The 72089-nt window shown below is 43.4% G+C and overlaps 2 protein-coding genes across 9 annotated transcripts; both read right to left on the reverse strand.

Annotated features, from left to right (window-relative positions):
- Window positions 1-19407: 19407 nt before the first annotated feature.
- LOC308490599 (uncharacterized protein) lies at window positions 19408-35535 on the reverse strand. 7 transcript variants are annotated; one of them, XR_013992240.1, is made up of 4 exons: window positions 35202-35491; window positions 24449-24575; window positions 19654-22730; window positions 19408-19545 (listed from the first exon to the last, which is right to left on the reverse strand). XR_013992240.1 is itself a non-coding variant. In XM_081033092.1 (4 exons), exon 4 carries the CDS (start codon window positions 22606-22608, stop codon window positions 21340-21342), a length of 1269 nt encoding a protein of 422 aa, XP_080889218.1. In that variant the 5' UTR covers window positions 22609-22730; window positions 22979-23200; window positions 24449-24575; window positions 35202-35478; the 3' UTR covers window positions 19408-21339. The 7 variants fall into 7 exon arrangements, 6 of the variants coding, with proteins under 6 accessions (XP_080889218.1, XP_080889215.1, XP_080889214.1 ...); XM_081033092.1 differs by adding an exon at window positions 22979-23200 and having other exon boundaries at window positions 19408-22730; window positions 35202-35478; XM_081033089.1 differs by having other exon boundaries at window positions 19408-22730; window positions 24449-24570; window positions 35202-35535.
- A 4722-nt stretch (window positions 35536-40257) lies between these two features.
- ZNF551 (zinc finger protein 551) lies at window positions 40258-50135 on the reverse strand. 2 transcript variants are annotated; one of them, XM_081033069.1, is made up of 3 exons: window positions 49897-50135; window positions 46637-46760; window positions 40258-45142 (listed from the first exon to the last, which is right to left on the reverse strand). In XM_081033069.1, exons 2-3 carry the CDS (start codon window positions 46755-46757, stop codon window positions 42903-42905), a joined length of 2361 nt encoding a protein of 786 aa, XP_080889195.1. In that variant the 5' UTR covers window positions 46758-46760; window positions 49897-50135; the 3' UTR covers window positions 40258-42902. The 2 variants fall into 2 exon arrangements, with proteins under 2 accessions (XP_080889195.1, XP_080889196.1); XM_081033070.1 differs by lacking the exon at window positions 49897-50135 and adding an exon at window positions 46980-47096.
- Window positions 50136-72089: the final 21954 nt, after the last annotated feature.

Genomic DNA, 72089 nt, shown 5'->3' on the forward strand with positions numbered 1-72089 from the left:
TCAACAAAATGTCGACAGACCAAAGAGTTTCAGGATCTAGTAAGGAAAGAGCAGAAGTGGAGGTACCCACACAAAGTGGGGGAAAGCCCTAGCCTAGTGTGGGGACAGAGCCCAAGAAAGCAGTTTCCAGGCTCTTGGCCTCACATAGAAAGGTGCTGGCTCAGGTAGTAAATGGCCATCAACTGTGATTGTATGGCCATCAGCTGTGGCTAGTTGGCTGTCAGCTGTAACCAGTGAGCCATTGGGCAGTAATATAACTGCCATGGCTACGCTAGCAGAAAAAATGGGGGCTAGTAAGAAGATGGTGGCTGGCAAGCATGGACTGCAGTTAGCACGGTGGAGTGCGGGTTGTACACTGCAGAGAAGTGGACAGCAGGTTGCAGATAGTGTGGCTCCTGGTTCCTGTGTCTCCAACCCAGCTGCCAGCGAGAGTATAGTGGTATGACTTCCCTACATACGGCTCCGTGGGTGTTCCTTTTTGGCCTAGCCACATCCTGCGTTCTTATGTGGGGAGCAGGACCAGAGACCCTGCGTGACTCCCTGCGTGACACCTAGTCTGTGTAAATAGAAGTCAAGTTCACATCCAGCAAACCTGTAAATGGTAGACGATCCCTTTAGAGAAAGAACCAACTTGTGAGCAAGGACCAATGGGCCTACGTCAGGGTCTCAACACTTGTGCCTTTTTGAGTTAGAAAGTGAGGGATTTCCAAGGATCCCAACCCCATTCTGAGTGAGGGTAATAATATCTGAATTCAAGGTAGTAGAAACTACGGTACTTTCTCTATTTAGAGGGCGATTTATCTGACACAGAGAATGTAGTGACAAAGAATAGTGGGTTATTATCATCACATGGGGAAGTCTTTGCTCATGTTAACAAATTCTCTTAATTTCATAATAATGATGATAGCCAGTCTTTCACAATTACAAAGGTATTTTCTGTAGATGAGCATCAACTGAATAAATTCTGCAGCACCCTCATGTTGAGGACACATACTCAATAAATTCCGCCTAAGGCTGAGACTGCAGCTCATAATCCTACACTTAAAAAGTATCAGAACATCCTCTATAGTTAGGTCTTTTCCCCTCACAATGGCAGTAAAGTTAATTAATTTGTGTGCTATATAAACATTTTAAAAAGTCAATATAAAAACTGTCGTGGCACTTATCTTGAAAAATGATAGCAAAATACTAGTAACAACCTCAGTGTCCTTCCTTCCAGGGGTGAAGAGTTGTTGAGCAAATTCTGTTATATCCTCCATACAGTGGAATACACTAGTCAGCAGTAAAAAGGAATGCCTGATACATGCAAGAATGTGGATGAACTGCAAGCATATGCTGTTTAGTACAAAAGTACCCCAAAGCGCCATACTGTGCCATGCCCTTGCACTTGTGTACTTTCTCAAAATCATGTAACTACAATGATAGAAAGGAATGGTTTACCAGGACGGGTGGGAATACAAACATAGCAGGAGATACCTCTTTGTGGTGACAGACCAGTTCTCTCTCTCTCTTTTTTTTTTTTTTTAAGATTTTACTGGGGAAGGGGAACAGGACTTTATTGGGGAACAGTGTGTACTTCCAGGACTTTTTTTCAAGTCAATTTGTTGTCCTTTCAATCTTAGTTGTGGAGGGTGCCGCCCAGCTTCAAGTTGTCCTTACAATCCTAGTTGTGGAGGGTGATGTTCAGGTTCAAGTTGTTGTCCTTTTAGTCCTAGTTGTGGAGGGCGCAGCTCAGCTCCAGGTCCAGCCACCATGGGCACAGCCCACCATCCCTTGCGGGAATCTAACCGGCAACCTTGTGGTTGAGAGGACACGCTCCAACCAACTGAGCCATCCGGGAGCTCAGTGGTGCTCAGCTCAAGGTGCCAGTGTTCAATCTTAGTTGCAGGGGGTGGAGCCCACCATCCCTTGTGGGACTCGAGGAATTGAACGGGCAACCTTGTGGTTGAGAGCCCACCGGCCCATGTGGGAATCTAACTGGCAGCCCTTGGAGCCAAGAGCATGGAGCTCCAACCGCTTGAGAAACCGGACCAGCCCCCAGTTCTCTATCTTGATTGCGGTGGGGGTAACCTGAGTCTAGAGAGCGGAGCATTTTGTAAAAGTACACATGCATGTTTGCAAGTTAAAAATTGTGAATAAGGGATGAAATTTTGATCTGGTACTACAGCTCTATAAGAATAGAATGGACTTTCATACTGTTTAGGCAACTTCCTGTGGCTAAAATAAAAATATAAGTAATTGTGAATTAAATCCCAGGCCTTACTTACCCAAAGAGGAGTTTTTCTATCTAATTTTTGAATTCACTACTTTAGTCCTGAAACATGCTGTAGAGTAATGTTAGTATCGTGGCAGAGTGGGAACCCTCCTTTGCTTCTTCCCTTATTCACAAATTGGACAGCTGTTAACAAACAAGCCTGAAAAACCCAGGCATGACTACATTTGAAGGTGGGAATACTGGAATAAACAAGGGGGAAGGGAGGAAGGGCAGGAATGGTAGCTGCAGACGCAGTTCAGTGCCCACCTTGATGTGGTAGTGGTGGAGAAGTAAGGCTGAAGCTTCTTAAACTATGGCCTGAAGCATAAAAGGCAGAAGCTGTGTCCCTACCAGGAAAGTCATCTCCCTGGAATCTCACAAAACTACTTCTCCACCACTTGCCACATTCCCCCACCACCGATTTGGTGCCCCATAAGCGAGGCATGCCCGTTCACAAGGAAATGTACTGCCTCAGTGGTCCACGACAAAAAAGAAAGCTACCCTTTTATCATTGTGTTGAATTATCAAGAGCAAGAATATCTAATGTGCTGCTGACAGAGAAACAGCTCACCCAATAGCATGAACCACCAAGGTAACATGGCATCACAGAAACAACATGAAGTGTCCCAGAACCAAACTCAAAATCATGAAAGAATGCAATTTATGTGACAGAATTTAAGGTTGCAGTTATAAAGAAACTCAAGAAGCTATAAGAAAACTCAGAAAAGCAGTGCTATATGCTGAGGGAGAAAATTAATGAACAAAAGGAGTAGTTTACCAAAATGATTGAAACTCTAAAAAAGAACCAAACAAATTCTCACTAAATCAGATGACGGATGAATTAGAGAAAGAAAGCATTGGAAATAGAGCAGGCCATATGGAAGAGAGAATTAGTGAGCTCGAACATAGAAACCTAGAAATGATTCAGGGGAAAGAAGAGAGAGAACCAGGTTTCTATGAAGTGATAGAACGCTATGAGAACTACCTGACTCTACTAGAAAGAGTAACCTAAGGATAATGGGTATTCCAGAAGAAGAGAGAGAGAGAAGGGCACAGAGAGCCTACTCAAAGAAATAATTGATGAAAACTTCTCAAGCCTAGGGCAAGAATTGGATTTTATTTTATCAATGCAAAAAGACCATCTCTAAGACACGTTTTATTCATTCAAACTGTGAAAAATTAATAACAAAGAATCCCCAGGGCAGCCAGGGGAAGGGAAAGATTGTAACCTACAAAAAGAAACCTCACTGGACTGTCATCAGGATTTTCAATAGAAATATTACAAGCCATGAGAGAGTAGAAGGAAATAAAGCTTTCTCAGACAAACGAAAGCTGACAGAATTTACCACCAGGACCTGCACTACAAGAAATGTTGAAAAGCTCTTCCACCAGAAATGAAAAGTAAAATTGTATAAACTTGTGCAACTCTACTTCATAAGATGATATTAAACACTTAATTACAACATAAAGATTATAAGGGGGAAATGAGTATTAAAAATAACTATTAATATCACTATTGGGTGATCACATAAAGTTATATAAATTATTTAAAAATCATTAAGAATAAAAAGAACAAACACTGAGATCTGGTAACAAAGGGAGGACAAAGGACAGAATGTATAAAGGTGAATAAAGAGGTAATCAAGAAAAAGGACTATGTAATGGAGAAGACATTTAACACCTAACAGTAAACCACAAAAAAAAAAATTCAGAGCTGAGACACGGAACATAAAAAAAGAGGAAATAGAGGGGAAAAAACACAGAAAACTGCCATTAAAACAGCCCAAATGACTGCCACTTGGAAGATGCCAGAAGTCCTACCCCAACATGGTGCACACTCATTGAAATACCCTTCTCTGGGCTTTCACTGGTGCAGTGAATACAGTGCAAGTTATTCTGGGAAACGCAGTTCCTGTTACTGGGCAGCAACTGAGAGGGGCACCCCATCCTGACTTCCCACCTAGGGGTATCGTGGAGACAAAGAAAAAATACATCAAAATTAGAGTCAGCAAATCCTACCATATATAAAGGAAAAAAACAAACGAACAGGATTTAACTCAGGTTTCTCAACATGAAAATGGATGCAGCATTACCTTACATTTAAAATATTAATAGATGCAGTTGGCACAGTCCTTCATTTTTCTTTTATTAGATATATGTTTTGTTTTCTATATAAAGACTACCTTGATGAAAATCTTGGAGAGAATATTAAAGTAAGATAAATGAAGTCAATAGGTTTTGGGATAAAAATAGAAAGTAAAAGTAACAAAACATGGTATGTTTCATTTTTGGTTAAAAGATTTTTAAAATATTGATAGCAGACATCTATTGTTCACAGTATTAATTATTAACTTGGTGTTGTAAGACAAAATGACTAAGAGATTGTGCTAAACATATTGCTTTTATTGGAGAGTTTATAATAATATTATAAGCATAAAAATCCCAACATTGTTTTATAATGTGAGAAGCTATTTCTAAACATCCTAAGGCAAAGAGTTTAAAATTGACAATAATTGTTTTAATATATAAAGTTGGAAATAATTTCTCAAAAAGCTATTAAGGTATATCAACATTAAGGAAAATGTCTTATTGGCATAAGGGCATAGAATGCAGGTGAAAAACTAGCAGGGCACACTATAGAACTTACAAAATAGCTCACACATATGTAATTTTTTATTTACGGCTGTGGTGGTTGTTTTTAATAAGACAGAGGGATTGTAATGGTGGCACTATATATCTTCTATTTTGAGATTTGGATCTCTGGCATAATTTGATTTAACAAGAGTAAATTAAGCTTGGGACTTTTTGAAAGCTTTTCTTTCTCCGCTTCCTTTCGCCAGGGCTTAATAATTCTGCTTGCTGTACATATACTTTGTGTCACGTCCCGCGCAACAAGGGCAGTGAGGGTGCGAGAAGGGGTGGTTTGGGTTGTTTTTAAGAAAGAAACAAACAGAGACTTAATGCAGTTACATCTCTCAGAAGGCCAGGGGTCTCTCAGTCTCAGAGGACTGGAGCCCCGAACAAAGCCGACTGGAGGTTTTTATTGATAAGTATGCAAATAGATAAAAATAGAAAGTAAAAGTAACAAAACATGGTATGTTTCATTTTTGGTTAAAAGATTTTTAACAGTAACAGTAACAGTGTTTTTTGGCATGGTCTGTGAGACTCATTTATCACGTTATAGAAACAACCCAAGCCAATTACTTTAATCTTTAAACAACCGAAGTACAAGGTCCCATGATATCTTACCTAAGGTATGTACCTTCTCAATGTCAAGTCTCTCATATAATAACAGCTCCGTAGAGATAACTGATCTTTGTTCTCCTCATTATTTCTCTAACAAACTGCGAGGGAAAAGCCAGAGCAGGCAACAGACTTTCCCAAGCAGGAGGGAGGGGAGCCAAGGCCCTTTCCCATATTTGTCTAAGGCAGCTCATTGGGGGTCCCCACTCGGTTCTTCCTGGCTTAGGTTGTATCTCTCGTGAGATATCTTACCTGTCTTTGGCTGCAAACCATCTTTTGGGGACCAGACAGAGAGACATAAGGTGTAAACACCAGGATGGAACAGAGTCCAAGAAAGGCACAGTCTCACAGACTCTTCTTTCCTTAAGGAAAGACATGGAGGGACAGTTGGCTAGGCTGTTGTGAGACTACACTTATGTAATTTCTATGTTTTATATTACGGTTTCCTTCCTTCATGCTGCATAACAACTTTGAGGTTCACAGATGTCACTTATGTTAAATATTTCATTCCTTTTATTGCTGAGTATTCTGTTTTGTGACTATCCACAATGTGTTTACATTCAAATCCACTAATAGAAGACATTGGGCTTGTTTCCACTTTTTCACTCCAGCCCCGGACCCCGTGAGAAAGTTATGACCCTGAATTCTCATTTCCTCAAACAATGTCTCCCACTTCCTTTCTCTTCCCTAACGTTCATCTCCTTTGTTGAGCTTTTTCCTACGATTTCCCAAGTTGCAACTCTGCTCTTGCTGAATAAACCTTCGCTGGTCAAAATGACTGTTTTATTTTTAACGTCCACATTAACATCTTAAACAAGATGTTATAAGTCCTCTGCTATAAGTCCATTATAGCAGAGAAATTGTTGGAACTGAGTTGCCCAGTTTACACTTCCCAATAGTGTCTCGGATTTTGTAGATGACAAACAGGACACTTCCAAAGAGTGTAGAAATAACACTGTCCCAAAGACCACATGCTCTGTTCACCACAATTCAGGACTCAATTCAGAGGATGACACACAGCTGGAATTTCTAGTTTCTGGCAACCAGACTAGTTTCTCCAATGGATCTGTCTTAAAAGGCTTCCTTGGATTTAAACCTTCATTCCCTGTCACTTTTGGTCACCATGGCCAGTACCTTGACTACCAGTGAAAAGGGGGAGAGTAAGCATTCCAACAGGTTGTTGCCAGCGGTGGGGGTTAAGGGGTTGCAATCACACCAGTTTCTCCAGTTTCCAAAGTCCCGGTTGGAGAAGGCTGACAAACCCCGTTTTGATCTGAAAGACGCAAGCACCACACCCCTGTAGGGGTCAGCACCAGTTGGCATGTATTACAGTGCCAGTTGATTTCAGTGGTGTGACTGTGTCACTATAATACAGATGAAGCGACCAAAGGCCCCATAGCTGAGTTCATGAGCCATTTGCAGTCTGACCTAGTCACATGTACCATACCCACGGCTTTATCTTCTAGATGCCAACCGATGGTTGTGGGTGGCAATTCAAGACCAACAGGACTCCGATTTGGGGTACAGTGAAGGAAACTATTCATTGTAAGCAGCTCAATTGTGAAACCATGGCATTGTGGCAGTCTCTGGGTAAGGTGGCCCCTCCAGCTAGACAGCTCTGCTCCACCTGCTCCTATCCATTCCATTCTTCTACCTGCGCAGGTCTGCTCCAGCAAGACGTCCCCAGTCTTCCAACTCCAGCTGGGGAAACAAGCCTTCCCACCAAAGGGCGCCCTTGGTCCATCCTCATTCAAACACTCCAACAAATCTTCACTCTTAGGTCCAAAATGCACTGTCCTGATTGGTGACAATGGAGCCAATCTGGTCAGTGAGGATGCTAATTGGGATATAGCTGTGCAGCTCTGGTTGGACAGGGAAAGTCTCAGTCCTCTTGGTTGAAATAGGATTCCAGGAACTCCTTTGTAAGGGCTGGTTCAGATTACAGGAACACAGCAGGAAGTTCAGGGAGGGAGGCAGGCAGCTTAGGCTTCTCCCTAAAGCAGGGTTTGCATGAGACGCCCCTGTTCAGAAACAGCTGCTGGGCGCTGCTTTTTAAATTTGAGCCCTTAGTCAACAGCAACCCTTAGTGTGTATCATCTCTCTCAGGGTGTGCAGAGAGAAGATGCAGGTGCTACTGGCAGGGTCATCCATGTAGGGGAAAAGCCAGAGTTCACGGCCAGGTGTCCTGGACATGCTGACAGAGGGGTACACATGGAGGCAGCCTCCCACAGCACAGAGAAAGGGAAACAGCCCCCAAATCTGTGGATGTGTGGTGAGGCTGACAACACGCCCACAAAGGGTACGTGCCCGCTAAGGCCCCAGACACCAGGTAGTCACGATGCTCCGACAGGCCCCCATCAGTGCATCAAAGGAGGCACGTCCGCAGGCGGTCAGCTGCACAGAGCGCACCAGATGGCGGGCAGGGAGAGGGGCCTCGAGCCTCAGAAGCCATGACATACAGGGCTTCAACAGCAGCCTGAGCACAGGGCAACCACGTGTCACCACGACGCGAACTGGCCTCAGCGACCGCACATCTCACGGCGCTCCGCCTACAGCCCCCAGGGCCAAACCTGGACTTCCCGCACACGCGCTAACATACTGTGCCGCTTGCCTGGGACGCCGTGGGTTTCGGGACACTTCGCCCAGGGACAACGGGGACGGGGGGGGGGGGGGGGGGTGCAAGTATCATTCCCTCCCGCTGAGGCTGGTTCAGCCACCAGCAGGGGAGGGTCGGCAGTCCGGAGGTGCGCAAATAAACGAGGCTGCGGGGGCGGGGGGAAAGCCTCAAACGCAGCTGGATCACCGGAAAAGCATGCTGGGATCCACAGGCACCAACGTGAGGGCAGCCCCGTGACGCCCCGGGTCTCGGCACCTCGAGGCATCCGCGCCCGCCCTGGGGTTGTACGCCTATTCTTGTTCGCTCTGCTGCCACATCTCAGAGACGCTGACAAACGAGGGGTCCAACTTGTGACCCCACGCTGCCTGCAGCTTAAGACGGAGCGCAAGGAGCTGCACGCGATGGGACGGCGTTGGGGTGGCGTCCCCCCAGATACATGACGGGGACCATTCATACACCACCCAGACGCGGGCCCCGCGGAACCCCCTCCCTCGGAAGAGGAGGCTCGGCGGCGGGAGGCCAGCACGGGCCTCACTGACTGCCTACACCCAGCCCGCCAGAAGGGCCACGCGCCTGCACAGTGGGAGCCACTCGGGTGGTTGTGCACTGAGGAGGGCCGCTGTGTGTCCGGGCCCCGTGAGCGTCCTATCGGATCGTTAGAGGCCTCACTGCGGTGTCGCCTTACAGACTCGCTCGTGGGGAGCAGGCGTCTAGACAGCGGGGCCGCGGCTCGCGGTGCGGGGAGCACAGGCGGCCTGAGCGCAGGCTTTGGGCCGGGAGCACGCGCCGCCTCGGGCTCGTCCCGTCCACAGGGCGCTGTGTTGCTCGTGATTACCGTTTTTATTAAAATAACCAACGAAGTTGACACGCGTACAAACCGGCAAAACGGCAGTCCCAAAGTGCGGGCGCCACCTCGGCGGCTTAAACGCCACACTCGCTCGCGCCCACGGGCACCAAAGGACACTCGGGGTGCGCCCACCTCCTCAACTGGGCACCGCTCCTCAGACACTGCTGCGGTGGCCCAAGAGGGTCGCCGGACGGAATCAACACCCCGCTAAGCCTCAGGGATCGTGGGAACTACCCGGAGCCTCACTGGGCGCCGCAGAGGGCTTGGCAGCGCGGCCTCCCCACCGCTGGAGACGCGGCCGAAGAGCGAGCGAGTGTCTGCTCTGTTACGCAACTCAGACCGCTGCGCAGTCAGGCCAAGCCCCGCTGGGTCTGCAGCCCGGCTTTCCATCCACCGCCTCCCAGCAGGGCAGAGCGGTGAGGGGCCACCGGCACAGCCGTCCACCCACTCGGGTTTGGAGAGCATAGTGCGAGCGAGCTCCACACGAGTCCGTACAGAGGGTGCCGAGGGGAGCCCGGGGAGACAGCAAGTGGAGATTGTCCGTCAGGAGAGGGCCCCCCACCCCCCGCACCCTCGGAATGGGACGGCGGATGCGTGGCTCAGAGCCTGCAGCGTGAGGTCACCGCGACCGCACCGACTCTCTGGGGGGATGGAGTGCACGCGTGAGGACTCCGCCACCCTCGTGCGCTGGAACTGAGTGGCCGGCCATGGTCAAGCCCGGAGCTCTGCCCGCCCCAGAGCCAACCTCTTCCCGCACCGCAGTTGGTGATGGGGCTGGTCCACAGTTCACGGTTGCCTCCTGAAGGGGTGCCCATCCATTGACACGCCCCGCCCATCACCGCCACCCCGCAGTTCCCTGGGGCCATCTGGTCAATCCCGGGTCTGGTGGCTGAAAGGGCGCGAGCTGGGCGGGCCGGCTGCGCCCTTCCGGTTTCGCCCGCACGTCCGGGGCTGGTCCGTCCGTGTCTCCGAATTCCGACTCAGCAAAAATTCCACCCGGAGGCGCCTCTTAAACGACCAGGGCTCACGAAAGACCGAGGCCCGCCGGGGGTCTCCTACCTAGAGTTCCGAGTACCGGCCCGCGCCGTTCCCCTCCTCGGAAGCGAGACCCGGAATATGGAGAAAAGCCCAGTTCGACGACCGGGCCCCACGCGGGCCCGCGGCGAAGCCCGTTGCGCCGTCCGGGTGTCTCCCCGCACGGCCGGAGGCGGCTTCCTCCTCCGGAGTGTGACAGCGTCCGGGCGCGGGGCACCCACTTCGTTCTCCCGAGACGAGCCTGGTAGGCGTCCGCAAGCGGAGTGGCACCAGCGGGTGCTGGTCGACCGGCCCAGGAGGCCCAACTCCCATGCTGGCAGTTGCCGCAACGGTCACTACCCCGTAGCCTGCAGGTACCATCTCCGGCGAACGCATGAAGCGCCGACGGCCGGACGTGATCGGGACAAACGTGACAGCACGGCCGGCTCCTGGAACTCTGCCTCGTGAACCGCGAATTCCATCCCTTAACAGATTTCCCCGGAGCTCCGGAGGGTGGACACTACAAAATCTGCCACCAGATGGCGCCCGAAACAGGCGCGAACGTCCATCGGACAGTTCCGGATCGCGGGCTGGCGAGGGCGCCCCGCGGGCCGGCCGGGTGCCCGACCTCGTCCCGGTCCCCGTCGGGGCCGGCGGAAGCGTCCCGCACGAGCTGAGGCGTCTGCCTCGCAGCTCTCGGCCGTCACCGCGCACCCTGGCAGAAGAAGGGTCCGACTTGGAAAATGTCTTTTTCGGACGACTCCCGAGAAGGGGACAGACTCCCTACGCGACTCCTGGGCGGCCACGCGGACGTGGGAGACTCCCCGGAGACGCCGGCAGGCCGGGCGCCTGGACGTGCTTCCCGGGCTCCCGCGGGGACTTGTCTGCAGCGGGGCGGGGACGAAAACCGAAATCGTGCAAGTCCTCAGGACACCAACGGTCGAATCGGTTTCCTACTGTAATTGAAACGTGGCCCTAACACGTAAAGCAGACCCCGGAAGCTTTCCTGATTTTCTGTTTGGCTCTTGGCCTTTCAGGAGGTAAACGCCAGCCTCTTCACGGCGGCGCGTAGACAGCCAAACCTATCTGGGTCACACTGGACCCATACGCTCACGCAGGCCCAGAAAGCTGACAAATGAACGTCGGATCCCGACAGGGGCGGGACCCAGAAGTCGTCCCTAGCCGGAACTTCTGTGCGCAGGCCCGGTTCCGCGGTCTGTGATCGGAAACGGGTGCCTAGTAATAAGCACTCGGCCGAGCACCTGGATCTCACCCAGTCAGTCCCTACCTACTGGGAATTTCTTTATGTCTTCTCTCACCTTTCCCATCCCTACCTTAGATGGTCCAAACAAAACTCCTGAATTAGAATAAATACGTGTAGCTTCTCCTTACCATTATCCTTTACATTTACTCCAAGTCTTTATTGGAGGACACTGATCTGAGCCTGGTCTCCTCGTTTGGCAGAGGAACAATTGAATATTTTTCTCTGCTAAAATGTGTTGGCTTCTGTGTACACTGTAGGCAATGAACCCACGAACTCTCAGTTGGGTAACCTAATTTCGAGGGAGGAAAGCTTTCTAAAGCGTAAGAACAAAGCCCACAAGCCATAAAGGAAATCACTGACCACATAAAAGTTTCAGTAAAATCCGTTCCTGCACGTAGCACTACCAAGTCCAAAGACGACAGACGGGTGTGGGGAACATTGCTGCGGAAGCACGTGTGATGATAAGAATGTCAAATTCAGCATTCTCTACTGTAATAACAAAAAATGGGAGGGGACTAATAACCTTTCACTAAATCAAGTTCCAGTAAATCCATAGAATGAAACACAGTAATATGTGTATGTGTGTTTGAAGTGAGGTAAATGTTGATGATTAGCAGTTCCGTGAAATAAAGGCAAGTTGTAAAGCGTCCTTCAACATTACAAAAAAATGCATACACTACTCAGGCTGACGTAAGAAATGTCCAATCATGGAGAGAATTTTTATGTTTATTTGAGTCAAACTGACCACAATTGCGGGCAATCAAAGTCTCCACGAGTTGAGAAAATGCTCTGGAGAACGGCAGTTTTGCAACTTAATTTATACATTAGAATCAAAGCAGGAAACTGTAAGGAGGGTCACATGAAGTCCATTGGTTGGTAGGTTAAAAGGGCAGGAGAAAGCAACTTGGGGGAAATCTCTGCAGTTGGATAAAAAGTAAAAAGGAGAGAAAAACTTGTTTTACATTGGCGGGTGTAGGATAGATAATAGTTAACATTTACAGAACACAGAGATGATATGTGGGCAACAAGATAACAATGAGGGATTTTGCGTCTCGTGCTCTGGTACTGCTGGGTGTGTCTTGAGGAATCTGAAGAAAAGGGATTACTGGGACATTTCAAGGGTATGTTATCTTAGATGCAAAAAAGACAATAGACAGGCTCACTTAAGGTAAAAATTGACCTTTGTCAAGAAAGCTACAGGCCCAGGTCATGACTACCCACCGTCACCCACTTTTAATTAGGAATTTTTATGTTCAGACCGTCCTATGAGGTTGCTTTCAGTCTGTTTGTAGGGCCCGCCATTCTGGCCTCTTCTGAGCTTGTCTGGTTTAGTACGTGGACCCTTTTTCGTCCATATTCTTAAAAAAGAATGTGGACAAAGGAACTACAATTGCTATGGCAATTTCAAAAAACAAGAATAAAGTTGCCCCTAATTTAATGTTTATTAATAGAGTGGATAGAGACCATGTGATGTTGGCAGACAGACAGACACATTGATCAATGAAACAGAACAAAGATCCAAAGAAATATGCTCAAGCCAACTGATTTTTGGCAAAGGTACAAAAGAGATTCAGTGGAAGAAGGACGGCTTCTCTGTAACAGAGGAGTAGGGCAATTGGGCATCCACGGGCAAAACACAAACAAATAGAAAATCCTTCACCTAAACACCAAAACCTCACGCCTCATGAAAACATAAACTTCAAATGGACCACCCATTTCAACATGAAACATAAAAGTAGAACACACTTTGGGGGAGAAATGCTAAAAGAAAAATTTAGGATCTAGGACCAGGCAAAGAGATTTTTAGACTTCACACCAGAAGCATGATCCATAAAAAGGAATGGAGACATTGGAAGTCGTCAAAATTAAAAACCTAGGGTCTATGAAACACCCTCTGAATAGGATGAAATGACAAAAGATAGAGGCTGGGAGAAAATATTTGCAGATAACACATCGAACAGAAATGTGCAAAGAAACATCGAAATGCAACAGTATTATCTTCCAACCCCCAGACATTTATGCGTGATAAAAGAAAACGGATTGTGCATTAGAAGGTTCACTGAGCAAGTCTGGGAAGTTCGGAACCTACACATTCCAAATAATGGTCTGACCTCTCCAGAGTCCTGGGAGGAAACATATAAGCTCTTGCAAAGTCCTGCCTGATGAGTGTGCTTGTTTAGCTGGGGGCCTTGGGCCATGAGGTATCAGACCTCCAGGAAGTCATCTTTGTGGAGTCCTGTGAGTCCTTCTAGGGAGTGAGGCATCAAACCCAAGGGTGGCCTGGAGGCCCCCACCCCTCGGGGCCTGACAACACGTATACTAGTATTCATGAAAATTCCTGGACATGAATACACTTAGAAGCCCTGTACCTCACGGCCCCAAACTGGAACAACGTGGATGACGTTTAAGGAGCAAACGATTAAATAAATGGTTAGCCGGATAGTCGTGAAAATGGAGAGAAGTGTTTGAAGATGCATATCAGAGGAAGAATGGGCAGGACTGGGCAATGGATTGTCTATGACATGGGGAGACACACGATGGGGAAATGCTTCCAGTTTGCAGTGGGGTCACTGGGTGAACAGTAGTACATGCCAGTCAGATGGGAAGTCTGGGCACAGCCAAGGTAAGGAAGGTGAAGACCAAGATTTTAGGGTTGAGCCGTTTTTAATACATCATGTCTATGAGGCTGTGTATCTAATTCTGATGGAAATGGAATCGGGGGTTTAAAAGCATAGAATTCATAATTAACATGATCACCCAGAGGTTATTTTTAAAGGAAAAAAATTGTAGCGATAATAGACTCTGTAGGGCCCCGGTCAAGTAACAGGTGTACTTCACATTTTAACACCGAGGCAGAGGAGCCTCTGCTGGCAAACAGGGCCATGGAGGAGCATTGGGAAAGGTAGGAATGAAAGACGCTTCCAGTTGTTTGGAGCCAGAGATGCAAGTTCGTGAGGAACAGATAAATAGGCCACTTACCCAGAATGCTCCAAAGGAGGCACCCCAAAAACGGTGCCTCTTTGACCCATTATTTTGAATTCAAGGCACTTAAGACACAGCAGGTGCAAGGACACTGTGATCCCCTTCCTGACAACAGGAGATAAAATTCCGACATGAAGGATACTCTCCCTGTACCAGGAGGAAGGGACTTTTTATCACCAGAGACGGGAGAGGGAGACAGAGTTGGAGGCCGAGTAATCCCTACCAAGAAATCTTGTTAAACTCGCCACTATCTTCCTAGTTACTTCTTCCCCATGGACATCCACAGCCAAACCCCTTTGTCTTGTCCATCCTTCACAAATTGACAAATCTTATCAATTCTTTGTGTAAAAGGTACAAAAGCTTCCTGCTCTGGTCTCCTGTTCAGGTCTCCATTCTCTTGTGAAGGCTCCCGCATACATGTAAACATTTAATAAAATTGGATGCTTGTCTCCTGTTCGTCTGCCTTATGTCACTTTCTATCCTAGGCGCAGACAGACACCCTCAGAGGGTAGAGGAGACTGTTTCCTCCTCTACAGCTTCTAGAGTGTCCCAATAAGATGGAAAATGCAAAGTGGATATTGCATGTTCACCACAAAAATCATCAGGGTTCGTGGTGAGAGAGAGCAGTTTTGGGAGCAATCTGGTGTATGACAAAAGCATAGTGAAATACAGAACGGATGTCAGTGAAGACATTGAAAGGATGGATGTGTGTTGAAAGGATAAGTATTCACAGAAGTTCGGCTCTGATGTGGCCCAGACAAACTGGAGTCTCAAGGAGGACCAGCCATGGGATAGTACTGGATTTTTAAATATATAGGGTTTTTTTTTAGAGCAGTTTTGTGTTCACAGCAAACTGAGCTGAATTCCCATATGCCCCCTGCTCTGCCGTTGCTGCTCCCCCACCCCCAAACACACACACACACACACACACACTCAGCCTCTCCTTCCCTCCTACCCTGCCCCTGAGCAGTGTGTAGGTTGTAGTCAGTGAATCTGCATTGTCCCATCATGATGATCTGAGTCCAGAGTTTACATTAAGGTTCACTCTTGGCCTTGCAGGTCTACGTGTTGGACAAGTGTATCTCACTATTACAGTATCACACAGAATGATTTCTGTGTTAAAAATCCTGTGCTGGGGGCCGGCCCGGTGGCTCAGGCGGTTAGAGCTCCGTGCTCCTAACTCCGAAGGCTGCCGGTTCGATTCCTACATGGGCCAGTGGGCTCTCAACACACACATACACACACAGACACACAAAAAGGCAAAAAAAAAAAAAAAAAAAAAAAGTAACTGCGGTTTAAAAAAAAAAAAAAATCCTGTGCTCTGCCTATTCACCACCCCATGCCCCCTGCAACCCACCGATCCAGAGTTTTTCCTTTTTGGGAATATCAGAGGTAGTTGGAACTATAAGTATGTAACCTATTCAGATTGGCTTCTTCCAGTTAGTAATATGCATTTAAGGTTCCCCAACAGTCTCCTCATGGCTCTGTAGCTCGCTCATTTCTTTTAAGCACCGCATAACATTCATTGCCTGGATGTACCCCCATCCACGTGTCCACTCACCTCCTGAAGGACATCTTGGTTGCCTCCAAGTTCTGGCAGTTATGAATAAAGTCGCGGGGAACATCTACGTGCAGATTTCTATGTAGATGTAAGTTTTTGACTCATTTGGGTTAATCAATAACAAGGAGCATGATTGCTGGATTGTGTGGTAATAGTATGTTTAATTTTGAAAGATGCTGCCCATATTCATAGTTTCTACGATTGTAGCTGAGAGCTTGTCAGCATTCTGAACAATCACGCCAATGAAGGAGGTAGAATACAGACACCGGAAAGGGAGATGTCACCGAGGCAAAACCTTACTTACCTCCACCTTCTCAGACTGTGCCTGAGAATTGAATAGATGCGAAACATATTAACATGAGAAAATCATACAAAGTGTTACATGACATGCAGCCCTCTTAAGGAAACGAAGACCCAGAGGATTGATAAAAAAAGGCTATTGTGGAGAAGTAACTAAACTATGTGGGGATAGTAAAGGAGGAACACAATTATCTTTATCATGGTCTGTTTGTGGAGAAGTCTCTCATTCTCAACTTCCCCTCCTTGACGGTAAGAATATCACTGTCCTTCTGGCATAGGAAGGGCATCTTTCATTGTGGTGGTGGTGTTCTCTCCTACAAGAACAAAAGGGAGGGGGTCAGCACACCCTTCTTATACCTGTTTCAGGGTCGGGGGAGTTTGTTTTTGTTGTTTTAAGGAGTAGCTCAAAACAGTTTTTTGGTTTCCTTGAAATCTTTCTGGTTTGGCTTTTGACAGGAGGGACATTTTCAGACATAATGGGGGGAGTGAATGTTAAGATAGGTGTGGGCCTATGCATTTTCCTTTCTGGGGACCTGTGAAGACAATTCTCTAGTTTCTCCATGAACAATCAGGCAAGATGTCAGGGTAAAATAAGGAGTGAAAGTTAGAAAAACGTGGAGATTGGTGATAGATGCGGCAGTTTCTGGAGACATGATCTCATCAGAGGCATATGAACTTAAATGATTTCTGGAATCCCACAGACGTCACCTCTGAATGGGGCAGGGGCTCTCACTTGGCAAATTATAACTCTTAACTTGTGAACCCAGGGTTGTCAGAATCAAAGAAACAGCACAATAAAGAGGATGCGAATGTGCTTAATGCCAGCGAACTGTATGCTTATAAACGGGTAAAATGGTAATTTTTTTTCAAGTCAGACGGGTAATGTGGCAATGTCCTAACAAGATTTGTGGGAGGCATATCTCACACAAGAGCATGAACACCCAATCACACTTATGAACTACAAAAGGATCAAAATGATCAATTGTATGTGGTGTATATTTTTACAAGTTTTAAAAATTTAGCAAAACACCTCATCCTCGATCTGGAGTAAGGGAGATCCTGGGCCTGTCAGACAGAGTAATCTGCAGTGAGAAAAACCAGGGTTCAGCAATTTCTGACCTCAGGATATACAGAAAGGGGGGTGGGGTGGGCAGAGGATGAAATGGTGTGTGTGTGTCTGCTTTCAGCAAGTGAAGGGGAGGAAAAATTACGTTTCCTTTATTGCCCATTTGAGTTCTTGCCTAACACTCCTGTAACAAAAAGACACAGCAAGTTTATTAATGCCTAGAGCTCACCTCACGTGAGAGAAGTCAAAATCAGAAGTAACTAAAAAGGGCAGCTCAGGATTCCAGCTTCTATATGGCATGTTCAACAATGAACAAGAATATTGGAGAGAAATGGCAGGAGAAAGGAAAGCAATTTTAGGCTCCCGAGGTTGGCAAACTGTGAGGTCAGCAAACTGTGGGAAGGTAAATAGTATGTGGGAGACTAATGGAGTAAGGTTGTTTGCAGATTCCTCTGGTGCCCTCTCTGGGTAGATGTCTTCTTTCCTCCTGCTTCAGAGAGGGCACCATTCACATAGGAGTTTTCATCTCCTGCTTTCAGGAAGAAAAGGGAGAGTCAGAGTGCCCTTCTTGAGCCTGCTGTGTCTTAGTGCCTTGAATTTAAAGTAATCAATGTGCCAGGTGGCTTATTTTGAGATGACATATTCTGGCTCCTTCCCTTCACAGGGAAAATAATTCTCTCCTTATATACAAATGTGTTCCTTTTCTGCTTCACCCGTGTTGTGTGGGCCTTACAGCCCGCCTAGTGGGTCTACGGTCAGTTATCTATAGGCACAAGACGCAAGAGCGTCTTTGACAGACCTAGCACTGCCGCACTCTCCAGAGACCCAAGCCACTCAAACCATCCTGACCCTGGTGTGCACTCATCACCTTCTACTCCCTACCTTCAATCTTGATACTTTATATGGCCTATTTGATAACCCAAGGTGACAGCTGACAAAACACCACTGTACCGGTGGGAACATGCTTTCCCACTTTTGTCCCTCTGTGCTCCTCAGTAACAATAACTGTCTCCAGGCTTTATTATCCCTACTGGGGGGAAAGGTAACTTTCTCTAAAAGTGTCACAAGGTCTGGTGATTTGTGTTCTCAGCAAAACATTCATATGTCCATTAATCCATTAGGTAAGGTTAAGCCTCTACCACGGACCAGGCACTATTAGGTGATTCAATGGTGTGATAAATTAGGCCAGCCAATTCCAATCCTCACAGGGGCTGAAATAATTTTCAGGGATCTTGGGATATGCATTTTTCTTCATTCTAACAACCCTGAAATTAGCGGCATCACACACTGAAGAGCATCTCATACTTGTGCCCGAGTAGTTGTAACATAAGATTTCATAGTTTGCACAGGCTTCATTCCAGTCCTAGTGCTTCAACTGAGAAACAAACAGGAGGAGAAAACTGCCAAACTCTTAGGCATGTGAGCAACTTGACAGTAACAAGACCGTGTGACCTACTCCTGCATCCTATGCAACTATCGTTAAGGCACCTTATCACAGCATTTTTCTTTCTGAACTGCCTATCAAATAATGGTCTGTTTTACAATTGGTGATATCTTAGCTTTGGTTAAAAAAAATACCTTAGCCATTTACACCATTTAAATCACTGTAAATGCTGGGAGGTCAAGTTTAGGCGAATATGAGAAAATTTAACTAGTGGGCTTGACCTAATCTAATGGCTCAAGAAACGATTGCTTGACAATATATACTTTTGTGTTTGAAGTAAATATTTTGTACTGTTTTACATGCTGAGTATTGCAAAGACTATTCCAATGAGAGAAAGGTGTCTGTTAAGGGTTGGAGCTGAGAAGCTCCGTGTACATTCAGGAAAAGAGAAAGGGCTGAGACAGCATGAAGGATGGATGCTTCCTGTCAGACCACTGACTAAGGAGATAAAATTCATGGAAATAACTTAGCTGCCCCACAAAACCACATACACAAATTGTGTATGCAGTTCATAAGTTTTAAATTGTTACAAATGAAATCTTAGTCTTACATAAACTATAATACTGTGCTAACACTTTTCACAGGATCGGGTAAGGGCCCTCTTTAGGGCTGCAGATTTCTTGCTGTGTCCTCACATGGAAGATGTTAGGGATCTCCCTGGACCCTCTTTTGTAAGGCACTGATTCCATTCATGAGGGCTCTATTCTCATGATTTAAGCACCTCCAAAAGGCCCCATCTCCTAATACCATCACCTTTGTGAGTTAGGATTTCAACAGGTGCATTTTGGGGCAACACAAACACTCATCAGACCATAGCAGTATCACTATACCAGTCATTTTATTTGTTGAGAAGGATGAAATAAAAACGGCAGGAGGGTACTTCTGGTTCCCAGTCCAGCAGGTACAAAGCTGAAAGTTGTCACTCTACCTTGACAAGCAGAAAGCTGAACAAACTGAAAAAATAAACTTGTTAGTTGCCTAAAAGAAGTACAGTCAACAGGGCAAACCAGTGTCCACAAATTGGGGATCCCAACAGTCAAAAACAGAGAACCACTACTTACTGAAGCAGGATCACCCAAGCTTGAAACCCCCTTGGGAAGCAGTGCCTGGGCTGGGAAAACTGAGCTGTAATTGACAAGTGCTGAAACTCAGTGGGAACAAGTCTGAGATAAAAACTCCAGGAGAACCCAGATATGGGGAGAGCCCCCACTTTTGTGGAGTTTTCCTTCCTGGTTCTTATGGTGAATATGGAAGAAAAATCCCGACGTGCTTCCAATTTTTTTTTAAATAAGGAAATAAAACTTTAAACTACCAAGAAAACAAAACTTGCTAAGCTTAGAAGCTTTAAAAATACACTCCAAAAGAACTCACACGTGCATTCTAACCAGTTTGTGCGGTCTCCTCCACTCTCTATTAATCTAGGGCTTCTGTAACAACGACCATTCCCCTGGCCCCTATAATGTTAACACCAGTGACATTACCCTACAGAATTCAGGACACCAGGGCCCATGGCTCCTCTGCAGGATCTGGGTGACAGACATTCCCTCACTAGCCCTGAGCACAGTAGAATATCCCCTGTGAACAAAAGAACAAGTTTATGTTGCTCTCAGAAGGACTGAAGGTTGTCACAGTGACTCCCTCCTCAGATTAACTCTGGGTGTACAAAGTATTAAATTAGGACTACAAAACTCTGCATATGGGATCTTTCCATAAAGGCTCTGAGCAGCAATGCAAACTAGGCCAAAACTGGAGAGGTATATTGTGCCATCATACTGTGCCCTCTGAGGCACAGAGTCTGGGATCCCAACCAACACTGTTCACCCCCTCATGCTGGCAAACCCAGTTAATTTTAAACCATCTGATACAGTGAACAGACCCCCAGAATTAATGGTGGCTTAAATAATAAGACCTTTATTGTTGTACAAACAAGAGCAATGGTAGACACAGTTCCTGGGTTGGTGACTTGGAGGCTGGAAAATGCCATCACAGGAGACCAATAATATCCCTGAAAAATGTAGTCCATCTTTCCAGAGTCCTCTAGGCCCAAACAGGTAAGGTCCATGCCCTAACTCATCAGAGGAAAACAATGGGAAAGAGTAAGTGCTCAGACTACTCATAAATAGTCCCACAAATGGGAGAGCACGGGGGTCACTTCCCTGAACATTCTGGGATGGACAAATGTCGCACTACGAGGAGGCAGACTTGAAATGGCTTCTGCTATAAAAATGGCAGTGATATAAATCTGGCAATGGCTCTGGGAAAGTTAAAAAGTGCAATGCAGTTCCCACATACCTGTAATTTATGTGGGTGTTCAGATGTGTGAGGTTCAATACAGGCAGATGGCACCTTCATAAGGGATCTCCCCCGGTGCTCTTGCACTGAACAAAGAAATAGTACATACCTGTGCAGTTAAGGCAGTTCTCCCATTTGAAATCTGTGGTATCCATAAATCCTTCGGCTGCAGGCCTTCTCATATGCGCTGCACTTATAAAGCCTTCCTCTACTGTGATTTCTCTGGAGTGTAATTATGCTAGATTTTGGTAAACTATTTCCTACATTTGCTACACTCATAAGGCCTTCAACCAATTATGGTGACAATTATGGTGTTTTAAGAGCCTGGAGTTGAAGGTAAGTAACTTTCCACATTCCAATACTCATAAAGCCTTCCTCCCGTGTGAACACTCTACTGGTAGCTAATGTTGGAACTATAGCTAAATAATCTCCCAAATTCACTGCACTCAAGGTCTTTATCCAGTGTGAACCCTCCGGTGTTTAATGAGGCTAGAGCTGTGGCTAAAAGATTTCCCACATTCATTGCACTCATAAGGCCTTTCTCCAGTGTGAATTCTCCTGTGTTTAATGAGGCTGGAGTTTTGAGTAAAAGATTTCCCACATTCACTACACTCGTAAGGCCTTGATCCAGTGTGAACTCTCTGGTGTTTTAAGAGACTGGAGCGGTAGGTAAAGAATTTCCCACATTCACTGCACTCATAAGGCCTTTCTCCAGTGTGAACTCTCCGATGCTGAAGAAGAGCAGAGCTTTGGCTAAAAGATTTCCCACATTCGCTGCACTTATAAGGCCTTTCTCCACTATGAACTCTGCGGTGTTCAATGAGGCTGGACTTCTGAGTAAAGGATTTTCCACATTCACTGCACAAATAGGGCCTTGATCCAGAGTGAACTCTCTGGTGTTTTATGAGACTGGAGCTGTAAGTAAAGAATTTCCCACATTCACTGCACTCATAAGGTCTTTCTCCAGTGTGAACACTCCGGTGTTGAAGGAGCGCAGAGCTTTCACTAAAGGATTTCCCACATTCATTACACTCATAAGGCCTTTCTCCAGTGTGAATTCTCCGATGTTTAATGAGGTTGGACTTGTTGCTAAATAATTTTCCACATTCGTCACACTTGTGAGGCCTTGCTCCAGTGTGAACTTTCCGGTGTTGAATGAGGCTAGAGCTCTGCCTAAAGGACTTCCCACATTCCCCACACTCATAAGGCTTTTCCCCAGTGTGAACTCTCCAATGGTCACTGAGGCTGTAGCTTTTGCTATAAGATTTTCCACATTCACTGCACATGTAACGTCTTTCTCTAGTGAGGGCTCTTTGATGCTGAACAAGTGTGTGTTTACAATCGAAGTCTTTTGTGCATTCTCCAGAGTTGTAAAGAATTTTTCCCCTGTGAAAGGCTGTCCCACACTCACTTCTCCTATTTGGTTTCTCCCTGGAATGTGTGGCCCGATGCTGGAGAAATGCTGAGCTGGTCAGGAAGTCTCTCACAACCTCCCCACAGGAAAAGGGCTTTTCTGACACACAGAATTTACAATCCTTCACAAATGAGACTGTGCCCATGTTGCTTCTGAAGCATTTCTCTCCAATGTGCTGCTTCTGATGCTCAAGTTCTACACTGAAATACAACTGTTTCTCACATGACCCAATCCTGTACAGTTTCTGCCCATGACATGTTCTCTGGTGCTTAGTCAAGTGCAAAATATCTCTCAGCTCTGCACCACACATCTCACAAGGATGAGCCTTCTGGGGAGACACACCTGCCTTGGGAGTCCTGACCTGTGACACTCCTTGCACAGGAATGCTCTGCTCAGAAGTTGTCTCCTCATCCTGGGCTCCAGGCCAACTACCTGAAAACAAGAAATGCTGGTGAAGTACATACTGACACTGCTGGGAGGGGCCAACTACGCAGTATGCATCCGACAAACCCAGGAATCAGTCCACGTGACTGTGTCCGGGTTCAGGGAGCTAGTTCAGGTTGAGGATGGGACTGCTTAGCAGTACTGGACTATAAAGAACATAGAATGGGAAAGGTCTCATGAGGTGAAGCACACAACCATGCAGTGTGACACACTTCATTTCTCCATTAACAACTTACCAAAGGAACTCGTCTGATGCTAACACATGAATGCAGCATAGGAGAGTGTGTCAAGATCCAAGAAGACGTGACTGTAACAGGGCAGCTGGTGTCCAAGGACTATTTAGAACTATATGCACACCTCATGACACAACACATAGGGGTCAACACTGAAAGTACTGCAGATGGAGTGGTGAGACAAATGGGTGACATGGAGTTCAGAGATGTGAGGTTAACACCAGGCTGGAAGTAAGAGTAGAAGTGACAAGTGAAAGTTGACAAATTGACAAAGTGTCAAGAAAGGGGAAGGAAAGACAGAAACGAAGTGTGGCTACTGCCATGAGCATTAAAATACTACTCAAACAGAACAGGTTTCTGGTATGATTTGAACATAGCACTGACATCATACCCTCCCCTAGGGTGCCACTCCTTAGGGCCATGCTCCCTCGGAGGCCATCTTGCTGGGGCTAGATTCATGTACATCTTGTGAACCACTGCTTTCCAACCCAACCCGACTCCCTCAATGAGCGAATGCATGGCACCTTGATGATATAAGTACTAAGCAAAACATAGGAGAAGTGAGCAGCCAGCAGTAGCCCAGAACAACTCAGCATATGATAGCCAACAGGAAAGAAAAGTAAGTATCACACACAGAACTTTGGAAGAGGGCCTTGCAAGAACAGCCCATGGTCTGTATTAAGGAATAATCATGTCAGTGATGGCAATTCCTGGCACAGGCAGGTATGAGAAAATGTCAGCTCGAAGAATGAAGCAGAACCTGGGCACACAGGTGCCTTTAATCTGGACAAAGCCCCCTGGTCAAGGGGGCAGCCGGATGGCTCAGTTGGTTACGAGCACAAGCTCTGAGCAACAGGGTTGCCGGTTTGATTCCCACATGGGCCAGTGGACTATGCCCTCCGCAACTAGACTGAAGACAACAACTTGAGCTGAGTTACCGCTGAGCTGCTGAGGGACAGCCAGATGGCTTAGTTGGTTACAGCGCGTGCTCTTAACAACAAGGTTGCCAGTTCAACTCCCGCATGGGATGATGGGCTCTGGCCCCTGCAACTAGATTGAAAATAGTGACTGGACTTGGAGCTGAATTGCGCCCTCCACAACAAAGACTGAAGGACAACAACTTGACTTGGAGCTGATGGATCCTGGAAAAAACACCCTGCTCCCCAGTAAAGTCCTAGAAATACACACTGTTCTCCTTCCCTAATTAAATCTTAAAAAAAAAAAAAGACAACTAAGTATATTACTGGAAGACTCCTGACCCTGACTCATTTCCTGCAGATTCAAGAAAGCAGGTGTGGGCTGCTCAAGGATAGGGTACTGCACACACTTCAGCGCAACCAACCACAGCACCTACCCAGGATATGGGGGAAGGAAGCAGTACCCATGGTCCTATGTGAAGCTAGACCTGCTCCCGAGGAAAAAGGGAAGGGCACACACTAGCTCACGGCACAGGGGTGAGTTTGAAGACCTTACCCAAGGAGGTTATAAGTGCCAAGTTCTCCAGCATCACATCATGGTACAGGTGTCTCTGAGCCTCATCAAGTAGATCCCATTCCTCCAAGGAGAAGTAAACAGCCACATCGTCAAAGGTCACCCTGCCCTGGCATGATGGGGACAGATGAAACCACAAAAAGCTCCTCTGCCAAGAACTCACAAACCCTTCCCACCACATCTACCCCATGCCCATCCTCCTCCCAAGCTCCCCAACTCAAAGGACAACAAGGCCCTGGTGCCATTGGCACTATTGTTTTCTCATGATCACAGGGTCCATTCATCAGCAATAAGAGGCAGGTGGATAAGCAGATATCCAAGTTGTGGACCTAGTACAGAGGGCTCCACACAATCATGCCAGGCTACTCCACTGGTGTGGCCACGTAAGTCTTGATACCAGGGCCCTGGAGTCACCAGGCATACTCCCTCTCCAAGTATGCAGAATTCTTGAGATTGGATCCCACAGCCACATGCTTATGGTCACCAGCACTTCACTGTTCCACACCAAAGGAATCTCCCTGGCCTCTCCACAAGTTGCTTGTATTTTAATCACCTCCTCTTCATCCCATTGTGAGGGTGGCATTCCCATCCTAGGCTTATGGGGATGGCCAAATATATGACCCTGACCCTGTACAGAGGAGATGGATAGCAGTTTATTTAAAAAAATGAACAACCAGTAGCTGTAGGATGCAAGCTTTATAGAAGCAAGAGGGTGGGGTACCTCCTGATTCCTGCAAAAGGATGTCACTGGCTTGTTTGAATAACTCTGTGGGCTGGTAGGGAACAGAAACCCACACTGAGGGATAAGCAAAAAGTACACCTGGTCCCTTTGATGAGAAGGTTGTCCAGGAGACCTTATCAGTGGCAGAAAAGTGGGGAGAACTTACACTCAGGCCAGTTGAGTCCCTCCAGGTTTCACCACGTGTAAAGGCAGTACAATACTGGAACTGAATTTTAGGCCTTAACACCAACAACTGGGTGACAGCATCCAATATTACCGTAGCCCTACTATGATTTCCAATAGCAGTGGCAGCTCCAAAATCCTTCTATGAAGGCCTCTCTAACCAGCTCCTATCCTTGCCTCAGGCTTAGCACACAGAACCATATGTGGATCTCAGATACCCATGGTCCTCTTCAGCCTGTGCTGCACTTCATGTCCCCTCAGCATTCACAACCTTCCTCTGTCCACGTAACCCTCATTCAAAGACAAGCCTCAAGCTTAGTGACTCTCACAGGTGACCACATCTGCAAGTCACAGATGACTTTATTCTCCAGGCTGAACGAAACACCCCAGACTTCACCAAAGACCTCACAAAATCCTGGTGGATTTCATAGAGTGGTGAATAAGCACCAGCTCAGGCCTGAATATCACAATGCCTTAATCACTCCTAAGCTTCTGCATCTATCTCATGTCTACTCTTCCACTGGAAACCTTGGCCACCTGCCAGACTATCCTGTTCCTGACACACTCTCCTTTCATGGCCACTTAACTCCCTCACCTCTCTTTGAAGACCTATACCATCTCCCAGGTATCCAAGCAAGAGAGCCAGTCCTGAGTCCCTAATCACGCCTCCTTCCTGACACCCTAAGACATTTACCATCACAATCAGAAAACTGCTCCTCCTAAATGTGACCCACAATTCATTCACCTTGGCCCAGACAATAAGTATGACATTTTGGATGTCTCCATCCCTAACCCTTCCCCAGATTTCCAGACCTGTGTTTTTAGCTCTTCACTTAATGTCTCCACTTAGTGTTCCCTGAAAAACCTCAGAAACTCCTGATATCTCTCAAGAATATTACTCCTATTACCAACTTCCTCATCTCAGTTCATCTTCCATTCCCAGAGCTGCTATGAAGAAAACTCTACGAATATCCCTGAGTCCTCTGTTTCACTCCCTCATTGTCCACATCAGAAAACAGTTGTAGGGGGCGGCCAGTTGACTTAGTTGGTTAGAGTGCCGGTTAAGTCGCCAGTTCGATTCCCACATGGGCCAGTGAGCTGCGCCCTCCACAACTAGATTGAAAAGAACGACAACTTGACTTGAAGCTGAGCTGCGCCTTCCACAACTAGACTGAAAACAGTAACTTGACTTGGAGCTGATGGATCTGGAAAAACACACTGTTCCCCAATATTTCCCAATAATAAAAAAAAAAGAAAACAGAGTTGTCATTTAAGAAAACACATATCCAGAATCCAATCACATCTCCTAAGCCATCACTCTGGTCAATTAACCCTCATATGATGAGGCAGTAACCTCCACCCTGATGTTCCTTCCTCTTCCCTCAACCCCACTGTCTATAATCATACTTGTGGATGAAAAAGGGGCCACATACTAAACCTGACAAGCTCAGAGGAGGCCTGTATGGTCGGCCCTACAAACTCAGAGACTGAAATTAACCACATGGAATTCTCTGAACATAAAAATTTCTAATTAAAAGTGGGTCACAGTGGGTAGTCAAATCCTTTGCCTGTAGCTTCCTTGACAAAGATCAATCTTTACCTTAAGTGAGCCTGTCTATTGTCTTTTTGCATCTAAGATAACATACCCTTGGAATGTCAGAATAATTTCTTTTTCAGGACTCCCCCGCCCCTGCCAGGGCACAACCCACCACACCAAAGCAGGAAACAACAGAATCCCTCATTGTTGTTCTTGTCTCCTGATTACCATCTCTATTAACTATCCTGTACCCACCAATGTAAAAGAAGTATCTGTCTCTCCAATTTACTTTTTATCCAATCCCAGAGATTCCCGCCCCACTTTGCTTTCTCCAACCCCCTTAATCTAACACCAATGGATTTCATGTAACCCTCCTCCTTTGATTCTAAAGTATAAAATAAGTTGCAAACCCACCATTTTCTGGAGCATTCTCAATTTGTTGAGATTTTGCTTCTCAGCAACTGTCGTCAGTTTGGCTCAAATAAACTTTGATAAGCTTTCTCTTAGGCTGGATGTTTTTTCGTCATTACTTGGTGCAGTTGACAGGATTCCAAAGAAGCCCACCCAGGAACACACTGCTGGACCGGATTCTGTGCTAGGTACCAGCAGGGGCCCATTGTGCCCTACCAGCTTCCTTCTTTGCATTCAGTTAACTTGGGTGTGTTTTTCTTGGAATTCTGGACGTCTCTGTTTTAAGGTAGAAGACCCTGACTTTATTTGGGCTGTTATTAAAAAAAAATCCTCGAGGTGGCATTAAAGGTTATGGGTTGAGATAACCCAGGCTAAAGACAAGAGTTGAGATAACTCACGGACAGGAGTGAAAAAAAAAGGGATGGTTGGTGTCCTCAGGGTTGTATTAGACAGTGGGGAGAGAAACCGAGGCACGTAAGCGTGTTGAAGGGACTCAGGAGGTGACAGTCCCTTGGAGCTCAACCCATAAACAGCATACTTCAACCCACTACACAATATCACTAGAAATTTGTTCAGACTCTGCAGATCCCAAAAGAAAACTAAAATTAACATGGGAAACTGTGCTTCAAAGGCCAAGCTCCCCGACCCCAGACTCATTAATACTCCTGCAGATGTACAGTTCCTAGGGAGCCTTTACTTGCAAATACTTACAGAAATGGAAACATTTAACTATACGTGGTATCAACTTAAGATGGCCAAAATGGAGCTCTTTTGACATCTAAATTAATTTTTTCTGTGCACAATTAGAAAAAGGCGGCTTAAATAATCAAACTGAATGAAATGTGAGGCTTACCTCAATCGACAAATAGAAGCCACTGAAACAGCACAGAGAGACGTGCTTCTCTCCAGGAAGTTAGTAAGAAAATTTTAGACTGTGTCTGAACTAAAAAAGGTTTCTGAAGCTACTCACTGCCAACACCCCCCTTTTCCCTCTTCTCCAACTGTCCCACTGTACACTTCACTTCGTTATCTAGACTTACTCTCCTTTCCTCCCCCCTCTCTCTTCTACACCTCTACTGCAGCTCCCTACTGACCTAGGGGATACTCAATAGAAAACCAGACCAGGATAGACTAGGAAAGAAAACTCCAGAAATGCTGGCACCTCCCTTTAGAGAAAAGCTGGTCTCAGACAGAGGGGAACCAGCAATTGTGAACAAACAGAACTAAGAAATCTACCAAAGATTTCCCCCAACCTTCTCCAGGACCCTGATGAGCTCGCAAAAGAATTTGAATTAACTGTTAGAACATATGATCCTGGCTGTTCTGACCTATTCCAATTAATGTACCTACTCGTTTCTAAGAGCTAAGGTTTGCTAGGGAAACTCCTGCAGAGGAGTCTGCTTTTATTGTAAAAAGTCAGGTTACCTTAAGAAGGATTGTAGAAAACAAATGGGATTTAGAAAAGAAACGGAAGCAAGCATAGGGCTGCTCCAAGGACTATGAGAGGGCATTTCCCCTTTTACTAATACTTTAGGAGAAATTAAAATCACCATGAAAGGGGAACTATTAAGACCCTTATGGATACTGGGGCTACTTTATCTGTTCTTAGCATTACCCGACTAAGTTACCATCTCTTTTGGAGTCAAATTTCTGTACAAATGGTAGGGACATCTAATCAACCAATGTCTGTTTAAATCAGAACATAGTCCCCTCCAGCTAGGAAATGTTCTGGGGCAACATAATTTTTACTAGTCAAATCTGTGCCAACTTGCCTGATAGGGTGAGACTTACTAACCAATCAAGCTCACATATTCTTCTCCCAGAAGTGTGAAATGTATTTAGAACTAAATGAATCAGATTGGGAAAATAATAATTTTAAAAGAAATTACCTGAGAGAAAACCAGTTTTGAGACTGACTGAACGTTTGTTACAGGACATTCCAATACAACTTTAATTGCGGTTTAAAGGGTTAAAAAAAAAAAAATTGCAAAAACCGCAATTACTTTTGCACCAACCTAATAATTTCATGTATGAGCTCCTGTAATTCTCCTATCCTTCCAGTAAAGATACCCAATGGGAAAAGATGGAGATTTGCACAGGATCTCAGAGCTATAAAGATATTCTGTGGTTCCAAATCCACATACACTATTATCAGCTATTGCTGTGTGTACTGCTAATATTTTTCAGTGATAGATTTATGTAGTGCCTTTTTTCAGCACTCTTGTAAAAAAAAAAAAAAAAAAGGACACGAAATACCTCTTTGCGTTTACACCTGGGAAGATCAGAGTTTACTTGGACAGTAGTACCCCAGGGGTATACAGAGTCCCACCTATTTCTCTCAAATATCAAAGCTGATTTGAATGATGCTGAATTTCCCAGAAATCCTACAGTAATCCAATTATGTGGATGATTTACTTTTATGCTCTAGGATATATGAGACTTCCAATAGGACACAATTTATCTATTACAATAGCTAGCCATAAAAGAACACAGGGTCTCAAAGGGCAGTTTTGATTCTGTTTACCCCAAGTAAAATACCTTGGCCATCTCATATCTAAACATGGACTACTGATTAACCCTGAGAGACTCACTGTCACAATTAAGTTCCAAAGTTGTCATTAATGGCCCAGCCTCTATATATCTTATTAAAATAAGATCAACCTGATTCAATTCAATGGGACCCCGAGGGGAAACAAGCTGAAGAAGTTGTAGACTATTAAACCCAGGAGTAAAAGGGCTCTCTCCTTGCATGACAGCCATCTCTGCTACAGTCATGCTATGCAAACAAACAGAAGAGATAGTGATACTGTGTTTCCCCGAAAATCAGCCGGACAATCAGCTCTAATGCGTCTTTTGGAGCAAAAATTAATATAAGACCCGGTCTTATTTCACTATAAAGACCAGGTCTTATATTAATTTTTGCTCCAAAAGACGCATTAGAGTTGATTGTCCAGCTAGGTCTTATTTTCGGGGAAACACAGGAAGCGCTCCATTATTTATGTTACTCATTCTGTTGAATCTCCACTGAACTCTCATCTCAATCAACACTTCTGTCAATTGTCTGGCTTCTTATGAAGTACTCTGGCTTTCTGCGCCTAATATTAAGTCGATGTAACAGTCTTAACCCAGCAACTTTATTGCCCTCTTTAAGGATGAAGACATCCACAGCTGTGTTTTGCTTACTGACCACCTTCTTGTTCCTAGAAATGATTTACAGGAAACCCTTATTTATAATGCTGACTCTTATCCGAAAGATGAACAGGGACACTGCCAAGCTGGATATGCAATAATTTCCATAATAAATTAAAATTCCTTATTTACTTGAATAAAATCTGCCCAACAAGCTGAATTAATTGTTCTAACAGGAGCTTGTCAATGAGCCAAAGATCAAATAGCCAATATTTACACTGACAGTTGCTATACCTTTGGTGTAGCTCACAACTTGTTGTGGAAGCGGTGAGGCTTCTTAACTTCCTCAGGGCATCCCATAAAGAATGGAAAACAGGTTACAGAATTTAAATTAGATGTCATACAGCAACCGAAACAATTGGCAATTATCAAAATTCCAGGACATTCTAAGGCCACCACCATAGATGCAAAAGAAAATATTTAGCTGATACTGAAGCTAGCCTGGCAGCAATACACAGCCAAATTGTCCAGACTTGAGAATGTTTCTTTTCCTATTAAATCAGTAACATAGTTTTACAGTTATGGCAACAAAAAGGGGGAAACTTTGACCCAAACAGATATAGCTTAGACCTAATCTTACCTGTAGTGGCTCAATTACCTACACTTGAACATTTACATGAGCTAACACACTGGGGTCTTAGAAAGATGATTTCATGGAATAAAGAATATTATTGGAAACCTTCCTCTACTGTAGCTCATAAAGTATATACAGCAGATGTTCTATCTGTCTAAAATACAACCCTGGAAAATCACTCCATGGGTCCCAAGGACACAGTTCCCACTTCTTTAGGTACATTTGAGGTATGGTAATTTGATTTTATCCAAATGCCACCATCTCAAGGATACAAACATGTGTTAATCATGATTTGTATGTTGTCTCACTGGGTTGAGACATTCCCCTGCAGAAGAGCAATAGCCTTAACGGTAGGCGAATTATTAAAAACAAACAAACAAACAAAAACACCCAATTGCAGAATTCCCTGTGAGTTACATAGTGACTGAGGGACTCATTTCACTGGGCCAATAATACAATCTACTTGTAATATTTAGCCCATTTTACAGCATTTTCAGTGTGCTTATCACTCCAGTCCTCTGGATTGGTAAAAATACAAATGGTACAATTAAAACGACGTAAATTTTCAGCAGCTTTTAATCTCCTTTGGCTGAAAGCTCTCTTTATAGTGCTTCTCAACCTGAGATATACCCGTTTTGGTAAACATAGGCTTTCTCCTCATTTGTCATTGTTCACCCTATGTGAAGGGACAAATAAACCAATCTTACTAAAAGTAGACATTCTACATTATGAAGGACTTATCAACCAGCTTAAAGAAATTGATAAATCAGTAACTGACTCACTTCCGTGAGCTCCTGGGAGACAAAGACTTCAAAGATCACAATTCACAACCAGGAGATTCTGTCCATTGGACAAGACATTAATTAAAGACTCTCCAACCTCATGGGAAGGGACTTATCAGTGGACATCAAAGACTCCTGAGGACGAGAAGCTGCTGACATCAAGGGTAGACAGCTATCCCAAGACATCAAGAAGGCCTGTATACCTACATAATTGATATTGAACTTAAAATATTTGTTTCATTGTCTTTACCTGTCTGTTCATATTAGTTATAATGACAGTTATACTTGTTCTTTGGGCTTTTCTCAAACCCCGTACTTACTGTATTTTGCCATGTATAATGCACTCCAGTATATAACGCACACCCACGTTTCTGGCTGAAACTTTCAGGGAACAAAAAATCGTTCGTTTTAATTTTTAAATTCAAATTTATATTAGTTTACATTTAGGTACTTGTTTTTTTATTATAAAGGAATTTTAGCATTTATTTTTTAACATATTATGGTCCAAGAAATTTTATGTGTAACAAATAATTACAAAACACAAGAACAGATACAAGGTACAAGAAATTTTATGCACTGGTAACAAATTTACAATATTTATGCATCATAGAAGGCCAAGAACACTTCTTGTTGCAAGTTCATTGTAAATTCAACAAAACTGACTATCGTATTCCAGGGTATTATTTTTGTATATGGATATTGTAATTGATTTCTAGAGTTACACTTTTAACTCATAAGCATAAATAAAAGAATTAAAAACATTTATATAGATATGGAATTAGTACTACCCATATATAATACACATCCTTATTTTTCCCTCACAAATTTAGGTAAAAAAGTTTGCATTATACACAGCAAAATATGGTATATAGCCCAACTGTTAATAATTGCTAAAAGTATGTAAAATAACTTTTATGTTACTGTTTTTGTGGTTTCTCTTGAAATTTAGAAGGGATGTTATTGTAGAAAGAAGAAAAGGCATGTGTGTGTATTTTTGAGAGAAGTTAAAAGGAAGTCATTAGTCTTAGTAAGTTGATTATTTCTGAATGAGGAAAAAAAAGACAAACTGAGGACAAGTGAAGTTATAGAAGGTTAGTGGAAAAAAAATATTGAAAAAGGAATTGTATGTATAAATATTAGAACCCAACTATGCCCATAACTCAATAAAGACTACTAACTATATTAATTTAGATAGAAGCTGAAGTGGATGTATAAAAAAAAATGGCCCTCTATAATGGCTGCTGAGGCACAGAATATTTATTTATGAAACTCTTACTGTCCTCCTGGCCTCTAGAAAATTTTAGATAGGAGTTGTAATTTGCATCGTTGTGTTCTTACAGCCTTGGCTCCTACTAAACCTTCAAGTTACAGTTTCCAGTTATACAACAACTAGTAGAAATCAGATTAATAATAAATGACACTTGAGTGATTCCAATGGAAAGTAGATAGGCCATATTAAAAATAACAATAATAGTAACAATTACGACAACACCATCAGGAAATGGGAACCCATTTCATGGTTAGATTGTGAAGAGGTATATGGTGTGCCCTCAAACTATAAGTAAATGTTATACTAGATGCAAAATACAGAAAAGACAGCAAAACTTGGATTTCATGATAGTTTACAGGTTAGAAATGATCCAGTTTTTCTTTTACTTAGTGAAGGCCCAAAAGACCCGACTGACTCCCCTCTACCCACCTTTCCTTTAGAGAAAAAAAATTCGGCCTTGACTTCCACCTAAGGTATGGTCTTGCCCCATCCCCAATGGTCCACCATTTCAGCAAGACATATGATGTATCTTCCTAGCACCGTGGGACCACATTTTCCAAACAAAAGGCTGGTCATCAGAGCATCCTTTTGATTGATTTATGACCAAAAGGGGGAAGTGTGGATGAAAAAGGGGCCACATACTAAACCTGACAAGCTCAGGGCAGGCCTGTGCGGCAGGCCCTACAAACTCAGAGACCAGAATTAACCGCGTAGGATGGTCTGAACGTAAAAATCCCCAACTAAAAGTGGGCTGTTAATCACTTCGTTGGCCTGTAGCTACCTTGACAAAAGTAAATCTTTACCGTTAGTGAGCCTGTCTATTGTCTTTCTGCATCTAAAGTAACACCCTTGGAATGTCAACAGTAATCCCTTTTTCCGGACACCCCAGGGCACAACGCACCACACCAGGAAACAGAATCCCTTATTGTTGTTCTTGTCCCGATTACCATCTCTATGTGCTGTAAAATGCTAACTATTAACTACCCAGTACCTACCAATGGAAAATTATCTGTCTCTCCAATTTATCCAATCCCAGAGATTCTCCCCCTTCTTGCTTTCTCCCACCCCCCCTTAATCTAACACCAATGGACTTCGTGTAACCATGTAACCCTCCTCCTTTGAGTCTAATGTATAAAATAAGTTGCAAACCCACCAGTTTCCAGAGCATTTTCTCAATCTGTTGAGATTTTGCTTCCCAGCTATTGTCGTCAGTTTGGCTCAAATAAACTCTTATAAGCTTTCCCTTAGGCTGGATGTTTTCTTGTCGACATACTATAGCCGGAAGGAGCCAGTTAAGATCTCTGTAATAGCACCTCCCTATTCTGATCTACATCTTTTATTGGTGCCAGAAGAGACACCCAACTTCTCAGGCAGTCATTCCAATCCTGATTCCTGTACCCCTGCTCTTTATTACCACAGGAAGAAGAGAGACCTATAGCTTCCTGACCACTCTCAGCTCAGTTTTACCTCAAGCATGTGCACACCCTGCTACCAGTTCCCGGATAAACCTTCCACACCTGTTTACATTGGTGGACAAAAATGGAAAAACCTTCATATAATCCTTGGACTTAAGACCCTGGAATTGGGGTTTCTCCGTGGTCTCCAGACCCAACACTGGGGAAATGGCACTTAAGAGTTCCAAGACACCACAATTGAAAGAATATGTAGGTGGGAGTTGGGGCTAATGAGGGACTGGGACACCCTCCCTGTGGTTCCATAAGCACTTCTGCAGTCATTGGAAATGTGGAGAAGCAAGCCAGCCTTAGAGGATGAGACCATGGCGAGTTCAATGGGCTCAGGCCTCCCTGCACGCCTGCCTGGCCACGAAGACTGAGACTCGAGCTTGCTGTTTATCATCTGTGCTTCAGTGCTCAGTATCGTTCCTTACCAGGTCTCCCGCTGCCTGTAACCCTCTCCCACCCGCCGTCACCCCGGATGTCACCCACGAGCGCCTCACCGTCCTGGACGCCGGGGCCTGGGCGGCAGGACGTGAGCAGGCACCCCGCACCCGGGGCTTTAGTGTTTGGATGGGGTGAGGGCGGTGAGAGCCCGAGGGACGCGAACTTACCTGAGCCCGGAGTTTCAGCGCGGCCGCCGCCATTGGAGTTTGTGGGCGGGGCGGGGATGGAGTGGCGGGAGTGGCGAGAGTAGGGGGCTCCGGACGCGACAGTCCCTGTCCCGGCCCTTGCGCGGAGTCACCCGGGCGGCCGAGTCTTAGGCCCGTGTCTGTGCGGCGGGGACCACGACTCCTCTCGCGCCTTCTCTGGTCTCGTCACCTCAATCTCGACGCAACGCTCCGGGGCCTGACCGGACGAACAAAACCAAGAACAGCTAACATGGCTGCCAAGAGGAGGACTCCAGAAGCTCCAGCCCTCAGAATGTACCACACGCGGAACCTCCTCTTTTCTAAGCTCTCATTGGATAGAGATGCTGCCACTCGACTCGGAGCATTCTGGGTAATGCAGTTCTCTTAGAGCCACAGACTGCAGTTAAGGAAAGGCCTTCTTCCAGGAAAGGCCAAGGTCAGCTGGAGAAGCGTTAAGAAATGGCATATCCATGTGGCCTTCGCCTCCTCTTTGAAGGGATCGTAATCATATTTCTGTAAAGTGCTCTCTGAAGATGATCACTGAAATTTTGGAGACATTATTTCAGATTCAGCATTCTCCCAGAGGCTAAAAGTATTATTTCTGATGCTCCCAAAGGCTACAAATCCAAATAAGCATATCATTCCACAGTCATTCAGAAAACAGACTATGTCCACTGTTAGCAGAAGCTAATAAACATTCTTATTTTAATTCAAATGTATGCACTCCACATCATAACACATTTGTCTGTCCATGTATGTTTGTTCATGGACAAGAGAGAAAATACTCCAGATTGTGTTGTGCCAAAAAAGACAGAGGAATGATGTTGGGGTACAAAGATGGATCTGACAGAGTTTCTCTGTGACTAAATTTCAGTCAGGCTCCTCCAAGCTTTTTTTGACTAAGCCCAGTCCTTGGGTCTTTGTCTTCAAGGGCAATGATTCTGCTAAGTTGGTTTGGCAAGAATTTCCCATCCTCAGTATCTGATCACCAGTGATGGCTGACCAAACTTCCTCATCTCTCACCATGATACAGGTAACATCTGATCACACTGACCTGCCTTCAGAAAGAATCTTTTCAGTCAATTTAGGAAGAATTTCCTTACTCTCTTAGCAATTTTTTATCCAGTGACCTCCACCTTAGTCCTTGGCTATAAATCTCAACTTAAAAAAAGTTGGAGTTGAAGCCAATCTCTCTCACTTACTGCAAAACCCATTGTCCCTACACCTATAGCAATGGTCCTGAATAAACTGCCTTACAGTTTTAGCAAGGGTCTGAATAATTTTGCTTTGACAGATGTGTCTGTGGTTTCCAAAGAAGTCATCTCTCCGGCCTGTATAGTCAATTATTCTGTCCAATTCATTGAGCAACACTTTTATCCATTTAATATCTTGAATCTTTGTTTAAGTGAAACAGCTGGGAAGAAAAGACACTGAGGGATTGGACAATTAGTGAGGTCACCAAACTCCAGGCCAGGGAAGGGTAGAGGGAGGCATTGCTCACTGAATCCCACAAGGACCCATTCCTCTGATGCCAGCCTCTTCATACATGCTTCCATGGCTGCCGAAGCACTTATGGAACCTACGCAGGTCAGCCCCTCACTTGCCCTGATGCCCATCCACATATTCTCTGGATTGTGGTGTCCTGGGGCTCTTTAGTGTCCTTCCCCCAGTCTGAGGTCTGGGAACCCTGAAGAAACCCCAAGCCAAGGGTGCAAAGTCCTTGTCAGGCTTTCTATAGAGATGTTCCTGTATCTGGCAACCAATATAAACAGATATGGAGGGTTCTTCCAGGAACTGGGACCAAGATGTGCAGCTGCTTAGAGGTATAACTGAGCTGGGAGTGTTCAGGAAACCACGTCTCCTTTCTTTTAGGTGGGAACCAAAGCAGGGGGACTGAAGTAAGGTCTGGAATGACTGAGAAGTTGGGGGTCTATCCTGGAGGTAATGGGGAGGTTTGAGTCAGAGGAGGAAAGTGATTTTAACAAGGTCTCACCAGACTCCGTCTGGCTGCGGAGAGAACAGACTGTGGGACTGAAGGAGAAGCAAGGAAGATCAGGCTGTAGGTTACTACTAATTGTTGGTGAGAATAAAGTGGAACAAAATGTGGCTTAGGAAAAGTGGTTGGATTCTGGATGCATGTTTTAAAAAAGGGCAATTAGATTTTCTAATTAGAGATGGTTCAGGGATGACCCCAGGGTGCTCGGTCTTAGCAGCTAGTGATGGAAGCTCCATTATTTAAGATGGGGAAGAATGTAGGAGGAGTACTATTTCCTGGGGGAGGGGGTGTTGTATCAAGGGCTTTGTTTTGGCCATGTGAAGAGTCTGAGGTGTTTCACAGACCACTGAGTGGAGGCATGAGGTGGGCAGTTGGACACACAGGTTAGGATGGAGGCATCTGAAATGTGGTGGCTGCTGTATGGGCCTAGATGAATGAGCTGTGGTCACAATTAGGAGGGATAATCTTCAGGTTATGATGGCAAAGCTATTAGGGATGCCAGGTAGGGGATGGTGGGAGCCCACTTTCTTAAGTCTAGATATTCAACAATACAATGAATCAAGCAATGATTTGTAGTGTTTGCCAATTTCCCTGGTGTATGTAGTATGGCCAATTTAAAACTGCCAGCATGTCACTAAAGAGTTGCCAGTAGCCCACCAGCATATTCTATTTCCACCATATTAATTCATGTAACACCATATTAATTCATATAACAAATAACTTCAACAACATAGAAAATATTGTAGTGAAATGATTAGAAAGTGTTTTTATATTTGGTTTTTAAATAGTTTGAGGAATAATTGGTTTGAAACATGCTTACAGTTTAAATGAAGTTTCCTGCTGCCCTTTTTAAACTCATCCTTCTCAATATATAAAATTACTGATACAGTTGACATATTATATCTTGTTATAGTCATTTTCAAATATATACAAAAATGGAAAAGATAGTGTTATGAAGCTGGATGAACCCCTCTCCCAATTTTCCATCATTATTTATCATTTCATGACCATTCTTGTTTCATCTATATTTTCATGTACACTAGTAGTTTATTTTACTTACAATCCCAGACATCATACCCCAAAATGTATAACCTCTTCAAAATGCATTTTTAAATGCAAGGGCTCTTTCATAATGCAACTATTATGCAAAATAAAAATATGTAAAAATGTGATAGGGGCAGATGGTTAACTCAATTGGTTAGTGTGTGGTGCTCACTACACACTAACAATAGGGTTGCCGGTTCGATCCCCACGTGGGCCACAGTGAGCTGAGCCCTCCACAACTGGATTGAAATTACTATTTGACTTGAAGCTGATGGCTACTGAAAAAACACACTTAAAATAAACTTAAAAAAAAATTTCAACCAAGGAGGTTCTCTGGTTTAAATACATACATATATATATATATATATATATATATATATATATATATATATATATATACATATGATGTATTGATGCTCAATTTTCTCAATCGTCTCAGAAATATATTTGTTTCTTAAGACAGATTTATTGCAATCAGGATCCAAAGTGTATCCTGACAGCTTTCAGTAGCTGTCTCAAGCCTCTTAACCTATAGTTTGGGCTGACCATTTTTATTATTTGTGGAAGTTGTTGAGGAATTTGCACATTACAATTTGCCACTTTTGAGATGTGGCTTGAATCACTGATACTGTTTAACTGAACACCCTTGTCATGTTTCCTATATACTAGATACTGATGAGATAAATGGGTGATGATGTTTGATCCCTATAGAGAGGTATGTGATAGAGACTGTTGGGGAAACAAAATCTTTGTCCAGCCCAGACATTCTCTCATAGTAGACAGAAAACACTTCATTATTGAATAAGCATTATGCCACAATGAGATGTGCATTGCAGACACTCCACTGAGAAACTGCAGACAGAAAAAAATCTCATCCCTCTCAATAGCTAAGCAGGCACAACACGTGTTATCGAGATAAAAAGTGTAACTACTCCTCAAGTAAGAGGACTTGACAGCACCATTTGTCACACAGAATTCATCTGAAGTTTACCTGGTAATTGGGGTGACCATCTGTGTTAGCTTATTGGCTTTATCTAGAGGGGAAAAACACCTTTATGACAGGAGCTAGTTTTACAAATGGACAAGGTGCCCAACAAAGTCGGGCTCCTACCCTCACAGGAACTGGGGGAATGAGCTCACAAAAAGACCTATCTACTCTTCAAAGGTATACATTTTAAAGAGATGAGAAAGTACTTACAGGTTTTCCAAGGTAAATGATCTACAAAAAGGGAAGGAAATCTCTTTCCCCATTTTCAGCAAGGAGAATGAAGCCTCCTATTTTACATACATGGGATGTAAAGTACAGCAGTGAATATAATCTATGGTATTGCAATAGCTATGTATGTCAGATGGGTAGTAGACTTGGTAGGGTCATCACTTTGTGAGGGGTGTAAATGTCTAATCATTACGTTGTTTTGTGCACCTGAAACTAATTTTTAAAAGCAAAATATATTTTGTATCCTGACTACAATCCTATATAATTAATAATCAAGGGAAAAGATTGCTTTGCAGCATTTAAAAACAAGTGTTCCATGTGGCAAAGAAGTCACTCACATCACTGAGGAATGAGTGAAATTCCAACATATGTCTTTGTTGTTTACACTGTTGTCCTATTGGTTAATAAATTCATAAAAAAATAGGCAAAAAGATTCTGGGCAGACATTTTACCAAAGAAGATAAAGAGATGGTAAATAAATGCATGGAAAAAACACTCAACATCATGAATTCTTAGCAAAATGGAATTAAAACCAAAATGAGTTACCACTAACACTTATTTCCAGGACTTTAATTTAAAAAGATTAACCATACCAAGTGTTGTCAGGGTTGTAGAGGAACCAAAATTTTCATATACTGTTGGTGGGAAGGCAAAAGGCAACAATCATTTTAGAGCATAGTTCAGCATTTCTGAAAATGTAAAACATTCACCTATACTGTAATATATACATACATATATATATATATATATATATATATATATATATATATATATATACACACACACACACACACACATATATATAATTGGAAAAGGGGAACGGGACTTTATTGGGGAACAGTGTGTACTTCCAGGACTTTTTCCAAGTCAAGTTGTTGTGGTTTCAGTCTTAGTTGTGGAGGGCGCAGCTCAGCGCCAGGTCCAGTTGCTGTTGTTAGTTGCAGGGGGCGCAGCCCACCATCCCCTGCAGGAGTCAAACCAGCAACCTTGTGGTAGAGAGGAGTACTCCAACCAACTGAGCCATTCGGGAGCTCAGCGGCAGCTCAGCTCAAGGTGCCATGTTCAATCTTAGTTGCAGGGGGCGCAGTCCACCATCCCTTGTGGGAGTCGAGGAGTCGAACTGGCAACCTTGTGGTTGAGAGCCCACAGGCCCATGTGGGAATCGAACCGGCAGCCTTCGGCGTTAGGAGCACAGAGCACCAACCGCCTGAGCCACTGGGCCGGCCCCTATGCTGTAATAGTTTGAAAAATAAAACATAACCATATAAAGAACTGAATGTAAATATTCATAGAAGCTTTATTTGTAATACCCCAAACCTGGAAATAATCCAAACCACAAACAGACAAAATGGTTATCTACAGAACAGAATGCTACTCAGTAACAAAAATAACTAACTATTCACATAGGCATTATTGTTAAATCTCAAAATAATTGTGCAACATGAAGAAGAGCAGTATTTTAAAAGAGTATACACGTTATGATAGCTATTTAAAATTACTGAAAATATGAACCAATCCATTGTAAAGGAAGCTAAATCAATGATTGCCTGGGGGGATGGAAAAGGCATGGAGATTATAAAAGGGCATTAGGTAAATATATGGGTAACAGATAAATTCATTTTCATGTGTGATGGTTTCACAGCTTTATCCGTATGTTAAAGCTTACCAAATTGTACACTTTGGTGCATATCAATTATATATATATATATATATATATACCCTAATAAAGTTTTAAAGTGGTTCCAAATAAATACCTAGATATCTCTCTTCTTAGGAAATTAGGTTGACAATCCTATATGGACTCTGCCATCTCTCTCCTCATGCCCTGGGAGGGGCAGTCTTGCCTCAGTGGCAGCAAATACTGACAAGCAATGAAGACAGTTGCCATCTTAATGAATAGGAATGCTGACTGATTCACAAAGGACATATCCTTGGACTACAGGATCATCCTTCTATCCTTGTTTTCTTGCCTGTAGAGCAATGGCCTTTTGGTGAACACCCCAGAGGCTAAGGAAATTCACAAAACCTTTAGATTATTTTCTCTGCCAAAAGAAGTAGTTATGGAGGTCCTAAAAATTTCCATACACACTGATCACACAAGCCATAGTCACTGGAACATTTATGGATGAACTTTCAGAAGAGGCACATCCTGTCTAATTCACTGCACTCTCTTCCACTCCCTATTAACCTAGTGCTTCTGTCCCAATTATGGTTCCATCTGACCCTTATAGTTTTACAACAAATGACACTAGCCCATGAAATTTGGTACATCATGGCATATGGCTCCTTTGCAGGACCTCAGGACGAGGTTACCCTCAACACTGCTGGGAATTATGTACTGTGTTTCGCCAAAAATAAGACCTAGCCAGACAATCAGCTCTAATGCATCTTTTGGAGCAAAAATTAATATAAGACCCAGTCTTATTTCACTATAAGACCCGGTCTTATATTAATTTTTGCTCCAAAAGATGCATTAGAACTGATTGGCCAGCTAGGTCTTATTTTGGGGGAAACATGGTAACATATACTGTGAACAAAGGAATAAAATTCATAGTCTCTACAGAAGCACAATAAAGGTCTCTTCTTCAGAGTGACCTCTGACCACACAAAATTGTGGCACCAGGCTGTAAATTAGGACCACAAAGCTATGCAGTCTTTCTTCCAAAGCCTTAGGCAGCAATGCAAAATAAATCAGTATTGGACAAAGAGCGATTTTTCTGCCATCATAATGTCCCTTCCGAAGCACAGAAAGTTTGGGATCCCTACAAAACCTGTTCACCTCTACATGCTGACAGATCACAATTCTGCTTTCAAATAACCCTGTGCACTGAATAGAACCACCAAAATTAAAGGTACAAAAATAAAAAGACCTTTGCAAAAAGATCTTAAATTGGGGCAATGTACAGCAAGCAGTTTCCAGATTGGTGAATTAGAACAGTTTCCAGGTTGGAAAAATTTATCACAAGTATAGTGTGAGAACAATATCCCTGAAAGAGGTAGTTCTTTTTAGCTGAGATTGGGTGCTCTGGACCAAATCTATGTCAGGTCCATTTCCTAAGTCAGAAAGAAAGGAATGAGGATCCTGCCAAGGGCTTGGGGCATTCATAATTTCCTCAAGCAAAAGGGAGAATGCAGAGGTCAGCTTTCCTGAGCACATTGGCATTGTGACTAGTGCATACTGTGCAGGTCGGCCAGGTGGTAGAGGCAAAACGGCTTCAGCCACAGAAACTGGCAGTAATATAAATCTGGTAATAGTCCTGGGCGGGTTACAAAGTGCAATGCAGTTCCTTAAAATCTTGTATGTACCTGAAACTTATGAGGAATCTAGCACAGTGTATGCTCAGATGAGAGGTTTAAATTCAGATAAATGGCTCTTACAGAGTCCCCTCCAGTGTTGTTATACTGAGGAAGTACATTTCCAGCACATTTAAGGCTTTTCTCCATTGTGAACTCTCCAGTGTCTAAGGAGGTTAGATTTGCGACTAAAAGATTTCCCACACTCACTACACTCATAAGGTCTTTCTCCAGTGTGAACTCTCTGGTGTTGAATAAGATCAGATTTGTGGGTAAAGAGTTTCCCACATTCATTGCATTCATAAGGCCTTTCACCAGTGTGACCTCTCTGGTGTTGAATGAGGCTAGAGCTTTGGCTGAAGGACTTCCCACACTCACTACACTCATATGGCTTTTCTCCAGTGTGAACTCGCTGGTGTTGAATGAGGCTAGCACTTTGGTTAAAGGACTTCCCACATTCACCACACTCAAAAGGCTTTTCTCCAGAATGAACTCGAAGGTGTTGAATAAGGCCGGAGCGTTGTCTAAAGGATTTCTCACATTCACTGCACTCATAAGGTCTTTCTCCAGTGTGAACTCTCTGGTGTTGAATGAGATCAGATTTGTGGGTAAAGGGTTTCCGACATTCATTGCATTCATAAGGCCTTTCACCAGTGTGACCTCTCTGGTGTTGAATGAGGCTAGAGCTTTGGCTGAAGGACTTCCCACACTCACTACACTCATATGGCTTTTCTCCAGTGTGAACTCGCTGGTGTTGAATGAGGCTAGCACTTTGGCTAAAGGACTTCCCACATTCACCACACTCAAAAGGCTTTTCTCCAGAATGAACTCGACGGTGTTGAGTAAGGCCGGAGCGTTGTCTAAAGGATTTCCCACATTCACTGCACTCATAAGGTCTTGTGCCAGTATGAATTCTCTGGTGTTGCATGAGGTCAGATTTGCGAGTAAAACATTTTCCGCATTCATTGCACTCATAAGGTCTTTCTCCAGTGTGAACTCTCTGATGTTGAATGAGGATAAATTTGCGGCTAAAACATTTCCCACAAATATTGCACTCATATGGCCTTTCTCCAGTATGAACACTCCGGTGTCGAATGAGGTTAGAGAACTGTCTAAAGGACTTCCCACATTCGCTGCACTCATAAGGTCTTTCCCCACTGTGAATTCTCTGGTGTTGAATGAGTTCAGATTTGCAGCTAAAAGATTTCCCACAATCACTGCAGTCATAAGGCATTTCTCTAGTGTGAACTCTCCCATGTCGAATGAGGTTAAAGATTTGTCTAAAAGTTTTTCCACATTTGCTGCACTCATAAGGCTTTTCTCCAGTGTGAACTCTCTGGTGTCGGAAAAGGCTAGAGCTTTGTCTAAAGGACTTCCTGCATTCACTGCACTCATAAGGCCTTTCTCTAGAATGAACTCTTCGGTGTTCAATGAGGTTGGATTTGTAGCTAAAGGATTTTCCACATTCGCCACACTCATAATGCATTCCTCCAGTGTGCTGTCTTCGGTGGTTAATGAGTTTGGATTTGTGGATAAAAACTTTTCCACATTCAATGTATTGGTAAGTCCTGTCTGCAGTATGAATTCTCTGGTGTTTTATAAGACTGAAGTTATGGGTAAATAACTTTCCACATTCTCTGCATCCATAAGGCTTTGTACTACTGTGAATTCTCTGGTATTTAATAAGTCCAGAAATTTGGCTAAAGAATATCCCACATTCACCACACTCATATGCCTTTTCCCCAATGTGAATTTTCTGGTGAACAAGTCTGTAGTTGCAGCTGAAGGCTTTCCTACATGTGCTACACTCATAAAGCCCTTCTTTAGAGCAGACACTCTGATTCTGAACAAATTTATGGTTGTGGCTTGTAGCTTTTTCACGTTCACCCCACTCGTAATGAGTTTTTCCACTGTGAAAGGCCTGCCCACTCTCACTATAACTGTGTGCCTCCTCATTGTTAGGAGTCGCCTGGTGCTGGGTAAGACCTGAGGTGGCTGGGAAGTCCTCCTCAACCTCCCTATAGGTGAAAGGCTCCCCTGATACATAGAAGCGGCAGCAGGTCACAAACGAGGCCCCATCCATATCTCTTTTCCAGGGCTTCTCTCTACTGGCATGCCTCTGCTGCTGATGAAGGTTTGCACTGAAACAGAAGTATCTCACACATGTGTCACCCAAGTATGGTTTCTGCGAAGGGTATATTGTTTGGTGCTCAGATTGGTGCAAAATGTCTTTCAAGACTGAGACACAAATCTCACAGGGATGTATCTTCTGGGTGGTTGAGGCTATCTTAGAAGCCCTGACCTGTGACTCTCCTTCTACAGATACACTCTGCTCAGAAGGGGACTCCTCATCTTCCATTTTATGCCAACAACCTGAAAGCAGAGAAATGATGAGGAAATGGATGTTGACTTTGCTAGTAGGGGTAAGTTCCATTACAAAGATGTGTCAGATACAATGTGTTGGGTACATAGGATTGTTCTCAAAACAAAGGACGTGGGGGCAGGTTGAGGAAGGGGCTGCTGTACAGTACTGGGCCTCTGAAGATCACAGAATAGGGGAGACCTCACCAGAAAAAGGACACAAATGTGATATGCATGACATGGAAGAGAGACAGGGTCTCCAACCCATTCTTCTGTTAACAGCCTTCAGCAGGATCTTGTCTGCTGGTGACATGGGAAAGCTCTACAGATGGTTGGTTGTGTCCTTTTCCAGGAAAATTCAATTGGAACTGAGTAGCTGGTGTTCAAGGACTATTTAAAGGATATGTGCACACCTTGTAACACAGGCGCAGGTCAATGCTGGAGAATACTGCAGAGAGAGCAGTGCAGAGGAACAGGTGATGATTCATGGAGACCACAAAAATAAATGGAGCCAAGAGCCAGAAGTCACAGATGAAATGACAAGTCAGCAAAGTGTCCAGTATGGGGAAGAAAAGGTAAAAAAAGGTGTGGCCAGTGGTACTCACACCAAAACACTACTAGACACATGTAGGTTCCTGGTATGATCTGAATACAGCCCTAATGTCATGCCCTCCCCCAGTCACCATTCACCAGGGTCAGACCTCCACTGAGACCATCTTGCCATGTCCACCCTGCACAACAATTGGGGTTCTCCCTGCACCCTCTATTGTACAACTACTTAGAACCTGAACGATGCAAGTCTCAATGAAAGACAACATAGGTGAGCAACCAGCACTGGCCCAGAAAAACTTGGCACCCAATAATATTCAGGAAAGAAACTGAAAAACAACTGGGGGGCAGCTGGTTAGCTCAGTTGGTTAGAGCTCTGTGCTCATAACACCAGGGTTGCCGGTTCAATCCCTGCATGGGCCAGTGTGAGCTCCGCCCTCCACAACTAGATTGAAACAACTACTTGACTTGGAGCTGATGGGTCCTATACAAATACACTTAAAATAAATTAAAGTTAAAAAAAGAAAAACAATTGAAGGAAGGTCTTACGAGAACAGCCTACGGGTCATATATGTAATGTAATGACCATGACCTGGCATAGGCAATCACAAAGAACTGTTAGCTACAGGAAGGGGGCAGAACTGGAGGCCATAGATCTGGACATAGTCACCTTGCCAAGCAGAGGGCAACCAAGGTGGGCTCCATTAAGTTGTCTGAAAGACTCCCAGATACTTCCCTGCACTTTTTGAGGCAACAGGTATTAGGGATGCTTGGGGTGCCCATTGCTCAGGGCACTCCACAAGGATTAGCACTGGCTCCCACAGCACATATGATAAGAATGTGGACGAAGTAAGCAGAGCCAATGGCCCAGATATGGGAAAGACAAAGCTACCTGGGGAGAAAAAAGGGAAGGCAGGACATCACCTCAGGACACTAAGAGAGATATGAAGGTCTTACCCATGGATGCTACAAGTGCAAAGTTCTCCAGCATCACATCGCAGTACAGGAGTCTTTGAGCCTCATCAAGGAGCACCCACTCCTCTTGGGAGAAGTCAATGGCCACGTCCTCAAAGTTCATACCCTGTCATAATAGGGACAGTTCATTCCATGATTAGCTTCTCTCCCAGGATTCCAAATTCATCCTACCCCTCACCTTCCACATCCATCATGTGCTCACTCTACTCCCTACCTCAGAAAAGATAACAGGCCTTGGTGCCATTGGAGCCACTCTATCCTAATATTCCCATTGATACCGTGTCTTCCCACAGCAACAATAAGCACATGGGCAGACAGATGATACCTGAGCTCTGGGCCTGGCACGCAGGCCACATTGCTTCTTGTCAGTATGGTGGCTGTCACAGACAGGTCAGGGAGAGAAGTTGGCACAGGAAGGGTGTGATTGATCTGACACTGGTCTTGTCAGGCAATACCACTAAGGTCTCCCAGACTGTTCAAGACACAAAAAACAGGGCATCAGCCTTCACCCTTATGACCCAATTCCAGGGTCCTGGGGCCATCAGTTTACACTATCCTCTTCACATGCACATAATTCTTTGAACCACACTTCTCTCACACAGCTACATTCCCAGGGTCACAACTTAAAAGGTAACACAGCCCTGCCATGATGAGGACAGGTCATTCCATGATCAGCTTCTTTCCTAGGATTCTAATTTCACCACCCTCCTAATTTATCCCCTGCTTACTCCCCCTCCCTTCCCCAGGGAAGATTTCCAAGCCTGAGTGGCACTGATGTAGACTGCCTTATTGTGGTCCTATTGATCACTGTGTCAGCCCTCCATAATAGGCAGGTGGATAGATAAATGGCATCTAGGCTCTGGACCTGGCATGTAGGAACTCAACATCACCCACTTTTCAGGCAATTCCCCTGGGATTCCCCATATCGTTTCTTCCAGACACCACCAAACGTGGGCTTACCCTTCACTCTTATGTCAATACCAGGTCACTGGGGAAATGAATTTATACTCCCTCTCGAAGTGCACAGCACTCACTCTACCACACCTCTCTCTCACAACTGCACGCCCACAGCCACAGCCCCCAACCGCCCTAGACCATAGCCATCTTCCTTGTCCTATCCACTTATTCTCAGCATATGTGGTCCAGAGAATGCTTGGCAAATTCAAATAGGATCAAGTACTCAACCCATACTCTGATGGTCCCCAAAGCCAGAGACAGCCCTGAGTCCTGTTAATGAAGGCCTCCCTCCATGACTGCTCCTTGTGTCAACCTCACCTACCGAGAGCCACATCAGATTTCAGATATCCACGGCCTTCTTCACCAGTCATAGTCTTCCTCTCTCTACCTAACCCTCATTCAAGGCCCAGCTCCAGAGGCCCTCTACCCCATGCGCAGTGAGTTTCACAGATGACCACTTATGTCCGTAAGCTAATCTGCCAGCCTGACTGGAACACCCCAGGCCACACAAAATTTTGGTGAGTCTGTGGAGCATTGAATAAGGACCAAACCCAGTCTCATCTTATGTGACTTATTCCTATGACTCTATATCTATCTCACATCCAATCATCCCTTGAAGGCCTTGGCCACTTGCCAAACCATACTCTCTACCCCACCCTCTACATGACTTCTTTCCCTAAACTGTGTTGTGACACTCATCTCCTTCAACCAGGGTCCTAAGCAGGAAACCCAGTCCTTGGGCCCACCCTCTTTTTCCTGGGCTACTATTACCATTGTCATCTTGACTAGGATTTCCCCATACGAAAGTGACTACAGCTCTTCCTTGGTCCACACACTCTCCACTATCTTTTGGAGAAGTCTCTATCCTGAACTCCTTAAGAGTTCAAGATGCCCATGAACTACTCTCTGAAACATCTCATACCTTAATAGGCCAAAAAATAAAACTCTTGATATTCCCAATGAAAATTACTCTTACTATGGACTTCCCCATCTCAGTTAATGGAGCTCTTTCAGCTCATAAAACTAAATCTTCAAATCATCCAACTCTGATCTCTTTTTCTCTCAACCTCAAAATTAGGAAAATTCAGGAGGCCATATCTAAAACACCAATCCAGAATCCAACTGCTTCTCCCACCTCCACGGCCGAAATCCTTGTCCAGTTACCATCACACTCATCCAGACTATCACAGTAGCCTCCTACCAGGTCTTTCTACTACCTCTACACCCATACTTTTCTCCATGAGACCTGGGTCCTCTGCTCCAAATCTCCCCTCACCTCCAAAGGAAGCACCCAACTTCTCACAAAGCTGTTCTAGATTCGCCTCCTGTTCCACTGCTCCCAGTTCCTAGAAGGAAAAAGGATACTGCATGTCCCTAAACTAGCTCAGCCTCCCCTCCAAGCTCTTGCACATTCTGGTACCTGTGCCTGGGAGAAACTTCTGTATCTCATTCCACTGGTCGCCAAAAATAGGAATCACTCCATATAACCCTAGACCTGGACTTAAGACCCTGGGTTTGGTATCTATTCAAGGTCCCCAGACCCGAGAGCTGGAAGAGTGACACGACAATCCCAGGACACCACTATCCCAGAGACCATAAGGGTGGGGTGAGGATTAGTGACACCCTGAAATAAATTCCACAAACCAGTACCCCTAACCAATTCTGCAATTACAGGACTCTGTGGAAAGAGAAAGGTGGTTTGAGAGCCTGGCAACCACCGCCAGGATCCATGGGCTCAGGCCGCTAAGTACCCTTGTTAAGACCATGAGCCAGGTGACCTCGAGATAACTACATTATTTCTGGACTTCAGTGCTCCTTGCAGACTCTTGTCAGTTATGTAATCTTTGACAGGACTTAACTTTCCTGGCTCTGTAATCACCTTTCTGTCCTTCTTCTGAGCATCTTTTGGAAAACTTTTAGGACCTTATCTCAGACAGTGTCCCTCTTTTCTTCATAACCCTTCATGGCTCTCAACGTACTGAGAATAAAAGCAAAACGCCTCAGGCACAACATCGCCTCACATTCTCTGCTGCCTGTAGACAAAAAACAGAGCCCGGGTTTCTCTAATACTCGCGGGTGAGTTACCCTTCCATGTCTATACACGGCAGTCCCTTCTGCCTAAACCCATCTCCCACACTCCGTGTCACACCGGATGTCACCCACGAGCGCCTCACCATCCTGGAAGCCGGGGTCTGGGTTGCAGGACGTGAGCAGGCGTCCCACACCAGGGGCTTTAGGGTTTGGATGGGGTGAGGGCGGTGAGGGCCCGGGGGACGCGCATTCACCTGAGCCTGGCGCCTCAGCGCGGCCGCCACCGTAGGGCTCTGTGAGCGGAGCGGAGTCTGCGTGGCACTGAGGTCCCGATCCCGGCCTGTGGCGGGTCACCCCGCGCTGCGCCGGTGCCAGGCCTCGGACCCGCCTCTGTGCTGGCGGGACGACTCCTCTGGCGCCTCCTTGGTCGCAACTCAGCACTCTGAAGCCTCTGACTCGGTGAACTGACGGGAGAGGCCAAAATGACCGCCACGAGGACGACGCCGGAAGTCCCGCCCTGACACGATAGCCACCAGGGCAATGCCACTGTCTGGGTTCAACACCGCTACCGTTGAGCGCATTGCCCTCTGGGTAATGTAGTTTCCTCCGCTTCAGCGTCCCAGTCTTTGACAGTTTCCTCAGCGTCCCAGTCTTTGACATTAGCGAATAAAGATGTTGCGGCGCCGCAAGTTGCCCCGGGTAATGAAGACTTAAGTTCAGGAGCGCTTCGCAGGTTTCTGGGTGGGTTGTCTCCAACTTGTTTGGAGACATTATTTCAAACTCCTTGAAACTCAGAATGCTCCCTGAGATTAAAAGTGTTATTTTATTTATTCCCCAAAACTACAAATACAAATGGACATATTTGCATTCAGACAGAAAACGTATCCACTCTTAGCTGGAATTTAATAAACATTTTCTAGCTATTTAAATGCATGTAGTCTGAAGCGTTAGATTTTATAGCTCTGTATGTTCAATCTTGGCTATGACTTGGAAGCTAAGGAGGGAGGTTTACGTCGCCCTGAAGTAGGAGGACAAGGAGTTATCTCTGTTTCTGGTTCCCACAGAAAACATCTCTCCTGCCTGTATACTCAGTAATGGTATCTAATTCATAGAACAATATTGTTTATCCATTCAGTATTCCCTACTCTGTATCCTAAGATATATTCAATTCCTTTAGGAATCTGACCTGTATCTCAAATAGAGAGCAACTTATTAAATTCTGTTTTGGTATGCGATAGTGACTAGTGTTTTCAGGCAGAGCACAAGTGCTCATGGGGCATCTGAATCCCATCATCTCATCTTCTTGTTGGGAAAGGGTATTATTTCTCAGTGATTTCTGGGACTGCTGTGCATGAAATGATGATATCTCAGAACAAAAGGTTGTGAAATGCAAATTACAGAAAGCTATTAATAATGATTATGTAGTTATTCAAAGATAGTGGTAGAAATAGCTGTGAGGAAACACCAGTGGAGGGTGAAAAGAGTTAAGACCTCAGATAATTTTCATCAGGAGACAAAGTCTGAGTTAGGCTGAGCCCAATCTTGGTATTGTTATTCTTTTTAATTGGTTTCATCCTAGTGGATTTGTAGTGGTTTCTCATTGTAGTTATTTTATTTTATTTTATTTTATTTTATTATTTTATTGGGGAAGGGGAACAGGACTTTATTGGGGAACCAGTGTGTATTTCCAGGACTTTTTTTCAAGTCAAGTTGTTGTCCTTTCAATCTTAGTTGTGGAAGGCGCAGCTCAGCTCCAGGTCCAGTTGCTGTTGTTAGTTGCAGGGGGTGCAGCCCACCATCCCCTGCGGGAGTCGAACCACCAAACTTGTGGTAGAGAGGGCATACTCCAACCAACTGAGCCATCTGGTAGCTCAGCGGCAGCTCAGCTCAAGGTGCCCTGTTCAAACTTAGTTGCAGGGGGCACTGCTCACCATCTCTTGCAGGAGTCGAGGAGTCAAACTGGCAACCTTGTGGTTGAGAGCCCACTGGCCCATGTGGGAATCGAACCGGCAGTCTTTGACGTTAGGAGCACAGAACTCCAAATGCCTGAGCCACTGGGCTGGCCCTCACTGTAGTTTTAACTTGCAATTTCATAATGACTAAAGTTAAACAACTTTTCTAGGTCTAATAACCATTGGTATACATCCTTTACTAAAGATTCAGTTCAAATATCTTTCCTATTTTAGTTTTTGTCTTATTGATTTTTGTGATTTCTCTTATATGCAAGTCCTTCAGTCAGATATTCATTTTTTCTACTATTCTGTGTTACAATTTTTAATCATTTTGAGGTTATGTACATATACATATTGTGTTATCCCAGTGTTTTTAGAGTTGTCTTTACTTATAGCTAGCAATTCCTCACTACTCCAATGTTTTAGTTAATAATTCTTTTATTGAACTTTCTCTATTCAAATTACTATGGAATTTCTTTCTCCTGATTGGATCTTAACTGATAATGAATTGGTCCTTGCAGTAGTCCTAGTAAACCCATAAGGATGGGATTTGGGGATTGGTTTTGCCATGCCATTGGGCTTGAGTGAAGTGCTAAACACTTAGCCGATGGGAAATGGGATGCTGGTGATCCATGTATGCATTAGCATCATACTTAATCTATTACCTGAGACTGGTTGTGATGAAGTGGCAGCTGCAGCACATGCCTTGAGACCAAGTAGGTGCTGCAATGAGTATTAAGGCAGTGAAAGTGATTACAAAGACTGAATTCAAGGAAGGATTCTTTTAACTTCACATTAATGCTTACAAAGAAAAAATGGTAAGCTCAAGATCATTATCTACCAGCTCAAGTGCTAGCATGACAAACAGAATGTTTCCATGAGAGCCCTAAAAGAAGCTCTGATTTCTATAGCTGCATGGCTCATTGTTGAAAATCAAAACATTAAACTAATGGCTTGCTGAATTACAATGAGAGTTGAATACAGTACCACAATATTTCTCATGTGAAAGTTAGGGCATTGGTTAAGCAGAATTCTGAATCTTGGAATGGGGACATCTGGTTGGATGCAGAAGAAACTGACAATCTGGAACCCTTAAGTAACTGAGTCACTCTTACCAGGTGTCTGGGGAGACTAGCCTTCCTTTGCTAATATCACCTGGGGTAGATGCCTGTAAAGGAATGCCAGTTCTCCAAAAGACTCACTGAAACAACCTATAACTAGTATCAACTCTTAGCATGATCCAGGGAAATAAGTGGAAATAATGGACAAACCAAAAGGATTGTGATACTTTGCCAGTATTTATTACCAGAAATCTGAGAAGCAAGTGTGGATATGGGCTCTAAAACTGTTTGACCAAGGAGGGTAGAATATATGAATAAACCAAATAGAATATATGAATGAACCAAAATAATTGATTTTGTGCAGTACTAGAAATTCTGGATTTAGTGTGTTAGTTTGTGCTACTAGAGGAGGGGACTCGAACAGTCTGCCTGTTCAGTTGACTGGCTGTGGATTCAATGGTGGCCTATGGTTGATGAGACTGAGATGCCAAAGTTAGTCTGGCATGATGTACAAGACAGAATTGAAAGACTTAAGGATAGCAATATTGGCTGAATTTATCATGACACACACACACACACACACACACACATATATATACACACATATGTGTGTGTATGTGTCTTTTACTTTATTACTTTATTACACTATTACTTTATATATATATATATAAATCATTTATTTTATTATGTTGACATCTTGGAGGCCCTACAGTCCTGGAAGAGACTTCCACTGGAAGGGTTATCTAACTCCTAAAGATGGTAAACAACCTGCCCAACAGCCTGCCTTTCATATGCCAACCAACCAATCCAAAACCATACCCTCATCCACCTCTTTTATCTGACTCTCATACTCCACCAAGCCAATATTTCCAGGGCCCTAGGTCAGCCCAGGCCCAGGAAGCAGATAATTAGGGACCACTCCTATGTCCCAAAGCCTGCCAGAATTGTCCAAACTCAGTAGTCCTAACCAGTTTACCCTACCCTGCCTTGCCTTTCTCATGGAAACAAAAAAGGCTTATACCTTTGTTCTCTTTACTCCTTTATGTCTTCTGACCAACACTGTTGCTTCCACACCTTCATATGGCCCTGCTTTTAGGAACTGTAAGTAATAAAAACTTATTATTACAGAAGCATTAAGTTCTCCATGTCACTATTCAGTCACCTTGAAACTGGAGGACAACCGAGTCAGCTGCTCGTGCCTGGGCCGCTCAGCCAATAATAAACCAACACAGGAGTTGGGCCATAGGATAAGCGTTTATTGTCAGAACACCGGTGATCTGAGAAGGCAGCAATTTAACATCTTCAAAAACTTCTTTTATATTCTCAAACTGGCTTAGGGTATTTAAAGGAAAATCTGGACATTCTTTCAGAGGTTATGTGATGTTTCTGGGGGTCTACATGGAGTTTTCCGTCTGGCCACCTGGTTCTCCAGTGGTGTCAGCAACCCAGGAACAATGATGGGAATAACCTGGAAAGAATACTAGACCATAGAGATTGTGATCAATAAGCCTAAGGGTATTAATCATAAGTTTCAGGGTAATTTTCTAAAACAAGGAACGGGGACAGGAGACATTCTGAGCTCAAGACTCAGGGGGTATGATCTATTTTCAAGCTATAGGTAGGCCAAAGAAAGGTAAGGTTGTGGATGTTGCTATGGGGGTCCCAACCAGGCCTTGCTGCAATTCCCTCCTGTCTTTTATTCATTTTATTTTTATGAAATGAGTATGGTTGCAAGGGTAGGAGACAATGATCATTCTTGGCTGCTTCCTGCTGAGAGTGGGCATCATACCTGCCTATGAGAACCGATTATAACAGGGAGGGGGCTGTTTATGGCATATCTAGCAGTCAGAGAGTCTGGGGTCCCTAGCTATTATATCAACCTATTCTCCCTAGAGGAGCCCGGGGAAGAGGAGAGCCAAAAGCACTAAAATTATGGTGATAAAAAAAAACAACAGCATTTAATGGGCATCCTGGGTGGGGCACAAGTAAAGAGGAAAACTAGACCCAAAATAAGGCCCAAGAGAAAGGCAATAATGAGCAGCTCTAGAAATCGTCAGTACTTATCAGTCTTTGGAGGTTGACTTGTTTGTCTGTTTGAAGAGGAGCTTAAGGTCTTCAATTGGCTCATAGGAATAGGAGTGACAGTCTTCCTTCTGGGGGAGTCCTGTGGAGACTTAAATGAAACAGGTTTGATTGGAGGGAAGGAAAGCCAATCACTGACTCTGTGAAGCCCGACAGTAGTTGGGGTGCTCAAAAGAAATGCAAAGTGTCCCTTCCATTTAGGAGCTAACTGGTCTGTCAGGCACCTCTATCCCTCTAGGTTCCTAACATTACTTGGTCCCCTGGTTTTCAGAGCTACAATGTGTAGAGGGGTCAGTCTGGGGGAGGTGCCAGTCCCACATATTTCGTAAGTGCTTGCTGAATCTCTCCTAAGTAATAACAACATAAGAAAAAACAGAATTGAGGTCAGAATCCAAAGCAATGGGCAGAATTGAGGTCTTATAGGTCTCCTGACAAAATTTTTTTTTTAAGTCTGATTTGCTCATTTTACATTTGCTCTAAGGCATAGGCCAATGGTAAGGAACAGGCTGAGTATAAGCCCAAATCTAGGCAAGGGACTGGAAGAGAAATCAAGGGATGGGAAGGCAAAGCATGGCAAGGCAAGGGGCAGGAAGGCAAGGCATGGCTCTATTTATCCCCACAATGGAGCAGGTTTCAGAGGAAACAGGTGCGGAGTGAGTGCTCAAGACAATAAATGGCTACTATGTCAATCAAGAAATTAACAGGCTTACCTACCACATCAAGGGTAACCCACAGTTCCTCCCCTGTGCTTGAGAGCCACTGGGAACCTCAGCCCCATCATTCGATCACAGTCACTTGGGAGGAGTTCGTTTCTGCTCCCTTCAGAACAGGGGACAATCCCTCCTCCACTGTCCTTTTAGTTTGCACAGGGGGCACAGCTGCTTTGGAGGATTAGGACACTCCTTACTCCACTGGCCTGAACTTCTACATCCAAATCAGTCTCCTTTATCTGGTGTTCCTCTTCTGGGGTTGCCAGGGTGGCCCTGAGGTGGCTTCACACCTGGTTTGTCCATAACTGTGGCCAAAAGTCTGACCTGTCTCTGGTTTTGTCCTCTGGTTTCACTATATCTTTATTTCCCATTTTCTGTCTCGGTTGTAAAAGACATTGTAACAAATTCCCAGGCCTTCTTTTAGAATCTGAGCCTCTTTATCAGGGATGTAACAGTGGGCCAGTGTTGTCACACAGCAGCCTAACCGTCTGTCCCCTCGTGCCTGTCCCTAAAGAAAAAAGAGTCTGTGAGACTGTTCCTTTCAGGGACTTTGCTTCACCTTTGTGCTTACACTTCATGTCTCTCTGTTTGGTCCCGAAAAGATCGCTGGTCAGCCAATGACGGGTAAGATTCCTCACGGGAGGAACAACCCAAGCCAGGTGGAACCGCGTGAGGACCACCAGGAGAACTCGCGGAGTCGATAGAGATGGGCACAGCCCTTCACCTTCCCCCAGCTGAAGAGAGCTTCTGCCTATGTGGCTATATTCCTTCCCACAACCTGCTTGGGAAGTGAGCCAATGATGTGATAACATCAGTTCTCCTTCCATTCTTAACAATAAGTTTTAGCATAAAGGATTTGTCCCTGTGGAGGCAGATATCATAATTGTTAAGACATCAAGGGAATTTCTATTCTGGCTGTTTGCAGGCAAGGGTGATTGATTTGAATCAGTTTTCTGGTATGATGTATGAGACTCACAGACCGTGGAAAAAACAATGCTACTTCCTTGTGTGTTCATCAATAAAAGCCACAAGGTGGCCTGATTCGGGGCTCTCAGTCCTTTGAGGCTGGGATACCTTTGGCCCCCTGTTTCATAACTTTCTTGATTTCTGTTTCTTTCTTAACCTTTCGCTGCCCCTTCTCGTTCTCTCTCTGCCTGTGTTGAGCCGGATGTGACAGGCCAGAACCATTATAATGCTTTGCCAGGTTAGGAAAAACATCAAGCCAAGCTTCCTTACACTGGCCTACATTTGACATCGAGGAGGGCACATAAACTCTAGCAGTCCCTAAATACAGAAGTTTACATAATTATTAGCAAAATTTAGTTCTTACTATTGTGGACATTTAGTTTCCTTAAGTAACCAAAGACCTGATTAAGCCAATATAAAACAGAAAATTATTTTGATGACACATAATCTTTATTTTCCAGGCAGAAAGCTTTTCCATAATATCAATAGCAGACTAATAGTGTAATAAACTTTGTCTTAGCAGAGAGAGAAAACATAACTCTAATTTTATACCAGCTTACTTTTGATATTTGAATTTAATTAATTGCATTTAGCTTAACTATGTATAAAATTCTCTCAAGAGTTTTCTTCACAAACTTTTTACAACTTCCCCAGTCCCTCTTGTCTCTTCTCGCTCATTCAGAAATAACCATCTGTAGGACAAACTACTTTCTTTCAGTTCCCTCAAAAATGTATTTCCATACCTTATACCTTCCTTTAAAACACACATCATTTCCTTTCATATTAATTAGAATCCATCACATTCAGAAACTTAATTTTTACTGATAACTAAAAGCAACAGATTAGCACTTCCATTGGGAAATTCAGGAACATATTTTGCAACCTTCAAAAGCATAGACTTTTGTAATAAAATACAAGAAATATTTCTGTGTTTCCCCCAAAATAAGACCTAGCCGGATCATCAACTCTAATGCATCTTTTGGAGAAAAAATTAATAGAAGACCCCTATATTATATTATATTATATTATATTATATTATATTATAATGACCCAGTCTTATATTATATTAAAATAAGACTGGGTCTTCTATTAATTTTTGCTCCAAAAGACACATTAGAGCTGATGGTCCCTGCTAGGTCTTATTTTCAGGAAAACAGTTATTAACAGATCTTAATTTATCTTTTAACATTCCTGTGACAAGAAGTCAGAAATAGATTAACTCAGTCCTATTTAATAACTAATATTTCAGCATTTCATTATTTTGAAATACCTAGACATTCAAAATCATTTAACACTACTCAGCAAAACTAAAATCTTAAGTTACCAGCAGATGCTGGGAAACTATGTCCAAGCATGGACACCATATAATTATTATTGAAAAGTTTAATCTGAAACCTTATTTTAGTTACTTTTTATTAGTTCTTAACACTATGAGATTTTAAAATTAATTATTACCCAAGCTATTTTCTTGACAAATTTTGTAACAGAGATAACATGAATTTATTTTTGCAAACTCAGGTAAAACAAAAGATACCATATTTAATGTTAATAACCTTAAAAGAGTATTTAACCAAAAATTAAAAACAACCTTACTATCAAATATTTTCTTAGATCACATGATCCTGAAAAGTACTTGGGTCAGTTTTCATTATTTATTTTTAATAAAATATATAAGCACTTTACTTTTTTTTTAAGCCAATTAATTATAATCTGGTAATACCACTAGAGGCAAAAAACTATATTATATATAAAACACAGACAAGCACAGATATCAGAGAATATATACATGAACAGAACTACCAACAATTTTCAGAGAAGAAAGTTTCAAACGGGCTAGAACAAAAGGGTGGAGGTCTAGTTTGAGAGATTACCACTTGTTTTTTTAAAAAATGAGTTTTTTCCCCCCTCAGTTATCTCAGCCTCAGGCAGTAGTGGCTGTGCTTACACTTCAGATTATCTGCAAGATCTTGAAAATTACTAAGAGTTGGAAAAGTTTTTCAAGACTTTTACTTTTGCCAAGTTTCTGAACATACAGTTGGTGTCCAACTATAAGTGGAATAGGAGACAGTTGGATTCCCCTTTTCTCTAAACCATCAGCTTACTTCTCTTCTTTCTAGAGTTTATAGTAAAGGCTTATACTACATAAGAAATTTCATCCTATTTCCCAGACCTCTAACAGAACAATTCCAGTTACAAAATAGTATAATAATCCTATAAACTATTGAGGGACCAGCACTCTCCAGAACCTAATATATACATTGGCCAAACAATACTGTAATAGAACATTAATTTATTTTTGGTCAATGGCTCATAGCTGTAGTTTTTCCAATGGCCTAATATTTTTCCAACGGGCTCCTGGCCAGGATTGATGGGATTGAAACCTTAGATCCCATTATTGAGCTGGAACAAATGTAGCCACACTTAGCACAGACTCAATCACACAGACAGATCCAAGTATTCCCTGGATCAAACAGACAAAAAACAGAAAAACCAGATTCAGATCCAAATACCAGAGACAGAAACCAGACCTCGCAAGGTGACAGATTTGGATGCGACGTAGTCTTACTCCATATACATGGTTTGTCGACCACTAGATAATTGGCCAGTGGGCTAAAACCAGAAACCAGATGTGGCCATAAAACCATCAGATGCCCAAAGACTGAAACCAGTCGTTGTGGCTTTTACACTGTGGCAGATGGGACCGACCTCCTGGGGAACAGTGTTGCCAACCACAAGTGCTTCCAGAAGTGCTTTCAGAGCAAGCTTGCAACCAGAGCCCCTTAATGGTGGGGGTATTATGCCTTGCTAGATATTGCAGCCTCACCTATTAGCGCCAATGGTCAGTACGACCCACAGATGGCGCTCAAGGAGAAGCCACAGACAGTGCAAAATCTTCCAGAAATGCACGCTAGGGCCACTCTACTTTCTGAACCAGTAATTAGAGGCAGGAAAAAAGAGCAAACGCTTATTCTATCCCAACTGAGTGGAAGGGCATCCATAATGGACGGGCCTTGGTGCAAACCCCACTTCGGTGAGCAAAATCGCTCCGCAGCTGCTTCCAGAGGTCGGCCTGGTGCCAAGGAATTCCCCTAGTCCCAGGCACTGCCAGAGAAACCCCACAAGCTGAAAGACTTACAGGAGGAAACCTGAGGCGGTCCTGGTGCAGGGTCGCCAAAAACTGAAACCAGAGGGCAACCAAGTCCTGGTCTCATGATGCCTGTGCCACTCAACCAATAGACCAACACAGGAGTTGGGTTATAGGATAAGTGTTTTATTGTCAGCATTGGTGATCTGAGAAGGCAGCTTAACCTGCTGCCTCTTCAAAACTGACTTAACATTCTCAGACCAGCTTAGTGTATTTAAGGGAAAATCAGGGCATTCCTCCAGAGGCTACTTGATGGTTGTGGTGGTCTACATGGAGTCTTTCCTCTGGCCACATAGTTCTCCAGTGGTGTCAGCAACCCAGGAATAATGATGGGAGTAGCCTGGAAAGAATGCTAGACCATAGAGACTGTGATCAATAAGCCTAAGGGTATTTTTTTCCTATATCTCTGAGTCTATTTCTGTTTTGTTTGTTCATTTATTCTTTAGATTCCACATATAAGTGAGATCATATGGTATTTGTCTTTCTCAGCCTGACTTATTTCACTTAGCATAATATTCTCTAGGTCCATCCATGTTGGTACTACAGTGGTGCCTCGGTTTTCAAACATAATCTGTTCCGGAAGACCGTTCAAGTTCTAAAATGCTCTAAAAACAAGGCATTGTTTCCCAATAGAAAGTAACGCAAAATGGATTAATCCATTCCACACCTTGAAAATCAACCCCTAAAACTGCTAATTTAGCATGAATTTTACTATTTAATGATAACATAGATCCATAAAATTTACGGCGTTCGTAAACCTAAATGTTCGTCAACGGAGACGTTTGAAAACCGAGGTACTACTGTAATGGTAAGATTTCATTCTTTCTTATGGCAGAATAATACTCCATTGTATAAATGTACCACTGCTTCTTTATCCAATTGTCTATCAATAAGTATTTTGGTTGTTTCCATATCTTGGCTATTGTGAATAGCGCTGCAATAAACATAGGAGTGCATATTTTTTTTGAATTAGTGTTTTGGATATCTTTGGATAGATACCAAGGAGTAGAATTGCTGGGTCATAAGGTAGTTCCATTTTCAATTTCTTGAGGTACCTCCATATTGTTTTCCATAGTGGCTGCACCAATCTGCAATCCCACCAATAGTGCATAAGGGTTCCCTTTTCTCCACATCTTTGTCAGCACTTGTTGTTTGTTGATTTATTGATGTTAGCCGTTCTGATAGGAGTGAGGTGGTATCTCATGTGGTTTTTATTTTCATTTCTCTAATGATTAGTGATGTTGAGCATTTTTTCACATGTCTGTTGGCCATCTGTATGTCCTCTTTAGAGAAATGTCTCTTCATGTCCTCTGCTCATTTTGTAATTGGGTTGTTTGTTGTTTTTTTGTTTTGTTTTGGTATTAAGTTGTATGAGCTATTTTTTTTTGGATATTAACCCCTTATCAGATATATCTTTGGCAAATATCTTCTCCTATTCAGTGGGATGCCTTTTTGTTTTATAGATGGTTTCCTTTGCTGTGAAAAAACTTTTTAGTTTGATGTAATCCCACATGTTTAGTTTTTCTTTTGCTTCCCTTCACTGAGGGGATATATCAGTAAAAATATTACTAAGGATAATGTCTGTGAATTTACCTCCTGTATTCTCTTTTAGAAGTATTAAAGTTAATTATTACCCAAGCTATTTCTTGGGTTTCAGGTCTTGCATTTAAGTCTTTAATCCATTTTGAATTTATTCTTGTATATGGCATAAGAAGGTGGTCCAGTTTCTTTCTTTTTTTTGCATGTATGTATCCAATTTCTCCAGCACCATTTATAAATAGACTGTCTTTACCCCAGTGTAAATTCTTGCTTCCATTGTCATAGATTAAATGACCATACAGTTACGGATTTATTTCTGGGTTCTCTATTCTGTTCCATTGATCTCTGTGTCTGTGTTTATGCCAGCACCATGTTGCTTTGATTACTATAGCTTTGTAGTATGATTTGATGTCAGGTAGTGTGATATCTCCCACTTTGTTCTTATTTCTCCGTGGCTTTTGGGGATCTTTTATGGTTCCATATAAATTTTAGGATTATTTGTTCTAATTCTGTGAAAAATGTCATTGGTAATTTGATAGGGATTGTATTGAATCTATATATTGCCTTAGGTAATATGGGCATTTTATCTACATTAATTCTTCCTATCCATGAGCATGGTATGTGTTTCCATTTATTTGTATCTTCTTGAATTTCTCTCTTCAATGTCTTATAATTTTCTGAGTACAGTTCTTTTACTTCTTTGGTTAAATTTATTCTTAAGTATTTTATTGTTTTTGAAGCAAGTGTAAATGGAATTGTTTTCTTAATTTCTCCTGATAGATTGTTATTATTGTATACATATGCAACTGATTTCTGAATATTAATTTTGTATCTTTTGTATTTACTAAATTTACTTATCAGTTCTAGTAGATTTTGGGGGAAGTCTTTGGAGTTCTGTCTATATAGTATCATGTTATCTGCAAATAAGGACAATTTTACTTCCTCTTTTCCAATTTGGATGCCTTTTATTTCTTTTTCTTCTCTGATTGCTGTGGCTACAACTTCCAGTACTGTGTTGAATAAAAGTGGTGAAAGTGGGCATCTTTGTCTTGTTCCTGATCTAACGGGGAATGGTTTTGGCTTTTACCCATTGAATATGATGTTACCTGTGTGTTTATCATATATGGCCTTTATTATGTTGAGATACGATCCCTCTATTCCCACTTTGCTAAGAGTTTTTATCATATATGGATGCTGGATTTTGTCAAATGCTTTTTCTGAATCTGTTGATATGACCATATGATTTTTATTTTTCCTTTTGTTATGTGATGTATCACATTAATTGATTTGCTGATATTGAACCACCCTTGCATACCAGGGATGAATCCCACTTGATTGTAGTGTATGATCATCTTAATGTATTGCTGAATTTTGTTTGCTAATATTTTGTTGAGGATTTTAACATCTATGTTCATTAGGGATATTGGCATACTGTTTTCTTTTTTTGTAATGTGTTTGTCTAGTTTGGGGATCAGGGTAATAGTGACCTTGTAAAATGAGCTTGGGAACCTTTCCTGCTTCTGGATTTTTTTGGAATAGTTGAAGTAGAATAGGTGATATATATTTTTTGAATGTTTGGTAAAATTTACCCATGCAGCTGTCTGGTCCACAACTTTGTTTTTTTGGAGCTTGTTGATTACTGATTTAATTTCGTTGGTAGTAATTTGTCTGTTCAGATTTTCTGTTTCTTCTTAAGTCAGCCTTGGAAGATTGTATGCTTCTAGGAATTTATCCATTTCTTCCAGATTGTCTAATTTGTTGGTGTATAGTTGTTCACAGTACTTTCGTTTTTCTTTTCTCTCTCTTTCTCTCTGTCTCACTCTCGCTCTTTTTTTTTTTTTTCTTGGTATTTCTGTGGTGTCTATTGTCACTTCTCTTTCATTTCTGATTGTATTAACTCGGGTCCTCTCTCTCTTTTTCCTGATGAGTCTGGCTGAAAGTTTGTCAATTTTATTTATCTTTTCTGTCTTGGCATAGAATTAACCCCTGGTCATTTGCAGAATGTAAAAGTATGCATGAGACTCTACAAATGTAAGAAATGATTTATTGAAAGTCAAAAAGAGAGAGAAAGTTCTGTTTGGAGCTGGCAAAAGAAGTTTTGCCAGGGCAGAGCCCAATAGAGACAGCTGCAGAAGATCTTGAAAGTTACTGGCAAACAGAGTATTGCCAGGGTAGAGCCCAATAGGGACAGCTGCACTGATGACAGCACCCCAGAAGGAGTGCTGGGGTTTTATATGTTTCTAAGCAGGATGTAGGGTGCTTGTCAGCTTGCAGGAGGGCTTCTGTTACAATTGTCTTCTGGGGATTGTCCTGTTCCCATCTATGATAGATGTCAGCTTGTAGGGAGTTACTGTTGCAATTGGGAACTATTTTGTTCCTACCTATGATGGATGTAAGGTGCTTGTCAGCTTGTAGGTGTCGTGCTAGCCAGGGCATTCAGAGACAAGTGGTTGATGTTTAGCTCTTTCCTGTTAGTCCACAAGCTGTTAACTCTTTGCCTGTCCTATCCTGCGAGCTTACAAGCATGATCCTGTTAACTCTTTACTTGTCTCATCATTTTCAAAAACCCAGCTCTTGGTTTCATTGATTACATTTATTTATTTATTTATTTATTTATTTATTTATTTATTGTCTCTGTTTCATTTATTTCCACTCTGATATTTATCATTTCCTTCCTTGTACTACCTTTGAGCTTATTTTGTTGTTCTTTTTCCAGTTCCCTTAGGTGTAAAGACAGACTGTTGATTTGAGATTTTTATTTTTTTTCATTTATTTTTATTTTTATTTTTATTTTTTTTCAACTGTCTCATAAATGTTTTATTTTTACAGCTTGTTTGTTTGAATCAGAATCCAGATGAGGTCCATGTATTGCAATGGAGTTGACATATCCCCTAACCCTCTTTTAATCTACAGGATTCCTTTCCATATGAACACAGAAATTGTAATATATAATATAAAAGCATAGTTGTGGTCCTATATGTAGGAGATTTTCAGGGTGAGATACACTGAAGGGTGTGATTAGAATGAACTCAGCACATCCCCAGGGAAATAGGGAGTTGGGACCAGAAATACCAGAACTATCTTCAGTCATAGAGAGTCTGTCGACCTTCTTATACTTGCTGAACATCAGCTGTGGGTGAGCCGCTGGACTCAACATTACGGGATGACAAGAGGCATTTAATAAGAGGCTGTTATCCCTGTCCTACAAGTCATTAGAGTCCAGTAGAGTAAATGACATTAAACGATTGAAAAGTCCCATAATGATGCAAGAATTAAACAGATTAAGGCTAGCAACCCAGAAAATGTCTATGGATCATTGGACCATCTGAATTTTTATTTTTTTATTATTTATTTATTTATTTATTTATTTATTTATTTTTTATAGTTTTATTTTATTTTATTTTATTTTATTTTTACATCCCTCACACCGTGAACCCCCTCCCCCCATCCACCACCACCCCGACCTCACACCAAGCCATCACATTATACACATAAAATTATAGTTGGCATTCATTAATGTCCAGTCTCTGGTGTACAATGCCATGACCAGGCATCCACAGCATCCCTGAGGTGGTCTCCCAAACAGGACACATGTCCATCGGACACCCAACAAAATCCCCAAACACTATTGAATAAGTTCCCCAAAGTAATTCTCAAAAAACCCTGAGGCCATCCTATGGTCACCAGCCGCCCCCCAATCCCTTCACCCTTTCCCCCATCCCCCACCCCCTCCCCCCCGCCCATCTAACAACTCTCGGTTTTTTGTGTCCCCAAAACTGTTTCTGATTAGTTCATACACATATGCTTTTCTTTAGATTCTGCATATAAGTGAGATCATATGGTACTTGTCTTTCTCTTTCTGACTTATTTCACTTAACATAATGTTCTCTAGATCCATCCATGTTGTTGCAAATGATAAGATTTCTTTCTTCTTTATGGCTGCGTAATACTCCATTTATTTATTTTTTTAGGTAGGCCTGCATTGCTATGAATTTTCCTCCTTAGGACTGCTTTCTCTGTGTCCAATAGATTTGTAGTCATTGTGTTTTCATTTTTGTTTGTCTAAGGTATCTTTTGACTTCTTCCTTGATCTCATTATTGACCCATTCATTATTTAGTAGCATGTTATTCAGTCTCCATGTGTTTCTGTGTTTTCCGGCTTTCTTCTCGTAATTAACTTCGTGTTTCATAGCATTGTGGTCAGAGAAGTCGCTTGATGTGATTTCAGTCTTCTTAAATTTATTAAGAATTGTTTTATTGCCTAGTATGTGGTCTATCTTGGAAAATGTTCCATGTGCTCTTGAAAAAAATGTGTATTCTGCTGCTTTGGGGTGAAATGCTCTGAAAATATCGATTAAAGCCAACTGGTCTAATGTGTCATTTAAGGCAACTATTTCCATATTGATTTTTCTATCTGGAGGATCGGTCCATTGGTGTCAGTGGGGTGTTGAAGTCCCCTACTTTGATAGTGTTACTGTTTGTCTCTGTCTTTATGTCAGTCAATATCTGTTTTATACACTTAGGGGCTCCTATGTTGAGTGCATAGATGCTTACTAGGGTTATGTCCTTTAGTTGGATTGATCCCTTTATTATTAGGCAGTGCCCTTCTTTGTCTTTTATTATAGTCTTTGTTTTAAAGTCTATTTTGTCTATTATAAGTATTGCTACGCCAGGTTTTTTCACATTTCCATTTGTGTGAAATATCTTATTCCATCCCTTTACTTTCAGTCTGTGTGTGTCTTTTCTGTCTGAGGTGGGTGTCTTGTAAACAGCATATGCTTGGGTTTTGTTTTCTTATCCACTCAGCTACCCTATGTCTTTTAATCAATTTACACTTAAAGTGATTATTGATAGGTACATAGTTATTGCCATTTTATTATTCGTATTTCTGGTTTTCCCTAGTTAGTTTGTTTTCACCTTTCTTCTGCTTAATGAAGCCCTTTTAATGCAATACTGGCTTAGTGGTAATTAATTCCTTTAGGTTATTATTTCCTGGGAAGCTCTTTATGTCTCCTTCTATTTTAAGTGATAGCCTTGCTAGGTAAAGTAGTCTATGTTGTAGGTCCTTGTTTTTCATCACTTTGACTATTTCCTGCCACTCCTTTCTGGCCTGCAAAGTTTCTGTTGAGAAATCAGCTGATAGTCTTATGGGAGCTCCCTTGTGGGTAACTAGTTGTCTTTCTCTTGCTGCTTTTAGGATTCTGTCTTTGTCTTTAACTTTTGCCATTTTAACTATGATGTGTCTTGGTGTGGGCCTGTTTGTATTCATCTTGTTTGGGATTCTCTGTGCTTCCTAGGCTTGTATGTCTATTTCTTTCACCAGATGAGGGAAGTTTTCAGTCATTGTTTCTTCAAAAAGTTTCTCTATCCCTTGCTCCCTCTTTTCTCCTTCTGGTACTACTATGATGTGAATGTTGTTATGCTTGATGTCCCACAGGTCCCTTAAACTATCTTTACTGTTTTTTATTCTTTTTTCTTTTTTTTGTTGTTTCAATAGGATGTATTCTTCTAACCTGTCTTCTAAATTGCTGATTTGATCCTCTGCTTCATCTAATCTGCTGGTGATTCCTTCTAGTACATTCTTCATTTCAGTTATTGTATTCTTTATTTCTGACTGGTTCTTTTTTATGGTTTCTATATCCTTCTTTATGCATGCTATCTCTTTGTTGGAATTCTCACTAAGTTCCTTAAACATTCTTATAATCAGTGTTTTAAATTTTCTCTGTGGTGGGTTGATTGCCTCCATTTCATTTAGTTCCATTTGTGGAGGTTCTTTTATTTGGGACATGTTTCTTTGTTTCCTCATTATGGCTGTCACTCTGTGTTTGCTTCTATGTATTAGGTAGATCATCTATGTCTCTCACCTATGTCTCTCATTTGCTGGGTGACCTTATGTCATATGTGTCCTTTGTAGTCAAATTGCACAGTCTCCCTAATGTCCTGTGCATATGTCCCTTGTGTCATGTGTGTTCTCCTGTTGTAGTTGAGCCTTGAGTGCTTTTGGTTTGTCAGTGGGTGGGATTGACTCTCAGGCTGACTATGAGGATTGGCGAAGGCTTTGCCCCTGCAGTCTCTTGTGCCTGTTGGGAACCCCCCCTTGGGTGTGCTGCTTGCCGGTCAAACCAGGTAGTGCTCTGGTGTGGTCTGAAGCTGGCCTCTGGGTGCATTGTTTCTGATGCCTCTTGGGCAGGGCTCTAGTGCAGGGCAATTTCAGCCCTGCCTGTTACCAGCCCATGGGTATCTGGTAGGTGCCCATGGCTGTAGTTGTTGGCTGCTGCCTGTGCTGGACCTGTAGGCATGTGGGGGTGGCCTTGCTGTGACCTGAGGCTGGCTGCAACCAATATTGGGCCTAAGGCAGCTAAGCAAAAGGCCAAGGGGCCCCTAGACCTGTTGCTGCCTATCAGCTTCCCATAAGGCCCAGCTGTTGAAAGAGGCTTCTTAGGCACATGTGTCTGGCTGGTGGACCCAGTGTCAAGAGTGCTCTCACTGATGCAGCACTAGCTGCGTGGGGTGGAGTTCAAGTGAGTCATGAGATGCGACCAATGGTTCTTACAACATTAATGCAGATTCAGATCTTACGCCTGTACCTGGCCTATGACCACCTTGTATAGTGCCTCGAGGACACTGCAGCTTGCAAATTCCCAATAGCTGCTCCCAAGTGTTTCCAGTGCAGTTTTTGGGTCACTGTTCAGCACCAAAATCTCCCCAGGCTGTTGTGGACTGTCTGCTGCTATGACAAACCTCTTCTGCAGTTTATGGGGGCAGGACTGTTTGCTCAGGCTACAAGAGTGCCCCTGGCATGCAGCTGTAGGTGGGCAAGGTGGGATTATAGGGGGCTGTTGTCGCACAACAGCCTAGCCAACTGTCTCTTCATGTCTTTTCTTAAGGAAAGAAGAGTTTGTGAGATTGTGCCTTTCTGGGACTCTGTTCCATCCTTGTGTTTACACCTTATGTCTCTCTGTCTGGTCCCCAAAAGATGGTTTGCAGCCAAAGACGGGTAAGATATCTCACGGGAGTTACAACCTAAGCCAGGCAGAACAGAGTGGGGATCCCAAATGAGCTGCCTTGGACAGGTATGGGAAGGGGCCTTGCCTCCCCTTCCCTTTGCTTGGGAAAGTCTGTTGCCAGCTCTGGCTTTCCCCTTGCACCTGTTTCCACTTCTCTCAACGGAGTTGTTACAATGTGAAAGACATGATCCTGAAAATGTACATGCTTTAAGTAAAAACATCCTGGGACATTGTGCTTCCACTGTTTAAAGACAAAGGGTGATTAGAATAAACATTTTCTGTTATGAGGTCTGGGCTTCAAAGACCGTGTAAGAAACAATGTTGCTTTCTTGTAGTTGTAGACCTATCAATAAAAACCTCCAGCCAGCTTTATTCTGGGCTCCAGTCCTCTGAGACTGCGAGACCCCTGGCCTTCGGAGAGATTTAACTGCATTAAGTCTCTGTTTGTTTCTTGCTTAAAAACTTAACCCAAACCGCCCCTTCTCGCATCCTCACTGCCCTTGTTGCGCCGGACGCGACAGGGGGCTGAAGGGTATGGTCAGTGGTTTCTTCAAATTCAGTGTAGTCTCAGCTCCTGGACCAGTGTTAGGCCCATGACCACCTCGCAAAACAAAAGAAACCAACAACAAGAACAAAAACAAATACATACACATAAAAAACCAAACACTCAAAACAAGCAAAAAAACAAAACACAGAACAAAAAAAGAAGAAAAGAAAAAGACAATAAAAGATAAACAGAGAAAGGGGAAAAAGAAAAAAGAAAAAAAAACACAACAAAACAAAACACCAACACAGATTTGGCTTAACACCCTCCAGCTCTCTCTTCAGGCCATTTTGGGTTGTCTCCTGCTGTAAAAAAATCTCTGTGACTTGTGGAGGCTGGGCTGGCCACCAGGTGCCCAGAGTGCCCCTGGCAATGCAGCTCTAAGTAAGTGGGGCTATGGGGTGTGGTTGGTGATTTCTACAAAGTCATTGCAGTTTCTGCTTTGGCCCATACAAACTCGCTGAGAACACCACAGCCAGCCTCCAGAAGGTGGGCTTTTCCCCTGTGAGCAGGTCACCTGGGTCTTTGGGCACCTCTTCCATAGGAGGATGTGGAGGACGACAGAGTTCTTAGCTTCTGAAAACCCAATGCTGCCCCTGCAACCCGATGTGGAACTGTGTGTGTCAGTAGCTCTGGCTGCCCGGCTGGGATCCGCCCAGAAAGGTGGGGGCGGGGTGGGCTGTGACAGGCAGGCTGGTGCGTTTCTGGCTCCCAATAGCCCAGAACCCCACAGCTCTTTTCCTATAGCTGGAGTGTGGATCAGTGGCTGCAGAACTTGTCTTTCTAGTTCTCAAGGACTATAGCTATTCTGTTCTTTAATCTGATACTGCTGCTGCTGCTTCTGGAACCTGCTTCTAATACAAGGAGGGTTGGGGTAGGGCGATCTCTGGGAGGGTGGGGGAGGCGGCCAGGCTCTGTGTCTTTGTTTTCTGTTTTTTGCCCAGCAGTGAGGGCTTAAGCCACAGTTGTCACCCGAGTTCTTTACCCCGAACGCTGGGCACAGCTGTCTTATATGCTGACCCCTCAGGCAGGACTGTGGGCCACAGGGAGAGAGTCCGCAGCCTGGCTTCTTTTTTCTCCTGAGGCTGCTGCAATCTCCAGTCTGTGTGCTGGGGCCCCAAGGTCCATGGGCCATTTCTCTGCACTTCCCCCTTTCCTCTTCTTTCCACCCCTCCGCTTACCCAATTTGCTCACCTTCAGGTAATTTTTTTTTTTTTAACTTCAGGTAATTTGATGTGCAGGTCTCTTAGCTGTTGATGAGCAGAGAATCCTTTCTTGAGTTATAGCTGTTCAATTTGTTGTAATTTCCAGGGGAGATTTCAAGAAGCACTTCTCATGCCGCCATTTATATGATGTCACCTCCCAAACCTAATGGTATTAACCATAAGTTTCAGGGTAATTTTCTAAAACAGGGAACTGGGACAGGGGACATTTCAAGCTCAAGTTGCAGGGGGGATGATATATTGTTAAACTATAGGTAGGTCAAGGAAAGTTGAGGCCAGGGACATTGAGAGGCCTCTACTATGGGGGTCCCAACCAGGCCCTGCTTCAACTTCTATAAGTTAAAACCCATGGATATATTTGAGACAATTGGCTTAGAGAGCAGGGTGACACTGTGTTCAATGGAGGAGCATGCTTCTTGATTGTTCTTAGTTTTATAATTGGATTCATTACAACCTACAGTGCCTGGGAAGGCACAAGCTGGCTGTTGGACGTTTTGCACTTTGGCTACCATTTCTTTATGCTGTGTTTGTGTATCCTGCCATAGCATTCCAACATAAATTGTAAGACAATCTTGAAGACATGTGCATTTTTAGCTATCTTTAGTCTTAGGTACTGTAATCTTCTGGGATATGGGTTCTGATAATTAAGTTAGCGAACTCATCCTAGAAAAAATGCTAGACACCTCATTGCTGAATATCACTATAGTCACCTTCAAAGCACTCCCCGTAGGAAACTATGCACTGATGCCAGCGCCTAGTCCACCCTTCAAAGCAATTTTGGAACTCTTTTTCTGGAATGGCCATCAGAGCTGTCATCGTATTGCCCCTGAATGTCATCAAAATGTCTTCTTTTCAATATTTCCTTTATCTTCAGGTAAACAAAGAAGCCTTTGGGGGCCAGATCAGGTGAGTACAGCAGGTGTTCCAATAGTTATTTATTTACTGGCTAAAAACTCCCTTGCAGACAGTGTTGTGTGAGCTGGTGCATTGTCGTGATACAAGAGCCATGAATTGTTGGCGAAAAGTTCAGGTTGTCTAACTATCATGCAGCCTTTTCAGCATTTCCAAATAGTAAATTTGGTTAACTGTTTGTCCAGTTGGTACAAATTCATAATGAATAATCCCTCTGATATCAAAAAAGATTAGCAACATTGTTGCAACAAGTTTGCCAACTTGTCAGACCATATACAATTTGATCAACTGGATGCCATTTGATTCTCTACTCCAACACACCCAGAGGGAGTGAATAAAATAAATGGTTAAGATACAAGATAAAGGCCTAGGAGTGAGGAAATATTTCCCTCAGTAGACTGATAGGAGTGAGTTGACCCAACAACACCAAAGTCAGTGTTGGCCTTCCTGTTTTCTGCCAACCCTTGTAAGCAAAATCATGCATTGGTCTGTCTTTATAGAGGATGCCCCTGGTGTAACTGGGCCAGGGGTTTACTGGAGAGCTAAAAGGATCCAGTGTCAGCACAGTGTGGGGTGCCCTCCTCACAGAAGCCAGGATACCCAAAAAGCTTAACTGTTGCTTCAAATGCAAATCTCTTTGTTGTTTACCCTGCTGTGTAGTTAAAACCCCATGTATTGCCCCCATATATTGAAAAACTACACTCCTGTGTGTCTCATTTACTTTCACACAACTACTACACAGAACTCTTCTCACACCAGCTGTGTGGGTTTCTTTTTCCCATACCAAGCAATTCTGTGTCCAGCTGGGTGTCCTACAATTCTATTAGTTCTGACACTATGTGTAGTTAGAGAAAAGCTCTCAGGTTGAAGGCTCGGTCCCACAAGACTACCCCCTGCACTTCAGATGCTAATCACAAATAGTAGGTGCCCAGATTACCCACAACTTCTGTCTGACTTGGCTACAAATTAAGTTTCCCATGACACCCCTCATTGGATTGGGTCATTTGCAAGAACAGCTCACATAACTCAGGGAAACAGGCATTTTCCAGTTTATTAAAGGATGTAATAAAAAATATAGATGAACAGCCAGATGAAAAGATACTTAGGGCAAGATCTGGGAAGGTCTTGAGCACAGGAACTTCTGTCACCATGGAAGTGGGGTGCGCCATCCTCCTGGTGTGGATATGTTCACCAAGATCTTTGAACTCTGTACATATGGAGATATAATCAATTATTAACTCAATCTCCAGATTCTCTTCCCTTCCCAGAAGATGGGGGTGGGGTTGAGACTTCCAAACTTCTAATC

Source organism: Rhinolophus hipposideros (assembly GCF_964194185.1).
Source record: "Rhinolophus hipposideros genome assembly, chromosome: 21".
NCBI lineage: Eukaryota > Metazoa > Chordata > Mammalia > Chiroptera > Rhinolophidae > Rhinolophus > Rhinolophus hipposideros.

Coding starts and splice junctions, on each gene's coding strand:
- LOC308490599 (XM_081033088.1), bottom strand. CDS start 35,234: ATGGCGGCGGCCGCGCTGAAACTCCGGGCTCAG. Junction 24,576..35,201: donor CGCTGAAACTCCGGGCTCAG/GTAAGTTCGCGT, acceptor CCATCATGCCAG/GGCAGGGTGACCTTTGACGA. Junction 22,731..24,448: donor GGCACTTATAACCTCCTTGG/GTAAGGTCTTCA, acceptor TCTTGTTTTCAG/GTAGTTGGCCTGGAGCCCAG.
- ZNF551 (XM_081033069.1), bottom strand. CDS start 46,757: ATGAACTTTGAGGACGTGGCCATTGACTTCTCCCAAGAGGAGTGGGTG. Junction 45,143..46,636: donor TGCACTTGTAGCATCCATGG/GTAAGACCTTCA, acceptor CTCTGCTTTCAG/GTTGTTGGCATAAAATGGAA.